General features: G+C 42.4%; 1 protein-coding gene across 1 annotated transcript; it reads right to left on the bottom strand.

Moving 5' to 3' along the window:
• Positions 1-33,094: 33,094 nt before the first annotated feature.
• LOC120022293 (protein FAM135B-like) lies at positions 33,095-69,996 on the bottom strand. The gene is made up of 20 exons (XM_038966195.1): positions 69,920-69,996; positions 65,859-65,943; positions 65,584-65,610; positions 60,522-60,629; positions 57,517-57,587; positions 56,447-56,620; positions 55,969-56,101; positions 49,107-49,260; positions 48,862-48,911; positions 47,784-47,939; positions 43,822-43,895; positions 43,471-43,625; positions 40,736-43,178; positions 40,391-40,557; positions 40,051-40,142; positions 39,746-39,843; positions 35,783-35,934; positions 35,214-35,324; positions 34,626-34,739; positions 33,095-34,359 (listed from the first exon to the last, which is right to left on the bottom strand). The coding sequence occupies exons 1-20, from the start codon at positions 69,994-69,996 to the stop codon at positions 34,154-34,156; spliced, it is 4,647 nt and encodes a 1,548-aa protein (XP_038822123.1). The 3' UTR covers positions 33,095-34,153.
• Between the last annotated feature and the right edge of the window lie 2,093 nt (positions 69,997-72,089).

Below are 72,089 nucleotides of genomic sequence, written 5' to 3'. Positions count from 1 at the left end.
CTGCTAACCGTGTGTGTGTGTGACCAATAACATCTGCTAACCGTGTGTGTGACCAATAACATCTGCTAACCGTGTGTGTGACCAATAACATCTGCTAACCGTGTGTGTGACCAATAACATCTGCTAACCGTGTGTTTGTGTGACCAATAACATCTGCTAACCGTGTGTTTGTGTGACCAATAACATCTGCTAACCGTGTGTGTGACCAATAACATCTGCTAACCGTGTGTGTGACCAATAACATCTGCTAACCGTGTGTGTGACCAATAACATCTGCTAACCGTGTGTGTGTGACCAATAACATCTGCTAACCGTGTGTGTGTGTGACCAATAACATCTGCTAACCGTGTGTATGACCAATAACATCTGCTAACCGTGTGTGTGTGACCAATAACATCTGCTAACCGTGTGTGTGACCAATAACATCTGCTAACCGTGTGTGTGTGTGACCAATAACATCTGCTAACCGTGTGTGTGTGTGACCAATAACATCTGCTAACCGTGTGTGTGTGTGACCAATAACATCTGCTAACCGTGTGTGTGTGTGTGACCAATAACATCTGCTAACCGTGTGTGTGTGACCAATAACATCTGCTAACCGTGTGTTTGTGTGACCAATAACATCTGCTAACCGTGTGTGTGTGTGACCAATAACATCTGCTAACCGTGTGTGTGTGTGTGACCAATAACATCTGCTAACCGTGTGTGTGTGTGTGACCAATAACATCTGCTAACCGTGTGTGTGTGTGACCAATAACATCTGCTAACCGTGTGTGTGTGACCAATAACATCTGCTAACCGTGTGTGTGTGACCAATAACATCTGCTAACCGTGTGTGTGTGACCAATAACATCTGCTAACCGTGTGTGTGTGTGACCAATAACATCTGCTAACCGTGTGTGTGTGTGACCAATAACATCTGCTAACCGTGTGTGTGTGTGACCAATAACATCTGCTAACCGTGTGTGTGTGTGACCAATAACATCTGCTAACCGTGTGTGTGTGACCAATAACATCTGCTAACCGTGTGTGTATGACCAATAACATCTGCTAACCGTGTGTGTGACCAATAACATCTGCTAACCGTGTGTGTGTGACCAATAACATCTGCTAACCGTGTGTGTGTGTGACCAATAACATCTGCTAACCGTGTGTGTGTGTGACCAATAACATCTGCTAACCGTGTGTGTGACCAATAACATCTGCTAACCGTGTGTGTGTGACCAATAACATCTGCTAACCGTGTGTGTGTGACCAATAACATCTGCTAACCGTGTGTGTATGACCAATAACATCTGCTAACCGTGTGTGTGTGACCAATAACATCTGCTAACCGTGTGTGTGTGACCAATAACATCTGCTAACCGTGTGTGTGTATGACCAATAACATCTGCTAACCGTGTGTGTGTGTGACCAATAACATCTGATTTGATTTACTGCTTCTGATCTGGCGGACTCACTAAACACACATGCTTCGTTTGTAAATGATGTCTGAGTGTTGGAATGTGCCCCTGGCAATATGTTAAAATTAAAACAAGAAAAGGGTGCCATCTGGTTTGTTTAATATAAGGAATTTGAAATGATTTATACTTTTACTTTTGATGCTTAAGTATATTTAAAAACAAATCATTTTAGACTTTTACTCAAGTAGTATTTTACTGGGTGAGTGTCACGTTTACTTGAGTAAGTTTCTATTAAGGTATCTTAATAGAATGACATGACAGTTACGTACTTTTTCCACCACTGGTTTTTAGGCTGTTTTCAGTAATTAGTTAATCTACTCTGCTACATTTATAACAAGTTTCTCTCTAAACATATCTAATAATCTCATCTCTCTCTGCTCTCTTTCTCTCTGCTGTTTCTCTCTCTCTCGCTCTCTCTGTCATGGCCGTTTATAGGAGTGGACCAAGGCGCAGCGTGATTAGAATCCATTCCTCTATTTATTTAAACAAAGAACACTTTAACAAACTCACAAAACAACAAACCGAACCATGAAGCCAACGTAGTGCTCACAGGCAACTAAACAAGGACAACTACCCACAAAACCAACTTGGAAAATGGCAACCTAAATATGGTCCCCAATCAGAGACAACGATAAACAGCTGTCTCTGATTGGGAACCCATCCAGGCCACCATCAACCTAATTACCCCTAGACAATACAAAATCCCCATAGATAACAAAAACCCTAGACCAGACAAAAACCCATAGACAATACAAAAACTAAACAAACCACCCTTGTCACACCCTGACCTAACCAAATAATAAAGAAACAAAATATAACTAAAGTCAGGGCGTGACACTCTCTCCATCTCAGATACACACATGGAAATACTCCCAACATTTAGAGCCCACCTACCTTGAAAGCAGGTTCTAGATTAAGTAATACAAATACATGCTGTGTTATAACCAGTGCAAGTCAACATCTAGTGCAAGACTCAATATCTGAGCACACATAACCTCTGCTGCTCTATGAAACATAGACTGTCTCAGATGACAATCTATTCCCCATATAGTGCACTTCTTTATACCAGGGCCTATACGGCTCTGATCAAAAGTAGTGCGCTATGTAGGGAATAGGGTGTCATTTGGAACAGAGACTTGAGAATGACCTTTACCATTCACGCTCACTATAATATCATACAGGAATAGAACCCAGACATCTTTCTGCTTCTGTTTTCCCTCTTGATATTTCCACTCAATTAATCCTAAACACAGGACTCTGACAGGCTGAGAGGCTGAAGCAGGAACCTGTATGTGGTTATGATAAATACCAACCTGTCTCCTTCTTGAGGGGAAACACTTTGACATTTGTCACCCATTTCAGGAAGCTAGGCATGTGTCGCACATCACAACTTTACCGGAGAGGCATTTGTATGATTTTTTTTTTCAAAATGCGTTTTTTGACAGAAATGCATTCTGGAAGATGTGGACTTTCATGTGCCTTAATAACAAATGTGTATGCCATCTGTAAATATGAATATAATTGCTAAATTATTAGCCTAGTTGGTTTAGCCAAGGAATAACCCAGGAACCTTCCCACTAGCCATGATTGGCTAAGATAATGGATGGGCTGGACATGCCTAGAGATGTGTTCGGATTCGTCTGCCATGTAGCATGCTTCTGTCTATAACATGAGCTGCTAAGTATGTGTAGATAATCCTTGCTACCGTGGCTTTTTATAAAGATATAACTTTAGCCACGGAGAACTGCAAAAGTGCTGCTACTGCTCTCAACAACATTGCTGTCCTGAGGTTAGCAGGTGCTATCGACAAAGATCAGTGGGAAAAAGTTGTGATGGACTACTTTCTGCACACGGTCAGTGTGAACCGGAGTGACTTGACACAAAGGGCCAAACATGCGTTCATCCATGTATACAGATAAGAGTCTAGCTACATTTTCAAATAATATACATTTGTAATTTTGTCAGAAACTCGTTTTCATTGCAAGTTAAAGTGTACTGTTTGCTAGCTAGAGGACGTTAGCTTGCTGGCTCTCTAGCTAACGTTACGTGTATGATCTGTGTAGTAATATTATTTGTAACTCAGAAAGCCATTGGCATTACTAGTTACAGCCTAATGTTTTTTAGCTACAGTTGAAGTCAGAAGTTTACATACACTTTAGCCAAATACATTTAAACTCAGTTTTTCCCAATTCCTGACATTTAATCCTAGTAAAAATTCTCTGTCTTAGGTCAGTTAGGATCACCACTTTATTTTAAGTGTGACATGTCAGAATAATAGTAGAGACAATTATTTATTTCAGCTTTTATTTCTTTCATCCCATTCTCAGTGGGTCAGAAGTTTGCATACACTCAATTAGTATTTGGTAGCATTGCCTTTAAATTGTTTAACTTGGGTCAAACATTTCAGGTAGCCTTCCACAAGCTTCCAACAATAAGTTGGGTGAATTTTGGCCCACTCCTCCTGACAGAGCTGGTGTAACTGAGTCAGGTTTGTAGGCCTCCTTGCTCGCACACGCTTTTTCAGTTCTGCCCATACATTGTCTATAAGATTGAGTTCAGGGCTTTGTGATGGCCACTCCAATGCCTTGACTTTGTTGTCCTTAAGCCATTTTGCCACAACTTTGGAAGTATGCTTGGGGTCATTGTCCATTTGGAAGACCCATTTGGAAGACCCATGTCTTGAGATGTTGCTTCAAAATATCCACATAATTTTCCTATGTCATGATGCCATCTATTTTGTGAAGTGCACCAGTCCCTCCTGCAGCAAAGCACCCCCACAACATGATGCTGCCACCCCCGTGCTTCACGGTTGGGATGGTGTTCTTCTGCTTGCAAGCCTTCCCCTTTTTCCTCCAATCATAACGATGGTCATTGTGGCCAAACAGTTCTATTTTTGTTTAATCAGACCAGAGGACATTTCTCCAAAAAGTATGATCTTTGTCCCCATGTGCAGTTGCAAACCGTAGTCTGGCATTTCTTAGGCGGTTTTGGAGCAGTGGCTTCTTCCTATCTGAGCGGCCTTTCAGGTTATGTCGATATAGGACTCGTTTTACTGTGGATATAGATAATTTGTACCTGTTTCTCCAGCATCTTCACAAGGTCCTTTGCTGTTGTTCTGGGATTGATTTGCACTTTTCGCACCAAAGTACATTCATCTCTAGGAGACAGAACGCGTCTCCTTCCTGAGCGATATGACGGTTGCGTGGTCACATGGTGTTTATACTTGTGTACTATTGTTTGTGCAGATGAACGTGGTACCTTCAGGCGTTTGGAAATTGCTCCCAAGGATGCACCAGACTTGTGGAGGTCTACAATGTTTTTTCTGAGGTCTTGGTTGATTTCTATTGATTTTCCCATGATGTCAAGCGAAGAGGCACTGAGTTTGAAGGTAGGCCTTGAAATACATTCACAGGTATACCTCCAATTGAATCAAATGATGTCAATTAGCTGATCAGAAGCTTCTAAAGCCATGACATCATTTTCTGGAATTTTCCAAGCAGTTTAATGGCACAGTCAAGTTAGTGTATGTAAACTTTATACCACTGGAATTGTGATACAGTCTATTATCAGTGAAATAATCTGTCTGTAAACAATTGTTGGAAAAATGACTTGTGTCATGGACAAAGTAGATGTCCTAACTGACTTGCCAAACTATAGTTTGTTAACAAGAAATTTGTGGAGTGGTTGAAAAACAAGTTTTAATGACTACAACCTAAGTGTATGTAAACTTCCGACTTCAACTGTAGGTAACGTTGAACCCGGTTGGTTAGCTTTAGCTGACTTCAGATTCATGCTACAGCATTTCATGCACGGTGGCTAGCTATGGCAATTCGCTTGCACTGTAGCTTTGCTAGCTACATGTCTAACAAAAGGCTCCACTTCGCCAGATGATTACATGACACATCAAGTTAGCCAGGTGTTTCTGGGGGTGATTAAGGTCATCTACTATATTTCATGAACATGTATACATGTCTAGACAATAGTGACCCATTGACTTAGTTAGATGTGGCTGGGGGTGGTTATAACATTTATTTCACATGACCCATCCATTTAAACAAGTGTGAAAGCATCATCTAATAACTATGAAATATTTGTACAATATTTTTATCTGGACACATTCTAGTTTTGATATTGCTACTATGCAAATATGCAAGTAACCATTTCACTGTCCTGTTTACACATTCTGTATCATGTGCATGTGACAAATAAACGTAGATGTTATTTGATATAGTGTGTGTTTACCAGAGACAGTAATGTGAAGAACAACATGACCTGCTCCCAAGTCAGATTAGGATATGGGCCAAGGACTAGATCAAGTGTATTTGTACTACTACTCTTTGCTACTACTTTCACTACTTTAGTCCTGAAATCTTTGGTTGTTTACTACACTACCCTACTCTGTTTACTACATGGCCTCACATGTGAATCCTTAAAGAGATGGGTGGGGCTTAAGAGGGTGTGAACTATGCTGAATGGGTGTAGACAAAGAGGGGCTCTCCAGTAGGTGTACCAAAAAACATTCAAGGTATATTTTCTCAAAAGTGGGGTTACAAGTTTATCAACTTTCAAAGCAGAATGACTTTCCCATTGTTCCTCAACGGCAGTGTATGATATACCATGTTGTAGTTCTGAGTCTGTACTTTTATCCAATGTAAAAAACACAATTTAAATGTTGCTACATAAGACCAAATTTACTGTTGACCATCTCCCATCTATTGAGCTGGATGTTCTCTGACCCACAGAGGGATCGGTCCTGTTGTTCTGGTTGCATCCTATAGCATGACGCTATAGCATAACATAAAGCATTGCGCTAGTTAATAAACTGTCCTTGTTGTTAGAATGAGCTTGTTGTTTCTACTAACATACTCCTTTTCACCTGTGCTGTCACAAGTCTAGCCTGTTCACTGTTGTAGCCTTATGCGTCTTTCTCTTATTTCAATGTGACACAACTGACATTTCATTGCAGCCTATAACAACTAAACAATATTTATGACATGACGGTAAAAATGTCTTCCCAGTTAAGATGTTGCTGTAGTATGTAAAGTGTTGGTTCATCACCCTCATGAATTACTCCTATACCCTGTTTGTAAGTCTTTAATCATGAACTCCTCTCACAGAGTTTCTCTGCCAATCTCATTCTGAATGCGACAAGACCACTGAGCTCTGAGCGTTGAGCGCATTATAATGCCGCTAGTTTAACCTGAACCTCAGCTTTGATTACAGAACAGACCAGGCCTGGAATAAACCAGGTGCTACATGACAACAGCTTCCTGTGAATAAATGCATACTGATCATCAGCAAACATTGGCTTCTTTGGCCCTTATTATGCTAATACAGGATTGGATGTGTGTGTGTGTGTGTGTGTGTGTGTGTGTGTGTGTGTGTGTGTGTGTGTGTGTGTGTGTGTGTGTGTGTGTGTGTGTGTGTGTGTGTGTGTGTGTGTGTGTGTGTGTGTGTGTGTGTGTGTGTGTGTGTGTGTGTGTGTGTGTGTCGAAGGCCAGTGACTGGGCGGGTGGTTTGTTTGCAGGAGGATTTAGCTGCTGCCTGGCAGTCATATGCTGTTGATTAACAAACTAATGGACAACCAGACTGTGAGGTGAAGTCATTTCATACCAATCACTACTCATTACTTAATGAGAGATGATGACGCTGGGTGTCTCTCTTTTTCTTTCTCTCTCTCTCTCTCTTTCTCTCTCAATTCAATTTCAATTTAAGGGGATTTTTAGGCATGGGAAACATGTTTACTTTGCCATAGCAAGTGAAATAGATAATAAACAAAAGTGAAATAAACAATAAAAAATGAACAGTAAACATTACACTCACAAAAGTTACAAAAGAATAACGACATTTCAAATGTCATATTATGTCTATATGCAGTTTTGTAATGATGTGCAAATAGTTAAAGTTAAAAAGGGAAAATAAATCAACATAAATATAGGTTGTATTTAGAATGGTGTTTGTTCTTCACTTGTTGCCCTTTCTTGTGGCAAAAGGTCACAAATATAGCTGCTGTGATTGCACACCATGGTTTTTCACCCAATAGATATGGGAGTTTATCAAAATTGGATTTGTTTTCAAATTCTTTGTGGATCTGTGTAATCTGAGGGAAATAAGTGTCTCTAATATGGTCAAACATTTGGCAGGAGGTTAGGAAATGCAGTTTCCATCTCATTTTGTGGACAGTGTGCACATAGCCTGTCTTCTCTTGAGAGCCTGGTCTGCCTTTGGCGGGCTTTCCCAATAGCAAGGCCATGCTCACTGAGTCTGTACATAGTCAAAGATTTCTTTAATTTTGGGTCAGTCACAGTGGTCAGGTATTCTGCCACTGTGTAGTCTCTGTTTAGGGCCCAATAATGTTCCAGTTTGCTCTGTTTTTTGGTAAATTATTTCCAATGTGTCAAGTAATTATCTTTTTGTTTTCTCATGATTTGGTTGGGTCTAATTGTGTTGCTGTCCTTGGGCTCTGTGGGGCCTGTTTGTGTTTGTGAACAGAGCCCCAGGACCAGCTTGCTTACGGGGCTCTTCTCCAAGTTAATTTCTCTGTAGGTGATGGCTTTGTTATGAAAGGTTTGGGAATCTCTTCCTTTTATGAGGTTGTAGAATTTAACGGCTCTTTTCTGGATTTTGATAATCTACCTAATTCTGCTCTGCATTCAATATTTGGTGTTTTCCGTTGTACACAGAGGAAAGTTTTGCGGAATTCTGCATGCAGATTCTTAATTTGGTGTTTGTCCCATTTTGTGAATTCACAACCATAAAGAGCAAAGGATTCCTTAACTGATTCACGTATTTCCTAATTGATATGTCAAATTGTATGTTCCTTTTGGTGGCATAGAATGCCATACGTGCCTTGTCTATCAGATCGTTCACAGCTTTGTTGAAGTTACCTGTGGCGCTGATGTTTAGGCCGAGGTAAGCATTGTTTTTGTGTGCTCTACGGCAACGGTGTCTAGATGGAATTTGCATTCGTGGTCCTGGCAACTGGACCTTTTTTGGAACATCGTTATCTTTGTCTTACTGAGATTTACTGTCAGGGCCCAGGTCTGACAGAATATGTGCAGAAGATCTAGGTGCTGCTGTAGGCCCTCCTTGGTTGGGGACAGAAGCACCAGATCATCAGCAAACAATGGACATTTTAATTCAGATTCTAGTAGGGTGAGGCCGGGTGCTGCAGACTGTTCTAGTGCCCTCGCCAATTTGTTGATAAACAGTACCAGTCAAAAGTCTGGACACACCCACTCATTCAAGGGTCCGTCCCCACTTCCACTACTTTCCACACTGTAGAATAACAATGAAGACATCTCTCTCTCCCTCTCTTTATTTCTTTCTCGCTCTCTGTTTCGCTCTCTGGTCTCTCTCTCTCTTGCTTTCTCTCCATCTCTCTCGCAGTGATTTTTTTGTTATTTATCTCTTTAGAGAAAACAGGGTCCAGGAATATAATTCAGACAAACAGGGGCAATTATTTTCTAAAGCCTAATTAGTCTTGTTTACAAAGCAGATACGCTAATACTCCCAGTTAATTTAATGAAATAAAGTGATGGAAATATGCAATTTATTTTGAAAAGTATAAGGGTTAACAGACTAGGCCACAGACTAGGCCAAGAGTTCCAATACTTTGGGTCTCCCCTAACACACTTAAAATGTAATTTTGATCATGTTGAAAGGCAGGCTGTGCACAACCTTCAGTGTGTCTGTCTTTCTATAATAATGCAGGATACATATGTAATAATTTCCACGTTCAATTTGCAACTAAGTTACTCCGTTAATAAATGCCTTAATAAATGGTTTATTACTGGATGTTACTGTAAAGCATTTCCCCTGCAGCCGTTAGCTCTCGTTCTCTGCTGGAATCCATCTTCACAGATCAGAATCACAGCGAGTGGTTCGGGAAAGAACAGCACATGACACAAAGTTCCTGATGGACAGCTCCACCTCGTGAGCTTTGTCCTTTATTCCGGTCTGTGGGAGGCCAACATAGCATGCTGGGAAATTAGAATTCCCATGCAAATGTGATGCTGAGCTGACATGGAGATTGACGTGAGGTCTCACTGGCTCAGAGCCTGTAGTTAGGGGGAATGGGCTTGACAGTGGGAGCAGCACACAGGTCATTAAAGTAGGAACAAGTGGCACTGAGAGATGTTGAGGAGGAGGATGAAGCAGAGCGAGAAGGAGGAGAGGGAGGAAGAGGAGGAGGATGAAGAGGAGGATACGCAAAACATGTGCTAGTGGGATGATGGGAATGTGTTTTGCATAAGAGCTTCTACCTGCCGATAATGAATGTAAAAAGTTACCACCAGAACAGAACTGAAGTGGGGGAAAAAAATCTGATCCATATGGTTAATGTTATTTTGTATGTAAATATTCAATTAAACATTCTATCCTATCTTCTCTCCCTCCAGTCCTCTCTGGATGTTTGATCTATTATCACTGAACAGGTGCTGTTTGGGATGTATCTCACTGTGTATCTTGTATCTTACAGTTTATCTATGTGTGTCCGTGGAGGCTGGTGGGAGGAGCTATTGGTGGACAGGCTCATTGTAATGGCTAGAATGGAATTAATGGAGCGAAGTCAAACATGTGGTTTCCATATGTTTGATACCATTCAATTTATTCCATTCCAGCCATCACAATGAGCCTGTCCTCCTATAGCTCCCCTCCACCAGTCTCCACGGACACACAGATAAACATTCCAGCTGAGTGGTGCAGTGGTCTAAGGCACTGTATCTCAGTGCTTGAGGTGTCATGACAGACACCCTGGTTTGAATCCAGGCTGTATCACAACTGTCTGTGATTAGAAGTCCCATAAGGTAGTGAAACAATTGGCCCAGTGTCGTCCGGGTTTGGACTGTTTAAGCTGTGCTTGTAAATAAGAATTTGTTCTTAAAATTTCTCAGGGATAGCCTCCTTTTTTAAAGGTTTTGCCTAAAATGACATACCCAAATCTAACTGCCTGTAGCTCAGGCCCTGAAGCAAGGATATGCATATTCCTGGTACCATTTGAAAGGAAACACTTTGAAGTTTGTGGAAATGTGAATTGAATGTAGGAGAATATAATACAATAGATCTGGTAGAAGAAAATACAAAGAAAAATATAACTTTTTTTCTTTCTACCACCATCTTTGAAATGCAACAGAAAGGTCCCACATCTAGCCATCACTCTGGTTTTAATGTAGATGGTGTCCACAAGATGGCAGCAGTGTATGTGCAAAGTTACAGACGGATAACTTGAAATATGAGCAAACAACATGACATTTAGTGTGAAGTCACCCAGGTACATTTGGGCAAATCGTGAAAGAGACATTTACAATCACATTGCATTTTTTTGCAAGAATATCGTCAAATCTGTATACTTGGACTTTAATTTAGCTTATCCATATTATAAAGTTCAACATTTGCAAAACAACCAGTTTTCATAACTTCATAACTCTCCATATTCTTATAAATGTTGTCCAAAAGGAAAAGGCTTGCTGTCGCACAAGGTTAGCACCTACATTTTGCGACAGATACGGGGTTTCCGGATACTCCCGTAAAGCGCAGCTCATTGGCTATCTAGCTAGCTTAGTTTGACCCCGATTGGTACTTGTTTGACAAAGTTACAGTCGATCAAGTGAAGACCGCCCACGTCATCGGCGTGCCATGAAGGCGTCGCTCTCTGACCAAATTTGGTGTCCTATAGGATATACGACACCCCTAATGATATCGTGAAGTCTGGTTATGTTATAGGATCTCTGAGGAATCAATACAAATGTGATTTGACTGGTTGAAGCAACGTTTAGGGTTAGATTTTCACAGATTCCTTTCTTTGCAAATTGAACGAGCGGAAATACAAAATCGATCGTGCATGATATATGGACCTTTTTAGGATATGAAAAAGGATTTTATCTAACAAAACGACACTTGCATGAAGGATGTGCATATTCTTGATACTATTTGAAAGTAAACACTTTGAAGTTTGTGGAGATGTGAAATTAATGTAGGAGAATATAACACATTAGATCTGGTAAAAGATAATATAAAGAAAAAAATCATGCGTTTTCTATTTATATTCAAAAGTTCAAAAGAAAGCCATACAGTACATGGACTTAGGAAGCTGGGTGTAATGTAGATGTTGTCCACAAGTGGTCAGCAGTGTGTATGCAAACTGACACATTCAAGAATGAGAGATCTACATAATGTTTTGTATCAAGTCTCCCAGGTGTTCTTCACGAGTTTTCCCAAATGTACCCAAGTGGCCGAATTGGTCAATTCAAATCAAATCAAATTGTATTTGTCACATACACATGGTTAGCAGATGTTAAAGCGAGTATAGCGAAATGCTTGTGCTTCTAGTTCCGACAATGCAGTAATATCCAACGAGTAATCTAACCTAACAATTTCACAACAACTACCTTATACACAGTGTAAAGGAATGACTAAGAATATGTACATAAAAAAATATATGAATGAGTGATGGTATAGAACGGCATAGGCAAGATGCAGTGGATGGTATAGAGTACAGTATATACATATGAGATGAGTAATGTAGGGTATGTAAACATTATATGAAGTGGCATTGTTTAAAGTGTCTAGTGATACATTTATTACATTAATTTTTCCATTATTAAAGTGGATGGAGTTGAGTCAGTATGTTGGCAGCAATCACTCAATGTTAGTGATGGCTGTTTAACAGTCTGATGGCCTTGAGATAGAAGCTGTTTATCAGTTTCTCGGTCCCTGCTTTGATGCACCTGTACTGACCTCGCCTCTGGATGATAGCGGGGTGAACAGGCAGTGGCTCGGGTGGTTGTTGTCCTTGATGATCTTTTTGGCCTTCCTGTGACATCGGGTGGTGTAGGTGTCCTGGAGGGCAGATAGTTTTCCCCCGGTGATGTGTTCTGCAGACCTCACTACCCTCTGGAGAGCCATACGGTTATGGGCGGAGCAGTTGCAGTACCAAGCGGTGATACAGCCCGACAGGATGCTCTCGATTGTGCATCTGTAAAAGATTGTGAGTGTTTTTGGTGACAAGCCACATTTCTTCAGCCTCCTGAGGTTGAAGAGGCTCTGCTGCGCCTTCTTCACCACGCTGTCTGTGTGGGTGGACCATTTCAGTTTGTCCGTGATGTGTACGCCGAGGAACTTAAAACGTTCCACTATCTCTACTACTGTCCCGTCGATGTGGATAGGGGGGTGCTCCCTCTGCTGTTTCCTGAAGTCCACGATCATCTCCTTTGTTTTGTTGAAGTTGAGTGTGAGGTTATTTTCCTGACACCACACTCCGAGGGCCCTCACCTCCTCCCTGTAGGCCGTCTCGTCGTTGTTGGTAAACAAGCCTACCACTGTAGTGTCGTCTGCAAACTTGATGATTGAGTTGGAGGCGTGCATGGCCACGCAGTCGTGGGTGAACAGGGAGTACAGGAGAGGGCTGAGAATGCACCCTTGTGGGGCCCCAGTGTTGAGGATCAGCGGGGTGGAGATGTTGTTACCTACCCTCACCACCTGGGGGCGTCCCGTCAGGAAGTCCAGGACCCAGTTGCACAGGGCGGGGTCGAGACCCAGGGTCTCGAGCTTAATGACGAGTTTGGAGGGTACTATGGTGTTAAATGCTGAGCTGTATGAACAGCATTCTCACGTAGGTATTCCTCTTGTCCAGATGGGTTAGGGCAGTGTGCAGTGTGATTGTGTCGTCTGTGGACCTGTTGGGGCGGTAAGCAAATTGGAGTGGGTCTAGGGTATCAGGTAGGGTGGAGGTGATATGGTTCTTGACTAGTCTCTCAAATCACTTCATGATGACGGAAGTGAGTGCTACGGGGCGGTAGTCATTTAGCTCAGTTACCTTAGCTTTCTTGGGAACAGGAACAATGGTGGCCCTCTTGAAGCATGTGGGGACAGCAGACTGGGATAAGGATTGATTGAATATGTCCGTAAACACAAAAGCCAGCTGGTCTGCGCATGCTCTGAGGACGCGGCTAGGGATGCCGTCTGTGCCTGCAGCCTTGCGAGGGTTGACACGTTTAAATGTTTTGCTCACGTCGGCTGCAGTGAAAGAGAGTCCGCAGGTTATGGTAGCGGACCGTGTCAGTGGAGTGTAGTGTCCTCAAAGTGAGCAAAGAAGTTGTTTAGTCTGTCTCGGAGCAAGACATCCTGGTCCACGACGGGGCTGGTTTTCCTTTTATAGTCCGTGATTGACTGTAGACCCTGCCACATACCTCTCTTGTCTGAGCCGTTGAATTGTGACTCTACTTTGTCTCTATACTGACGCTTAGCTTGTTTGATTGCCTTGCGGAGGGTATAGCTACACTGTTTGTATTCGGTCATGTTTCCGGTCACCTTGCCCTGATAAAAAGCAGTGGTTCGCGCTTTCAGTTTTGCGCGAATGCAGCCATCAATCCACGGTTTCTCATTTGGAAATGTTTTAATAGACGCTGTGGGTACGACATCGCCGATGCACTTGCTAATAAACCCGCTCACCGAATCAGCGTATACATCAATGTTGTTGTTCGCCGCAATGCGGAACATATCCCAGTCCCAGTGATCGAAGCAATCTTGAAGCGTGGTATCCGATTGCTTGGACCAGCGTTGAACAGACCTGAGCGCGGGAGCTTCCTGTTTTAGTTTCTGTCTATAAGCTGGGAGCAACAAAATGGAGTCGTGGTCAGCTTTTCCGAAAGCAGGGCGGGGGAGGGCCTTATATGCGTCGCGGAAGTTAGAATAACAATGATCTAGGGTTTTGCCAGCCCTGGTTGCACAATTGATATGCTGATAGAATTTAGGGAGCCTTGTTTTCAGATTAGCCTTGTTAAAATCCCCAGCTACAATAAATGCAGCCTCAAGATATGTGGTTTCCAGATTACATAGAGTCAAATGAAGTTCGTTCAGGGACATCGATGTGACTGCTTGGGGGGGGATGTATGCAGCTGTGATTATAATCGAAGAGAATTCTCTAGGTAGATAATGCGGTCGGCATTTGATTGTGAGGAATTCTAAGTCAGGTGAACAGAAGGGCTTGAGTACCTGTATGTTGTTATGATCACACCACGTCTCGTTAATCATAAGGCATACACCCCCGCCCCCCAAGATGCTTGTTTCTGTTGGGGCGATGCGTGAAGAAACCAGCTGGCTGTACCGACTCCGATAGTGTGTCTCGAGTGAGCCATGTTTCCGTGAAACAAAGGACGTTACAGTCTCTGATGTCTCTCTGGAAGGCTACCCTTGCACGGATTTCGTCTACCTTGTTGTCAAGAGACTGGACATTGGCGAGTAGTATGCTCGGGAGCGGTGGGCTATGTGCCCGTCTACGGAGCCTGACCAGAAGACCGCTCTGTCTGCCCCTTCTACGGCGTCGTTGTTTTGGGTTGCCGGCTGGATTCCGATCCATTGTCCTGGGTGGTGGGCAAAACAGAGCATCCGCTTCGGGAAAGTCGTATTCCTGGTCGTAATGTTGGTGAGTTGACGTTGCTCTCATATCCAATAGTTCCTCCCGACTGTATGTAATAAAACCTAAGATTACCTGGGGTAACAATATAAGAAATAACACAAAAAACGAAATACTGCACAGTTTCCTAGGAACGCGAAGCGAGGCGGCCATCTCTGCCGGCGCCGGAAGTACATAACTATACAGAACATACATAAATGCTATGGTAATATTTTTTTTGTTTGTACACTCCCAGGAATGTCATATGATGGATCATTAGCGCCCCCACATAAAAGGTACTAACCTTCACACCTCTAGATGGCCAGGCGGGGGTGGGTGTGGAGCCAGAGACAGCATAGGGGTCAGACTGGAGGAACCAGTTCCTACATTTAAATGACATGGGGATGGAGGACTTGAATGTGGTGTCTTTGAAGTTGGCTCCCACAGGTCATCCTATTCTCGACCACTATTGAGGATTTTTTTTAAAATCAGTTAGAAGTTTCCTATTACTTATTTTATTTAATATTTACTTTAGCAGGAGGTGAGCATTGCATCAATACGTCAAATACACAACACATATCTATAAACATATTTATAAACTGGATGGTTCGAGCCCTGAATGCTGATTGGCTGACAGCCGTGGTATATCAGACACACGTGGTCCCGTGTGGCTCAGTTGGTAGAGCATGGCGCTTGCAATGCCAGGGTTGTGGGTTCATTCCCCACGGGGGGACCAGGATGAATATGTATGAACTTTCCAATTTGTAAGTCGCTCTGGATAAGAGCGTCTGCTAAATGACTTAAATGTAAATGTATACCACGGGTATGACAGCACATTTATTTTTACTGCTTAAAGCTAGGGGGCAGTATTTTTATGTTTGGAAAAATAATGTTCCCAAGGTAAACGGACCATTTCTCATGCCCAGATGCTAGAATATGCATATAATTGACAGATTAGGATAGAAAACACTCTAAAGTTTCCAAAACTGTCAAAATATTGTCGGTGAGTATAACAGAACTGATTTTGCAGGCAAAAACCTGAGGAAATCCAACCCGGAAGTGCCTTTTATTTGGAAAAATCCCTGTTCCATTGCCTGCCCCTCCATTTAAAGGGGTATCAATCAGATTCCTTTTCCAATGGCTTCCTCAGGCTGTAACCAGGCTTTAGACATAGTTTCAAGCTTTTATTTTGAAAAATTAGCGAGATTTATCAAAACGCGTCAGGTGTCCTTTGATTAGTTCATGCGCCCGAGAGTTGTAGCTCAACATTTTCTTTCTCTGTAGTATTGAATAGTTTACCGTCCGGTTGAAATATTATCGATTATGTATGTTAAAAACAACCTGAGGATTGATTATAAAAAACGTTTGACATGTTTCTACGAACATTACGGATACTTTTTGGAATTTTCGTCTGCCCTTCAGGACCGGAACGAGCCTGTAGTTTTCTGAACATAACGCGCAAACCAAATGGCGGTTTTTGGTTATAAAACAAATCTTTATCAAACATTTATTGTGTAACTGGGAGTCTCGTGAATGCAAACATCTGAAGATCATCAAAGGTAAGCGATTAATTTGATTGCTTTTCTGACTTTCGTGACCAAGCTAATTTGCAGCTAGCTGTTCTTATTGTTTTGTCTAGTGATTGATAAACTCACAAACGCTTGGATTGCTTTCGCTGTAAAGCATATTTTCAAAATCTGACACGATAGGTGGATTAACAACAAGCTAAGCTGTGTTTTGGTATATTTCACTTGTGATTTCATGATTCTAAATATTTTTTTATTTTATTTTTATTTGGCGCTCTGCAATTCAGCGGTTGTTTACGAAAATGATCCCGCTAAAGGGATCCGTGCGTCAAGAAGTTAAATTACGTCGGTAACCAGTTTATAATAGCAATAAGGCACCTCAGGAGTTTGTGATATATGGCCAATATACCACGGCTAAGGGCTGTGTCCAGGCACTCCTCATTGCGTCGTGCATAAAGGACAGTCCTTAGCCGTGGTACATTGGCCATATACCACATCTCCTCGGGCCTTATTGTTTAAATATATGATATAGAGTATGGGGAACACAATCACTATTATGAAATGTGGGTCAATAGGCAATAGTACACATAGACTATACTAATATATTGTATGCCTCAGGTCTATGTATTATATATACATATATAGAAATCAAAGACAAATATCTTAAATTTATATGCAACAATTTAAACAACTGGATTAGCACAAGAAGCACAAACTCATTTTACTTACTGATCTAAAAGTAATGTTACCTTTTCCTTCCAATCTTTCTTGCGTGCAGGGCTCCTCGTGTCACTCTCCTGGTCAATTTCTGCAATAATCTCATCCGAATGTGTCTACTTGAAGTTCGATTTAGCGTTTACACTCTTAGTAGCCATGTTGTACTTTTTCAGTGTTGACAAAACCTTTAAGATGAACGTGAGACCTGCTTAACGTAAACTGACCTGCGTCCTGTGGATTTTCAAAGGAGAATGAATCGTTTTGTGTTCAGCCATAGGACAATGGCAGTTAGTCCTACAAAGGGCCATAACATACTCATTGAAAGCCCAGATCATTGGCTATCTAGCTAGCTGTGTTTCAAAACGATAAGTGGTCATTGCACCAAGTGCCTGTCAATCACATGAACACCGCCTGTCTCATTGGTGCGTAATGATGGTTGTCCTCCATGGACTAATTTACATGTTGTATAGCCAATACGTAATGTTGAATGATGAGACAACATTTGGTTGCCTTCTTGAGTGCACAGGATTGCACAGAAACCGAATTTGACCAGATGAAACAAATTAAATTTCATAGATTGTTTTGTTGCAAGTTGAAAGAGTCGGAATTCATGCAAAATGCTGTAAATAACATGGATCGTGTTAGGATATAAAAATAGATTTTATCAAACACAACTACGCTACATTTTATCTCTGGAACGCTCAGGATGACAAATCAGAGCAAGATTACTGAAAGTAAGTACATTATATAGCGTCGGAGGTTGATGTATCAAACCAGTTGCCTTGATAAAAGTGTTTTGTTGTTGTGAACTATCCTCAAACAATAGCATGGTATTTTTTTGCTGTAATTGGACACTGCAGTTAGATTAACAATCATTTAACCTTTCTGACCATATAAGACATGTCCATGTCCTGGAAAGTTGGCTTTCGTTTACAACACCATTCTAGTAAAGTAACTATGAGCAAAGTTAGTGCTAGTAGGGAGGGGAGAATTGGTTCAGAAATTGTATATTTTATTTTATTCTTTTTTTTGTATCTCAGTGTATTTGTATTTTTTTATGTTTTTGTTTGTTTTCTCTGTCTTGGTGTATCTTATATCATATTCACAGGCCCTCCTTCCTCTGTATTGAGGAATCCGTCATGTTTCCCTGTATCTCTGCCAGCTCCTGAGCGGCGCAGTGCTAAAGGTGTCACTACAGACACCCTAGTTCGACTCCAGGCTGTATCACAACCGGCTGTGATTGGGAGTCCCATAGGGCGTCGCACAATTGGCACAGCATCGTCCTGGTTTGTCCGGTGTCGGCCGTCATTGTAAATAAGAATTTGTTCTTAAGTAACTTCCCTCGTTAAATAAAGGTAAAAATAAAATCAGCTTCACCATTGGCCAGTATTTCACTATGGGTGTTGTCAGGCAGTGCTCTCTCACTGGATTGATTTTGTTCAGTAGATCGCGTTGCAGCTCAGTAAATCTGAATGATGCTGACAAGGTATTAGAGGGGGGAAGACTCCATCCATATGGCCCACCGTCGTGTCAATTGAAGCATCCTTTATGTCTGAGTGATGATGACCACTAAGCTGGTAGTTTAATGATAAGCTTAACAATGACCATTAAGGTAGCACCTTAATTGGGGATAACGGGCTCATAGTAATGGCTTGCATGGAATGGTATCAAACACCTGGTTTCAGTGTGTTTGATACCATTTCATTCACTCCAATCCAGCCATTATTACGAGCTGTCCTCCCCTCACCAGCCTCCTGTTATCCCCATTGATTTAGCCAGCATGGCTGATGTTATATGATGTAGAACCAGCTGAACATCTGATCCTCTTTGATTCTCTCGGTTCTATCCAGGTTAACGTTTATTTATTGATGGTACAGTGTCTAGGTGTACTGACTGCAATTGGAGCCCGCCGTAAATGGTTCCACCCATCCAGAGAGTCATCAATTAAAGCTGACTCCTACCTTCTCTCTGTTGGACTCCAGCTAATCTGGGTTTATCTCTCACCTCTTCGTTGCCAAGGCCCTCCTCTCTCTCCTCTCTCTCCTCTCTTCCTCCTCTCATTCTCTCTTCATTAATTCACCTTGCAGGCGTTCCCGTTTCCTCCTTGCGATGTATTCTCCAATCCGGGAGCCTGCTAAGCTTGAAATGATAATGAAGATGAGCGAGAGCACTACAGGCGGCTGGCCGTCGGTCCCAGACCTCTTCTCACTGGTAGGCAGGCATAGAAGATGTGATGTGGTCTGCCTGAGGAGAACTCGGGGGCTCCTCTCTGTTCTAACATTCTAAGTGGTAGCCGTGTTCTGTGAGCTCTGTGAGGGGCCATGGCTCAGGAAGATTCTGATGATGATTCTAAAGAGCCAGTTTGTGTTCATTCCTCACCACCATTCCGCTGATATTTTTATTCCTTTCATCCTTTATGAAGTTCTGTTTCCTCTCTCTCCTCCCCCATCGAGGAGAATGGCTGCCTCTCTCTTTATTGAAGCAGAACAGGGAAATACACTTTGTAAGAAGAAGCATCATCAGCATTTGGCTACAAACTCAATTCAACGTGTCTCACTGTGAGTTTGAAAGGAATATTGCGTAAACCATTTCACAAGGCTGCAGACAGGACTTATACCTAGATGAGATACTAAAACAACATCTAGTACTGTATTTGTTGCAGGTTATCAATGTGTGAATGTCTTACAAGTCCACTGAAATGGAATTTGAGTAGTCAGGTGAAGGCAATCCCCTGTAAATCCTTTGTCCTCCATATCTCTACAACCGTAACACATCTTGTGCTGAGTAAATGGCTCAGTCATTTTAAAAGTTGGCCATAAATCATATCATTTTTTATTAATGGACTTTTCCCTCACAGACTACCAGTCAGCGGAGAGGACTATATCTCTGAGAGATGAATACCCTACTTTTACACACACATTAAATCCTGAAATTTAATCAAATTGCCAATTAACTGTATTGGCAGGGGTGACTGCACGCTGAGAATTAATAGTTTTTCTTTGCTTTAATGAAAACATCAGACGAGATAAGCCCTATGGGGAATGACCTTTATCTATTTATCCATTAATTAACTTTGATTGAATTTCACATTGATGCTTTGCTATGTACCTGGACAGCCACCTGTGTGAACTACAATGTTTACAAAATGCAAACAGTCATTTTCTAGGAAAACATTATAATGAAGGGTGCTATAAGGCTAGCGACCCGAGTTATGCGCGCGTAAACGGAACATCATCCTCATGAACCTTTCTCTCTACTCATATTCCAACCTATAATTTAGGCATGAGAGTAGTATGCGAAAGTTTGTCCACAGATACGCCGTATTCTGACCTTGAATTAATTCAAGGTCAGATGAAACGATGAAACGATGAACCAGGTTGAGCAACCTGTCCGTTCCAAGTGGAACCACGTCGACTTTCTTTTTTCCTCTAAAGAAACAGCACCATTCTCCATGCACTGTCATTTACAAACTGATAAGAGCTATTGATGAGAGCTAGGTAAATTAGTAAGCCATTTGAATAAGGGGATTGTAAATATGAATTACAATTGTTTTATATCTATTTTACCTTCTGATCGCTTGAGACAAATGTGAAACCAGTCACATGGCACCGAACTGAAGCATATCAACATATTACCTTTTCCACAGTGAAGTTTTTGAAATGTTGGCCTTACAACTGAAATGTGGAGACCCAAGATTCTGTAGCCATGTGCAAATGACAGTATAGCGCCAAATCTACAAATCTACCCAGTTGATTTATGATTTCTAGAATGTTTTAATTATACGGCCAGGCATTTCACTGTATTTTTATTACAATTTGTATCGTGTTAAATATTAACCACTATCTGTAGCCACTGTCAGTTATGCCGGCATACATTTATAAGTGTCACTTTAGGGTTAGTTTCCTTACATTTTGCATCATTCCATCACATCGTGATTTTACATTTGTGTGGGTGTTCCTGAGGATCGCTGGCAATAGTGGATCATAATAGGCTGACGTATTACACATTGTGCAATCATTTGGAACATGTAGCTTTTTTGAATCATTATGGAACCCAGACCACACATTTGGTGGAGTTTAAACCTGGAACCTGCGCACGGTTCACCATGACTGGACCGTAGCCATCACAGTTCCATGATTAGTGAGGATTATTAGGGTACATTTATAGGACTACTGTTCAACACCTATTGTACACTTCCTCACCTTCCAATATTTCATGGATTGAACAACTGAATATGAAAACGTTTAGGATGAATCAAACCACTGTATTAGCTAAGGCTCTTCAAATCTGTTTTTTTATTATTCATAAATACTTCTAACCCTAAATAATATACAAGATCAGAGTATTTTTAAATCTACCAATTGGTGCTGAAAAGGAGACTAATATGCGTGTATTTAGACGGTTTTCTGTCATTGATCCCTATTCTGAACCGTTCTCTTGATATATATTCCAGTGAGTCTGTTGAGAAAATTCTACTTACAGGTACACCGTCTTTAAAGGGATGGCTATAGATAAATGTACTGAAAACCGTATAAAAATGAAAAATCACAAGAAAATATGTTGGCCAGAGAGTGGGAGTGTTTTCAGCAGTTTAATTCAATTTAGCTCGCACAAGGGAGCCACACCTGAAAAGCCTGTTAAGCCTGAACACCAAATACTGAGAAGAACTTAAATCAAAACGCATAAAGAAGGAATAAGTCAGATTCGGGCCATTATTGCAGAACACAGAAGAAGCCTATTTTTAAATGTATATTCTGTGGCCCATAGCAGAGTTCTGTAGCTCTCTCTCTCTCTCTCTCTCTCTCTCTCTCTCTCGCATATATATATATATGTCTAGCTCCAGCACAGTTTACACCCACCCCAGCCTTCTCCACTGCTAGGAGAAAAAGTGAGAGACAGAAAAATAAAAGATAAAGCGAGTAAACACAGTGTGCAGACTCGAGGTTATAGGTCTCCCCTTCCCCTCGTTGCCACTGCTCCTTTCCTCCCTCCCCTTCCTCCTGCCTCTACCGTTCCTCTCCAGTCTCCGCTTCCTCTGCTCCAGACACCAACTAGACATGACCTAGACACCTCTTTGTGGGAGAAACACAAGAAGAAACAGAGAGAAATCAATGCTTCTTTCAGTGTTCCTCTGTGTAAGGCTAAACTAAAACATGAATGACAGTATGTTCACCGAAGGATTGGGGATGCGTTTCAAAAGCACACCATATGCATTTATCACAGAGTGGATAATCCCCAGATATCCTCCTATATGGATCAAGGTTAATCTGTTGTTAAAAAGGAAATGGATTTAGAACACATCAAACTGTCACATCAAACTATGTCTCTTCAGTAAATGGTACACTCGTAGGAAAAAAGCCTCAAAGGGTTCCTGTCCCCATAGGAGAACCCTTTTTGGTTCCAGGTAGAACTATTTTGGGTTCCTTGTAGAACACTCTGTGGAAAGGGTTCTACATGGAACCAAAATGATTCTACCTTGAACCAAAAAAGGTTCTTCAAAGGGTTCTATGGGGACTGCGGAGGAACCATTTTAGGTTCTAGATAGCACCTTTTTTTCTAAGAGAGTAGCTATACAGTATTTCCCTCAACTGTTACAACATATCTGGTCCACAGAAAGAGCCACTGAATGGCTTGCCACTCTCTTCAAAGTTCACACGGACACACTCGACGCACCCACGCGCACAGTGTGTTCCCTCTACCGTCTGTATTTCTCCTGACAGAGTGGACCTTTGTGATGCACAGCCATCATTATGTGGGATTAGCATTTCTTTGCATGCTGTGATCTCTCAGAACTAAAGCAGATTACTTCATGTTTAAAACCACTGGGTTGACAGATTTATAGTTTCATCTTTTTACATCCACCAACTATGGTTAGGAAATTAAATCCTGCTGCTGTTCAGTGTTCCTATGGGACCTACGATACACTCTTGTTTGAATGTCTGAAATGTTCCAAAAGCATAGCTGTAAACCTTGGAGGTCCCACATTCAAGTTGCTGTCCTTGGAGAGGGTCTCGGATTGGTTTTCTTGATAGTCGTTGTCCATTCTTCCTCTCTCCGAAGCCGCAAGCCACAGTATATAGCCAATCCCAATGTGACTGATAGTGGAGTAAATTGGTCTTATTGTTGTGGATGCTTGAGTGAACAGAAAGAGGACGAGCTGGAGAGACATTTGTTGACAAAGTAAACCTGAGTCACATTCAAAACAATACCTGAACTCTCAGTGCACTATTCTGTGACATATTTACTTTATGTTCACTTCATAGTGGCCTACTTTTGACCAGGGCCAATAGGGCTCTTGTCAAATGTGATGCAATATACAGGGAATAGAGGGCCATTTGGGACACAGACATATTGTGACTATGGCTGAGTTCATACTGGATAGTAGGCAGGACATCATTAACAATGCAGAGAGCAGTAAAAACTGACTGTGGCATCATTGTGGTGACTGTCACTGTGGTGACTGGTCATGTTGTTCTACTGTCCCTGTCATTACAGTATTGGCATTTACAGCAATGATAATGTCATGTGGTTACTGTGATGCGTAGGCATATGACTTTTACTGAGCCATTCACAGTAATAGACAATGCTTTACTTGACTCACACAGCAATGAATGACTGACTACTTATCAGTAAGAAAAGTGGAAGAGCCAGATGCAGGTATGTGGAGTAGGGACGTCTTCGGCCAGGCTGTCAGTTTTAGGGTGGAACTTTTTTGGTGTGCGATATTAAGGTCACTTTTGGAGGTCTTATTCCAGTCTCCTTTTGCCCCCACACCACTCCCCACCCATCTGTCTCCTACTATCTTTGTCTACAGGTGTAGGATCTTCATTTTATCCCTATTTTGTTCATGAGAATTTTCAGATTATCTTTGTAATTGACATAAATTCAGTGATAACCCACACTAACACACGGTTATATTAACAGTATTGACCTTTTCATGCAGCCTACTTTTGACCAGCAAAGAGCCTAACCATCGCTCAAGCAACATTATGGACTAAACGTTCAAATCCTGTTGCTGCAGGATTATTTTGCTGTGGCAATATAGGTTAAATTAAAATCCTACATATGTACAATACATCTCTCTCTCTGTCTCTCTCTCTGTGTGTCTATCTGTGTGTCTTTCTGTCTCTCCATCGTGTTCTCTCGCTATCTCTCTTGCTCTCTCTCAAAGTATACATCTCTCTATAGATGTTAGTGAGAACATGTTGACCTCTGCAGCAACAGTAACAGGCAGAATGATCTAGATGTGTCCAAGTGCGTTCTCCACCAATTGGTGGGTGTTGCCAGAATTGTGCACGAAGCCAGGATAATAGTTATCTACATTACAGGGTCTTGGAGAAGCTGATAACCTTTCAAATGAAGGAGGACGGGAGCTGCTATTGTTGTGGTCAAAACAAGCGTTCACTATTTGTCTTTAACATGCTTTGCGTGGCTCATAACTTATGGATCTCTTTTGAGGATCACGTTTGTTCTCCGTTGTTTCGACAGGAAGGATGGACGCACCCTGACAATGAACCACCAGTGAGGGTTCTACATGAAATGTCAAATACTTCTGGATCAATACTTTGGCCTGTACCTCTGTCTGTGAGTCTCCTCGCCTCTCGTTAAGTATGTCTCTGACCTATAGATCCCTTCACAGCCTACAGACAAACATGCCCAGACTCCAAGAGATATCCGTTTGAATTCCACCAGAATCCATGTGCACGGTGACTAAAGATGACAAAGAAAAATAGTCTGTTTTATCAGCAAAAGATTATCATCCGTCTATGAATAAGGTGAGTGACTTGATATTCAATTCAATCACAACATGAAGTGCCACAATAAACTGAACCCTAAGTCATTTCATGCTGCCTTTCATGCTGCCTCACAACCTTCTAAACAACAAGAATAGAGGAGGGTAATGCCATCTTCTGGAGAGTCTGATTATAACAGATATTTCCGTGACGGAAAATTTGATTGGTAAATGGAATGAGGTGGCTGTGTGTAGCCCACAGGAGGCTGCTGAGGGGAGGACAGCTAATAAAAATGGCTTGAATGGAGAGAATGGAATGGTATCAACCACATGGAAACCATGTCGTTGATTAATTTGTTACCGTTGCATTTATTCTGTTCCAGCCATTACTATGAGCCCTTCCTCCCCAATTAAGGTGCCACCAGCTTCCTGTGGTGTAGGGCTACAGCAGTAGGCCTAAGTCGTTGTGTCAGTAAGTGTATGTGTTTGTGTTTAACCCATATTGCTAACAGAGTTAAGGATGTTGGTGGGACTGAGAGAGCAGATTCTGGAAATGAAAGCTGTAGAGAACAGAGACAGCATAAACTGTTCAAACATCTATGAAGACGCTCGTTAACTGGCATCTGAGTCCTGCGACAGCTTTATTTGGTGAAATGATCATGGCTTTGATTTGAGGGGGTCTGACCAAGCCATGCTTAACTCTACAACAGTGTTGGCGAGTAGTTCCATTACATGTAAGTCAACTAGTAATAGAACTACATTTTTGAAGTAGCGTCGTAGTGTTTTCAGTACATAATTCGTTTTTTGCCATGTACTGGTGTAGCTAACTACTGGAACTGCCCATAAAGTTTTTGCACACAAAAAAAGTACTAAATTATTAGCACAATCACTACAACCTTGTTTTTTTCTCTCCCTGACGGCTGGGCTAACCCGACACACTCTGGATGTCATGCCTACAGTGTTCCTGTAGGCATGTTTCTTAACTTGACATTTCAGATTCTGACGAGGTAGTTTAGATCAGTGTACTACTTTTTCAAAGTAACTTTAGTTAAACAAGCGGTAGCTTTACTGTGGTTTAACATCTTCCAGTGTGAGTAATTGGTAGCTTGGTAAACTATATTTTCAGATTAGCTTCCCCAACAACAGATACAGTATATCTGTTAATTTTGTGGTGGTGCGTAGGCCACACAAGGTCAGGTCACGCCTGATCCATCTAGCCACAGTTTATTCTCATATGGTGGTGAACTGAACTCCACATGCTCATAGTGAACCCTCGACTACCCCTGCAGGACATAACTTCAGCAGAGACCATACTATAGGTTCACAGTAGAGACCCGCACCATGTCACAACACGCCACCTCTGTAACCGGGTAGAAACCAGTAGATCCACCAGCTCTGTAACCGGGTCAAAACCAGTAGATCCACCAGCTCTGTAACCGGGTAGAAACCATTAGGTCCACCAGCTCTGTAACTGGGTAGAAACAAGTAGATCCACCAGCTCTGTAACCGGGTAGAAACCATTAGGTCCACCAGCTCTGTAACTGGGTAGAAACAAGTAGATCCACCAGCTCTATAACCGGGTAGAAACCATTACGTCCACCAGCTCTGTAACTGGGTAGAAACAAGTAGACCCACCAGCTATGTAACTGGGTAGAAACAAGTAGACCCACCAGCTCTGTAACCGGGTAGAAACCAGTAGACCCACCAGCTCTGTAAACGGGTAGAAACAAGTAGACCCACCAGCTCTGTAACCGAGTAGAAACCAGTAGACCCACCAGCTCTGTAAACGGGTAGAAACAAGTAGACCCACCAGCTCTGTAACCAGTAGACCCACCAGCTCTGTAAATGGGTAGAAACCAGTAGACCCACCAGCTCTGTAAACAGGTAGAAACCAGTAGACCCACCAGCTCTGTAACCAGTAGACCCACCAGCTCTGTAACTGGGTTGAAACCAGTAGACCCACCAGCTCTGTAACCAGTAGACCCACCAGCTCTGTAACTGGGTAGAAACTAGTAGACCCACCAGCTCTTTAACCGGGTAGAAACCAGTAGACCCAACAGCTCTGTAACTGGGCAGAAACTAGTAGACCCACCAGCTCTGTAACCGGGTAGAAACTAGTAGACCCACCAGTTCTGTAATCGGGTAGATACCAGTAGACCCACCAGCTCTGTAACTGGGTAGAAACCAGTAGACCCACCATCTCTGTAACCAGTAGACCCACCAGCTCTGTAACTGGGTTGAAACTAGTAGACCCACCAGCTCTGTAACTGGGTAGAAACCAGTAGACCCACCAGCTCTGTAAATGGGTAGAAACCAGTAGACCCACCATCTCTGTAACCAGTAGACCCACCAGCTCTGTAACTGGGTAGACACTTGTAGACCCACCAGCTCTGTAACCGGGTAGAAACTAGTAGACCCACCAGTTCTGTAATCGGGTAGAAACCAGTAGAACCACCAGCTCTGTAATCGGGTAGATACCAGTAGACCCACCAGCTCTGTAACCGGGTAGAAACCAGTAGAACCACCAGCTCTGTAACAAGTAGATGCAGAGATTATTATGCATCCACAGAAATATATTGTACTGTAGCCTAGAAAATACCTAGCCTGGTCCCAGATCTGTTTGTGCTTTTGACCATTGTCAATGTCATTGTCAAGCTAAACATTTGGCAAGACAATTCCATAAGGAGAGCAGAAACAGACTGGCACCCAGGCTAGAAAATACCACCTAGGTTCTCCATAACAATGTCAATGGTTTGATAGATTTATATAATATTTAGAAAATAAACATTATATTCATACATAAACATTGAAAGTAGTGGTGTGCTGGCTGGCACTACAACCCATCATTTTTTAATTCAATAAATCTCATAAAAAAGTATGTAATACGACAGATTACCTTCTGCTTGTTTCTAGTGGATTTGACACATCTATCTATAGTACAGCCAATGTTTCTTGATATGATATTTTTCATTATTCATATTCTGACACATACCACCTATAACCTCTGAACAGAGAGACCAATCTTTAATACAATGGGATGAAACTGAGAAATTGATTCCATTGTGTGTGGTCAGTAATTAAGAAAGGGATAGAGAGAGGGGGAGAGAGATAGAAAGAGAGAGAGATTTTCTCTGTGCAGTGGTGTAGAACATTGTCCCCCTGTACGGTGGTGACCTGTAGAGGCCTGCCCAGGTGGACGTTACAGGACCAATCAGCAGCAGCCTCACTGAGCAAGTGGAATGACTTTCATGCCCTTTGAGTCAAATCTATTAGACATGTTCAGCTCTCTGTAAGGCTACCTGCACTTACCGACTTAGCAAACAGATGTTTTCCCACGAAGGAAGCATGGTGGAATGTGTTACACACTATCCCTAGCTTTCTGCAGTTGAAGTCGGAAGTTTACATACATCTTAACCAAATACATTTAAACTCAGTTTTTCACAATTCCTGACATTCAATCCTAGTAAAAAAAAACTATTTTAGGTCAGTTAGGATTACCACTTTATTTTATGAAGGTGAAATGTCAGAATAAAATAAAATTATTTATTTCAGCTTTTATTTATTTCATCACATTCCCAGTAGGTCAGAAGTTTACATACACTCTATTAGTATTTGGTAGCATTGTCTTTAAATTGTTTAACTTTGGTCAAACATTTCGGGTAGGCTTCCACAAGCTTCCCACAATAAGTTGGGTGAATTTTGGCCCATTCCTCCTGACAGAGCTGGTGTAACTGAGTCAGGTTCGTAGGCCTCCTTGCTCACACACGCTTTTTCAGTTCTGCCCACAAATTTTCTATAGGATTGAGGTCAAGGCTTTGTGATGGCCACTCCAATACCTTGACTTTGTTGTCCTTAAGCCATTTTGCCACAACTTTGGAAGTATGCTTGGGGTCATTGTTCATTTGGAAGACTAATTTGCGAGCAAGCTTTATCTTCCCGATTGATGTCTTGAGATGTTGCTTCTATATCCATCTAATTTTCCGTCCTCATGATGCCATCTATTTTGTGAAGTGCACCAGTCCCTCCTGCAGTAAAGCACCCCCACAACATGATGCTGACACCCCCGTGCTTCACGGTTGGGATGGTGTTCTTCTGCTTGCAAGCCTCCCCCTTTTTCCTCCAAACATAACAATGGTCATTATGGCCAAACAGTTCAATTTTTGTTTCATCAGACCAGAGGACATTTCTCCAAAAAGTACGATCTTTGTCCCCATTTGCAGTTGCAAACCGTAGTCTGGCTTTTTTTATGGCGGTTTTGGAGCAGTGGCTTCTTCCTTGCTGAGCGGCCTTTCAGGTTATGTCGATATTGGACTCGTTTTACTGTGGATACAGATACTTTGTACCTGTTTCCTCCAGCATCTTCACAAGATCCTTTGCTGTTGTTCTGGGATTGATTTGCACTTTTCTCACCAAAGTACGTTCATCTCTAGGAGACAGAGGCACTGAGTTTGAAGGTAGGCATTGAAATACATCCACAGGTGCACCTCCAATTGACTCAAATTATGTAAATTAGCCTATCAGAAGCTTCTAAAGGCATGACATCATTTTCTGGAGTTTTCCAAGCTGTTAGTGTATGTAAACTTCTGACCCACTGGAATTGTGATACAGTGAATTATAAGTGAAATAATCTGTCTGTAAACAATTTGTTGCACAAAGTAGATGTCCTTACCGACTTGCCAAAACTATAGTCTGTTAACAAGAAATTTGTGGTGTGGTTGAAAAAAGTGTTTTAATGACTCCAACCTAAGTGTATGTAAACTTCCAACTTCAACTGTATGTTAGAGTATTGTAACTTGTGTTATAGTGTACTGTTTTTCCTAGCACAACATAATTTTAGAAAGATGAGTGAGATCATATTTTTTTTATGTATTGGTAAGGGTAGTAAATATCATACAGAAAATGTATAGTTTTCAGAGGGTTTAGTTAAGGAGTATTTTGTGGGATACAGTCCTATTAAACTGCACAACCATATGGTATTAGCCTTTTTTTAGGGGTTAGATCAGCTATAATTTTGCAGATAGCTTGTGGCTTCCATCAATGTAATTGTCTGCATCATTTCCAATCCCCCATGTTTTTTTGTAAATATATATATATCAAATATATAGATTTTCCTTTATTATTTTCCCCTAACCTTCCAACCCTCCCCTAATTGGAGTAAACTAATGGACAACAACACTTAGGCTTCTACTTCCAACTTATACAGTACCATATATGTTTTACAGACACAGTATATTTTACATTAGTTATCTTTTGTTTGTTTTTAGTCCCATCCTTCATCCTTTATGCTATAAGCCTTTGTTCTCTGATGGTTATAGTCACCTGTACTAAGCTTAGTACAGAAATATTGCATTACAATGAGTTTCTTTAGCTGAGAACAAAGAAGGCAAGCTCCACAATTGCGTAAAGAAACATTCTTTTTTATTATAATATAATGTTGATATTGTTTATCATAATGTTCTGAAATATATGTATGTATATTTTTACATGGGCACAAGCTACTAATGAACACATACAGTAAGCAAACTTAGAAAAATATTAGATTAGTATTATTGGCACAGATTAAGTTCTATTATATTGTTAGCAAAAAGAAAATACTTGATTAAATAAATACAATGTCACTCACAAGTCAAACTCTTTTTTTATGGAACATTCACACCAAACAGCTGGAAATGGGTCATATTCCAGCACAATCCTCAGCAGACAGACGATGATAATAAATAAAACCACTACACAAACATGTCACAAAGCTGCCTTGGAGCATTTTATACAAAAGCACACATAGAGGACACACGCGCGCGTACACACACACACACACACACACACACACACACACACACACACACACACACACACTACAGGAGGCTGCTTAGAGGAAGACGGCGAATAATTTTTGCTGGATTGGAGTGAACGGAATGGTGTTCGATACCATTCCATTTATTCCTTTCCAGCCATTACTAGGAGCCCGTCCTCCCCAATTAAAGTGACACCACACACACACACACACACACACACACACACACACACACACACACACACACACACACAGTGTAACAAAGGCGATTCACTCTCCCAATGATAAATAATAATAAAATAAAATAGAAAAAGTTCAGTCAACATATCAGGGGTTGCTTTGCTGACAGAGGTAAGTCATGTCTTCTATAGGAGAGAACAAGAAGAAAGAAAAATAATAATGTTTTAAATAATTTGAAATGGGAAGCGTTTCTCTTCATAACAGCACCAGAACAGCAGCCCTCTCTGACTGTGTGAAGCAGGCAAGTTTTTTCCCCATCAGAATGTTTTGCTTAACCAAAGAAACATAAAGAATCAAATCGATGTAGGCCTACAGCTACTGTATTATGTACCTCACAAAAAACTATTATGACATGTCTATGAATTAAACCACACAACCTGTAAAGCATGAATATTAAAATCCCAATCCACACCTACCCTTAGAGAGCATAAACTCAAATCTTTACTTCACGAAATATGTGACCCTTTGGACAAACAGATCATGGCTCTTTGGGGGTAAAAGCAAACCGGCAAGAGGGATGTCAGAAGGAAATTATGCATGAAGCCTGCTAGCTCGACCAGACTGCTGACACAGCTTCCGTAGAGGTTTCACAACCAGCCATTCCCTCATTGTCCTAACGGGACCAACCTAGCCCCCTTTCTATTGCTATGTGTGCGTACGTCCTAGCGGAAGCCATTTAATTAAAGTCAATCCCAGTGACACTCTGCTTACCAGTCAGCGCTGCAGCAAACAGAGCAGCCGCAGGAGACGACTTGGAGATGTCACCTTTTGTACTGCAAGGACACTAGGACAGGGCTTAATGACAGTGACAGCAGAACACTAGAAGATGGGGCATTACAATAGGAGACGAGTAAGGTCAAGCTTTGTCGCTTGCCGCTAGCTGCATGGACACATCTTTGAAAGCTAACCCGTGAGCGGAGAATGGAGTATGTACAATATCAATTTAAACATCCATATATGAAGGATAATGTTGGAGTGCAAGGACTTCGTCAAGCAAGTGTATCTATAGGTCTACTTGCTGTAAACATCCACCATAAAGTGTACTTGTAATAACTACAGGTCTGTGTCAATACATGACCTCCATAGACGCACCTTCAGTCACCTCCATGTGATACCATGACAACATCTCTGTAAATCTAAAAAGGTAAACATTCATTTAATCTCGATGGACAGAAGCATAGTACCTACTAGTAAGGGCCCATAGTTGAGACACTGTTCTCAGATGCAGGAAGGTGACACCCTCCTTATTATACTGTTCCTGGCACAGACAAGGTAGCGACATTAAAGGTTCAATGCATACAAAATCTAACTCTAAAAGCAGCGCACATACAGTATGAGAAATCAGAAAAAAATCTATAGGTCATTTCCAAGGGATATGAGCCATAGCGATTCATACTTCATGATTCTATATTTCAAATCTATTTCAAATATTAATCAACCAAGATAAATTACACAATGGACTCAGTAGCAGTAATACTCATCTCAGTATAGTAATACTCATATCTCGGTATAGTAATACTCATATCTCGGTATAGTAATACGCATATCTTGGTATAGTAATACTCATATCTCGGTATAGTAATACTCATATCTCGGTATAGTAGTACTCATATCTCGGGATAGTAATACTCATATCTCGGTATAGTAATACTCATATCTCGGTATAGGAATACTCATATCTCGGTATAGTAATACTCATATCTCGGTATAGTAATACTCATATCTCGGTATAGTAATACTCATATCTCGGTATAGTAATACTCATATCCCAGTATTACCCATATCTCAGTATAGTAATACTCATATCTCAGTATAGTGGTATTCATATCTCAGTATAGTGATATTCATATCTCAGTATAGTGATACTCATATCTTAGTAGTAGTAGAAATACTCATATCTCAATAGGATCACTACAGTCGGTAGAAGGTACACAATACCTTATGGAGGAGGTTGGGATATACATTATTTTAAAGAACACAAAGGCATTACATGGTTGATAAGCATTCAACTCAACTCAGCAGTTTGATGGACACACATAAATGCTTTCAACAAACATACACTTTTTAGATATGTAATATACTGTATATAAACGTATACAAGAAATATATAGAACACCTTTTTCTTGCATTGTATATATTACAGTGTATACTGCAGAGAAGGTTCACCTCTTGATTTGGCCTTCATGTTATGTGTTGAAAGTGTATGATATAAAATCCACAACACAATGGTCATAGTCTGACAAACGTATGGATATGGTATAATTTAAAATACATAATTTAAAATTATATATAAATCATTTTCGTAAAAAGAAACATTTGTACAATATAATATCACCACAGTTCTATGTGGAGTTTGACACGTGTATTATAACATTTACAATTACAGAGTTAAATTCCAAACAACTATCTCCTTCGTTTTTTAAACAAATGCATACATGTACTCCTTCAAGTAGATCCTTCATCCAGTGATTCATTCAGACTAGCCACTTCAGGTCAGGATACATACCAAAATGAAATGGTAGCGCTTTGAGGTGAACATTAGATGTACATTATGTTGACTATACTTTGGGGTGAAGGCGTGTTCATAAGGCCTATACTACACCAATATGAGCCACACGATGCGCCACGTCAGTTGTTTCACTTGACATACTGTATACAGCTGTTAATATGGATGGGATGTATAGAGCTTATGACCACCTCTTTGACAACAGGGGTAACATAGGTATACATACTTTAAATATACACTGTACATAGTCATGGTGCAACCAAATCCTCCTATCCAGTCAACCACAACAAGGAGATCTTCATATAGACCTAGAGCCGCTCTGAGCCAGTTTCTCTACAGCTACAGCTCAATTTGAAGTAGTGGTTCTACTTTTTTTTTTAAATATTTGAGCCTCTATTTAAAGGGATACTTCAGGATTCTGTCAATTAAGCATTGTATTTACTTCCCCAGAGTCAGATGAACTAGTGGATACCATTTTTATGTCAATGCATCCAGTATGAAGGAAGTTAGAGGTAGTTTCGCGAGCCAATGCTAACTAGTGTCAGCCCAATGACTGGAAGTCTGCGGTTTCTACAAGCAGGCTAGCAGTTTCCATATACTTCCTGTCATTGCCCTAACGCTAGTTTGCAATTGTGCTCCTGCTAGTTAGCAACTTCCTTCAAACTGCACACAGAGACATAAAAATGGAATCCACAAGTTCATCTGACTCTGGGGAAATAGCTAAAAGGCTTCATTGTCAAAATCCTGACGTATCCCTTTAAAGTAGTTTGAAGTAGTTTTAAGTTCTATTTGAAGTAGTTGAGCCCTGCGACCAGGAAGAACTTCTCCAAGAAGAGTTCAGAGTCGAGCACAGCGATGTGAGCGGCTCGGCCAATCAGAGTGTTGGCGGTGTTGGGCAGGGCGTGGAACACATTCTGGCGAATCAGACGACAGTCCTTAGCCCCCACCAACGGCTGGAGTAGGTTGTTGATCATCTCTGTGTACACTGGACCTTGGATATGGAGACAGAAGCACATGTTAGTTAGTGTACACAGAGAACTACAGCATGAAAACAGACAGACACATGTTAGGGTTCAGTCTCTGTTGGAACGTTAAAATCTTTCTGTATTTACGCAATCACATTGGCACGTCAACAGAGAGAAAGGTACAGTACGTGATGACAATTGTTTATTATGCAAACCATGATTCTTAGATGTATTTGGTGGAGAATGCAGGCATCTGGTCTTTTTAATAGGAACTGCAGTGAGTGGTGCTAACCTGTGGTCCTGTCTTTGAGTGCAGTCCTGCACATCTCTATCCTTGCAGAGTGGAAGGGAACATATCGGTCCTGAGGCGATGCCACCAACACCACATTCTTGAAGAACTGGAGCCCTGAGAAAAGAGAGAAACAGAGGGCGTAGACAGAGAGACAGAAATAGAGAGACAGAAAGTGTTTGTGGGTTATATTTATATATTACTTGGTGCCATCATCATTGTTTGACAGCCCTCGACTGATAAAGCAGTGTCTCCTGTCACTGTGCTCTTAAAAGAGTGCACTGCTGGGTTTCAAATGACAGGGTTTGGATCATTTTGTCAGCCCGGCACAGCTCGAAGAAAAAAAGTGTTTTTCTGGCTTATGTACTTGGAGTCTTTGACAAACGGATGCTTTGTTCATCTCACACAGTGGGGGTGCTTCCCAGAACAGAGCTAGCTAGCTAGTGGAGTCTGTGTGTTAGCCAAATGACATATGGAGAGGAAAAGAGAAAAAAACAAAGAAAAAAAGACAAGATGAACAACATTTTAATGAATATTTGAGCTCATTGTGCTCTTACAGTATAGTTCCTCCTACATTATAGCAGTACCTACCTGGTTTCTGACTGAGAAGATAGAGGAAGGTTTTCCGAGGATCGGTGTGATCTCTGCATGTGAGCTGCAGCAACGATCCAGATTTCTTCAGCTTCTGCATCAGCCACAGACCTAAAACAACCACAGACGTCAGCCACAGACCTGTAACAACCACAGACATCGGCCACATACCTTCATCAACCACAGACATCAGCCACAGACCTGTAACAACCACAGACATCACCTACAGATCTAAAACAACCACAGACATCACCTACAGATCTAAAACAACCACAGACAGCCAGAGACCTGATACAACCATCTGAATAAAAGACACACACATCCCCTTTTGAAGACAACACTGGGATGATCTCAGGGCAGAGCTAAATACAGTACAATTAATACAGACTGGTAGGAAGTTGCTGAGGAGACAAAACCAGAATCAGAAACACTCTTTGGGGTAATACAGTATATACAGTCTCTGCACTGTTTCTATTCTCCATGCTAAGTCAACGATGCCCTATGTTTTGCAAGGATTACAAAGGCCTAGGTAAGTAGGTAAGTATGCTGACCCTCCCTCCCCACCTCACCTGTGCTGACCAGCGTGCTGTTGTTGTACAGCGTTCCCAGGTGTGGTCCAGACAGAGACAGGAAGGTGTGCAGTTTGACCAGGTAGCAGCGGAACCGAGGCCTTGTCAGCACCGACCGGATAATCACGTTCCCCAAAGAGTGACCGATGAAACTGAGGGTCGGAAAAAGGAGACAAACAGAACCGACAAACAGAACAGCAACAACACAGACAAACAAAGACAATGCTAAGTGATTGAAAGTGCATGGGAATATCCTCCATTACTGGGTTATTAAAACTTTCTCTAACTCAGAGGAGGCTGGTGCGAGGAGCTATAGGAGGATGGGTCTTTGTAATGGCTGGAATGGAATAAATGGAACGATATGAAATACATTAAACATATGGAAACCACGTTTGACTCCGTTCCATTTCTTCCATTGCAACCATTACAATGAGCCCGTACTCCTATTGCTCCTCCCACCAGCCTCCTCTGCTCTAACTGGCCATCAGTTTGATAGGGTTGAGGATTGAACTGAGATAGGGGGGTTTTCTCATTTGGGCAAAAGTCCGTCCTCTGTCCTCTCTCCTCCGTGACCCGGAAACCGAAAAGTGGTCGAGGAGTGTGTCGATTCATTAGTAGGCAAACGAAAGTGTCCTCCACTCCTCGATAGCCACCTTTCATCAAGGATACTCATGTGTATCCTAAGGCCGAAGAGCTTTTAAATCTGCCACATCCCCTTTGAATCAGCTTTTGTGTCAGAGGACAAAAAAACATGCACACGTTTAAAAACGACACATTTTTCATCTATAACATGTCTTGCACAACTAGCTTCATTTGTTTGATCACTTTACACATTTATTTGGGGATCCAGCCCTGTAAACGTCATTTGCCTAATGACGACCGTCTCATTTCATCCACGTTCACTTTCCTCGCAGACTCTCCTTTGACCTTTTTCAAAAGGAGGCGAGAGAAGACGGAGAAGAGAGGACACATACTCCTAGTGTCCTTTCTCCTCGTCTCCTTCTCAAAACTCATTGGAGGAGTAGGAACCTCGGTCTTTCTCATACAATGGGTTTTAAGAAGGTGACGAGGATAGAGGACATGAGGAGGATGCAATTGAGATCTTCCCAGTGAATATCATAATGTATTCATATCCTGCCATCTAGTGGCTATTTGGCTGTTTTGTTTCTCCATTGCCTCCTATTACTGTACCTGTGTCTTTATGTTATGTGGTAGTTAGAACTGACCTTAATGTTGTGTTGTGGTTAGGACACTGACATTAATGTTGTGTGGTAGTTAGAAATTACCTTAATGTTGTGTGAGGGTTAGGACACAGACCTTAATGTTTTGTGGTAGTTGGAACTGCATTTATTGTTGTGTGGTAGTTAAGGCAATGGGCCCAGTTGCATAAAACACCTTAAGTTAATTTCCCCCTCATATTTTTCCTTAGTTTCCTCAGTTGCACAAAACATTTTAATGTGAATTCCCCCTTTAAATTAAGTGAAAAAGTTAAGGGTGCCCGGGAGGTCCCTTAAAACTTCTTGTCAATAGGGGGAGCTGTTAGCACAATTTTTTTTCTTGGTGTTCCCAAATTAAACTGCCTCGTACTCAATTCTTACTCGTACAATATGCATATTATTATTACTATTGGATAGAAAACACTCTCTAGTTTCTAAAACCGTTTGAATTATGTCTGTAAGTGAAACAGAACTGGACTTAGAGCAATTTCCCTATGTGGAGTTGAGAATGCAGATTTTTCCAAACCTGTTCTCAGACCTGTGTATAACTTTGCCTGTCTTCTATTGGTTGAGATGCACTGCATACGCCTTCCCCTGGGTGTCAGCGAATAGAGGGCCTTGAAATGGAGTCTCTACGCAGTTCAGAAAGTCTATAAATTGATTGGAATCGAGGTGTCCCTTCTTTTGCTTCTTCGCGCTGACGCACTAAGGACATTGGCATGTCGTTTTAGAAGCTCCCGTTTAAGCTTCTAGTTATATCCGGCTCTGTTTTTATTCGATATAGGCTTTAAAGACATCACAATCTTGTTATTTTAAACCGATTTATATCAGTTTATGTCAGTATATTGCGATTTTCGGGCATTTCATTTTCTGCCGTTGTATTGAGTTGGGTATCTCTCTCTCGCATGCCATTGTGTACTGCTAATTGCAACGTGGAAGAAAACATTCTCCAACCCAGCAACGATTCTTTTGGCCAAAGGACACCTTTCCCAAGATTCTGATGGGAGTTCAGCTAATAGTAAGAACTATTTATGCTGATAATTCGTTGTTCTGTTGAAAAAGTAAAATGCATAAGACGCCATTATTTGCCGTGTAGCCTTGCGTTATCGCACCCTGTATTGCACCCTGTATTGCACAGTAACGTTAATTTTAAAAATGTAATTCAGCGATTGCATTAAGAACTAATTTGTCTTTCAATTGCTGTCCAACCTGTATTTTTTTAGTCAAGTTTATGAATAGTTTTCGATAAGAATAGGTGTCTTTCCAAGATGGCGCCGGACAGATTGCTTGAGTATTTGGACACTATTTTCATTGTATAAGCACGATTTGTGCCGCTAAATATGCACATTTTCTAACAAACTCTATATGCATTGTGTAATATGATGTTACAGGACTGTCATCTGAAGAATTCTGAGAAGGTTAGTGAAAATTAATATATTTTGGTGGTGAATACGTTATCGGTATGTTTGGCTGGAATCAATGCTGTTGTTTGGTTTGCTACTGTGCTAAGCTAATATAACGCTATATTGTGTTTTCGCTGTAAAACACTTAGAAAATCTGAAATATTGTCTGGATTCACAAGATCTGTGTCTTTCAATTGCTGTACGCTGTGTATTTTTAAGAAATGTTTTATGATGAGTAATTAGGTAATACACGTTGCTCTCTGTAGTTATTCTAGTCGAGTTGTGATGGTGGCTGCAATGGTAAACTATGATTTATACCTGAAATATGCACATTTTTCTAACAAAACATATGCTATACAATAAATATGTTATCAGACTGTCATCTGATGAATTTGTTTCTTGGTTAGTGGCTATTTATATCTTTATTTGGTCGAATTTGTGATAGCTACTGATGGAGTAAAAAACTGGTGGAGTAAAAAAAATGGTGTCTTTTGCTAACATGGTTAGCTAATAGATTTACATATTGTGTCTTCCCTGTAAAACATTTTAAAAATCAGAAATGATGGCTTGATTACCAAGATGTGTATCTTTCATCTGGTGTCTTGGACTTGTGATTTAATGATATTTAGATGCTACTATTTACTTGTGACGATATGCTAGCCTATGCTAGTCAGCTTTTTTACTGGTGGGGGTGCTCCCGGACCCGGGTTTCTGAGGAAGTAGAGGTTAACTGCTTCATTCAGTATGGTTATCAATGTAAACAGGATTTGTGGAGGTGGATGTTGCTTTCATCTGCCCTTGTTACAAAAGGAAAACATCAATCAGCTAGTGACTTAGCTAAACAACAGAAGATGCACAATCCATGGCTACAAGGGGAGACCTAGTCAGTTGAACAACTGAATGCATTCATTTGAAGTGTGTCTTCTGCATTTAACCCAACCCCTCTGAATCAGAGAGATGCAGTGGGCTGCCATAACAGACATCCACGGCACCCAGGGAACAGGGGGTTAACTGCCTTGCTCAGGGGTAGAACGACAGATTTCTACCTATTCAGCTCAGGGATTCGATCCAGCAACCTTTCGGTTACTGGCCCAACACTCTAACCACTAGGCTACCTGTCACTGGCAGTTAGCTGACAGTTAGCTGGCTACTCGGTTATCTAGCTTGAAGTGCTAGAAAGCAATAAAAAAAACAAGTTGAGAAAAAAGTTACGTGGTTTATTATCTTCTGAAGCAATATGGTGATCCTGTCTTGATTGTAGAAGTTCTATTTTACTATCTCACAAAATAAATGTGTGGTAGTTAGAACTGTCCTTAAGGTTGTGTGGTGGTTAGGATACTGACCTTATCCGTCCGACGGTGAGGTTGTACAGCTGAATGTGCTGGATGATCTCGTCTATTAGCCTGTCCGTCATGGTGTCAAAATCTGCAAACGTGTCAGTCTGCAGCCAAGTGAGAGGAAAACAACCAACATACATTTATTTAACCTGGAAATCCTATAGAGATTCAAATACCTCTTTAACAAGGGTGCTCTGGTATAAGTAGCTCAAATTTAAAGCATATACACAGGATTCGCTCACACATATTATCGATTTACAAAAATCTATGTTTATTGTATTAATGTGCAGACAGAATATTCTGTATTTTACCTGGTTCCTCTCAGACATGAGGAAGTCCAGTCTGGACCCTGGTAATCCCAGCTCTATGAAGGTCTTCACCAGGCGAAGGTCTGCACTGTTCCCTAGGAGGACACAATAAAACAATACACCTTTAAACTCCTGGCCCCTGATCTGTATGTAAGCATAGAGGAGGGACCCAAATGATATTCTGGACTGTTCAGTTCTTTTGAGTAAAGTTGTATTGTCCTAGCATTGGACAACATTGTATGCTTTTTTACCATCCAGGCCATGGACATATACAATCAGGTGGATCAGGTGATTGGTTGATTTGTACGATTTAATTGATTGTTTGATTGATTGATTGTCTCACCATCAAGGCCGTGGACACAGACGACCAGGTGTATGCCATCCTCAAACTCCTCCTCCTCCTCCTCAGGGGGGAAATAGGGCAGGTCGGAGGCCAGGTGAGGGAGGCCACTGTACAGGGTTGCCTGGAACACCAGGTCTTTCACCAGATCCTCTTTGGACCTGTAGAAACTGGAACACAGTGTGGGCAGAGGGGACAGGTGATGGTCAGAGGTGGAATCATTGTTGGAAATAACAACAGCAACATGATGGGAAATCACACACGCACAAGAACTCATCATCAAAGAGGTCAAAGAGCAAAAGTCTGACTTCCGTCTCATTCAAAAACTAGAAAGAAAAAAAAACTCACTGCAGCATCCTCTCGTTTGTGTCGTCGTCTGGCCCCAGGGAGTTGGACGAGGACGAGGAGATGATGCCGAAGGACCCCAGGGGCTGATGGGTAATGGGGGATGCGGCTTGTCGAGTGGAGATGCCGCTAATGGACGGTGAGTCCCGGAGTACGGAGGAGAAGGGAAGACAGGTCGGAGCGCAGGACACAGACATATTCACCACCTCCACCACCTTCCTGTTCATAAAGGACAGGCCTGACCCTGAGTTTGACCCCGAGCCTGACCCTGACTCCGAGCTACTGGGGATCTTAGCCGGCTTGGTCTGACCGTTGAGATCCAGCTGCTCTCGCTCATTGGCCGGGAGCCCTATGAGGTCATCAGCCCTGGCCGTATCATTGCCAGTAAGGCCAATGAGGTGGATGGGTCTCTCTGTGTGGTTGGGAATAGAGGGGATAGGCCTGGGGTCATGGAGGCTCTTCCTCTGTGAGACCACCACCAGGTCACGCAGCCCGACCCGATGGAGGCTCTGGCAGGGAGTATGATGATGATCCAGTAGGTCCTGGTCAACAAGGTCATTCAACCCAATCTGATGGAGACTCTGACAGTCATCCCTGACTGGATTATCCTCCACATCATCCACCAGCACACTGCTGTCATGTTCACAGGGTTTTGTCTCACAGCTACAGGGGGCGATGTCTACTTCACAGGGACCTGGGTCCACTGAGTTTGAGACACCACGGCTATCTTCTCTGTGATGGTTCTTACCCTCCATCTGACTGACTACAGCTGGATCCTTCACGTCATCGTGGCCTTCAACATACTGTTGGAACAGCAAGACTTCCGGTACTCGACTAATGCCACTTAATACTGCTTTCATGTCCTGAGTGTCTGACAGGGCCACTGGCAAAGCAGATTCATTAGATCTAAGAGTTTCTTTAAGAACATGACAACTCTCCATATGAGCTCTGGTCACATGCTGGGGTGGTGAGGGCGCTGCTACCCAGTCAAACAGACCAACCTCAGGCAGCTCTCCCTCTTGGATGTCCTCTAGAGAGGAGTAGTTTCCCCCGGATAAGGACTCCTGGTGTCTAATCAAGTCCCCAGTCATTCCATTGGTGGGAGCAGTGGAGATGGAGGAGCATCCCTCCTCCTGGTCCTGGTACCCGCTGGTCCCCTCGCTCTCCGTGTCTACCTCCTCCGCTCCTCCCTGGTCCTCTTCTGTGTCCTCAGGGCTGGAGATCTGAGGAGCTGAGACAGACTTGGTCAGTTTACTGAGCTGTTGCTGGTACCTCTGTTCCTCGTCGTCCTCGTAGGGCAGGGATGAGATAGAGGTGAGGGAGGCCTGGATACCCATGCTGCCACCCCCTCCGCTGGGCAGGCTGCCCCCGCTGGCTCCACTCTCTGTCTGCAGGCCCTCCAGGGAACTGCGGTGGGCCGGGTGTCTCCTCTCCAGGCGCTGCAGTACCATTATCTCCTCCAGAGGGCGCCCTCCTCCAGTCCGGTGAGCATCCAGGAGCCAGGCCATCGAGCTGGGCTCACTCTCAATGCCCGAGTCGGAGATGACGGAGGGGGAGCGGTTCATTATCTTGGAGCCCCCCACCCCCACCACCCCTCGGTGGGCCAGCTCTCTCCTCAGGTCCGTAGGTAGAGGGTGCGTGAGGGGATGATCTTTGAGTGGAGCCTGGGGGTAAGTGGTTAGACGGCTCAGAGGAACATCCTTGCTGTCGTCGTCCATAGCAATGTCATTCTCTTCTACATCCAAGTCAATTCCTGTACTGATAATGTTCTGGTATCTCTGTGTGATGATGTCCTGGTGGTTCTCCAAGTCTTTCCAAGTCGTGTCTTCACGGTTAGAGGTATGTTGTGGGTCCGTACACTGTTTGTGGTTGGAGGAGATCATTAGCGCTGCCTCTCCTCTGAATGGATCCACATCAGTGGGCCTGACTCTGATTATCCTCAGGCCTAAACCAGGGCTCTCCTCTGAGATCTCCTCTGCCTTGGCCTGCTCCTCTGGATCCCCTGGCTGGACTGGGTCTCCCTGGTCTGGGTCTCCCTGGTCTGGTTCTGCCTGGACTGGGTCTGCCTGGACTGGGTCTGCCTGGACTGGGTCTGCCTTGTCTGGGTCTCCCTGGACTGGGTCTGCCTGGACTGGGTCTCCCTGGTCTGGGTCTGCCTGGACTGGGTCTGCCTGGACTGGGTCGGCCTGGACTGGGTCTGCCTGGTCTGGGTCTGATGTCTCTCCTATTTTGTCAGTAATAATGCTGGTGCTCTGCTCTCCTATGAGAGACCCGTATGTAGACAGGTCCATGCAGTCCTCACGGTCTTTAAGTTCCTGGGCTGGTATTGCTGGTGAGCTGGTGAGCTGGTCCAGGGGAGGGGGGCTATTGTTGGCATCAGTGACAGGAGGCTCGGGGATGGCCTGCTCACTGGTGGACAGAGGTGTTGGCATGTATGATCCCCAATCTAGAAAGAAAGATGGATAAAAATGTTAGGTCTCACGCTAATACTAGATGTTTGAATTATGCTTATCGACACTACTTGAAAAGTAGAAATCTGAAACAGATAAAACAGTAATGTTAGCACAAATAAAAGCAGACTCAGGCCAGGATTCAAACTAAACAGATTTACAACCTATGCACTACTTAAAGTTTAATTCTTGTTGAGCCATCAGCGATTATGATCTCTACGAATGTAGAGGAAATTGCCTTTAAATGTACATCGCTGTTGAATGAAATCCCGGACTTAGTCAACTCACCTGTCCGTGGAGACTCTACATATCTGTCTTCGAAGATGATAGGCAGGCTGTTCCAGTCTCCGTCAATGTCCAGGCACTCTACAGGTAACGGTGGCATCCTGGTCAGGTAGTTGGAGCTACGCACCTCCACAGCTATCTGACCGTGTCTGTTGATCCTTTAACCAGGAGAAAGAGGAAGAAGACGATGTTAGAGGAGAAAGAAGAAGATGATTACTTTTTGCTATCTATCATAACTACTCGAACACATTGGACTCACATTTTCTCCATTCATAGAATGAAATCTTAGGTAAAGCATTAACATAACATTTTGTGTAAAACAGAGTGACAGAACTACATCATGCCAATACTCACAGGTCCTCTTGAAATGTCAGGGATGTCTCTTTGGGGTGTTCTGTGAAGAAGTATGCCTCTGAAAACCGCCTGACCTGACATCAGCACAAAATACAAACGAGAACCACCTTAATTTCCTCACTGAGAAACCTACAGAGTTGGTACTGTATGCATGAAAGGCAATGATTTGATCTTCAAAATGGTGTAAAAGTTAATAGTGTAAAATTGTTAAAATATAGGTACCTGCCAAAATAAAGGAAACACTTGAGTAAATGAGAGATACAATGTATTTCGAAAGCAGGTGCTTCTACGCAGGTGGGGTTCCTGAGTTAGTTAAGAATTAACGTTCCATCATACTAAGGGTCACGTAGAAAATGCCCAGTTGCCCATTATTTTGGCTAGAAGAGATCTCAGTGACTATAAGAGGGGTCTCAAAGGAGCATAGGAGGTTTAACGGGTGTGTGTGTGTGTGTGTGTGTGTGTGTGTGTGTGTGTGTGTGTGTGTGTGTGTGTGTGTGTGTGTGTGTGTGTGTGTGTGTGTGTGTGTGTGTGTGTGTGTGTGTGTGTGTGTGTGAATCTGTATCTCAGTCACAAGGGGACTCATTTATAAACCGTGCGTACTTACAAAATATATCCCAAAGTGTGCGTGTGCCGGTTTTCCAGCAAAATGTCCTTTCCTCCACGCAAACTTCAGACCATGCGTACGCACATCTTATAGTGGTTGAAGTATTTTATTGCAAGCAGGTAAGCAGGCCTAAGTATTTTGTGGGGGATTAGATGACAGGCTTATTGATAAAATAATCATAATAACACGATGTAGCCAATTTCCTTTCGTTGAAATGTAAAATAATTAAACATAGGAATCCATTTCCTATTTCTGTAATTTTTTTAACCATTGCAGAATAAATTCCTCACCTTTCAAAGCTGTGATGGGTTCACATTACTGATGGTGCCATACGACAAATGACCATTTGCATCTCTAATTTAACTGGGTCTATTTAAATAGATAGGCTATGCATTTCAAGTTTGGCTGTATGTGATCCCATGCGCAGTGCGGTTTATAGCCTACAGATCAATTTAATTAGGTGAACATCAAAACAGTTGCTCTTTTACTATGAAGTATGTACAGAGCATTCGAGAAGTATTCAGACCCTGTCCCTATTTCCACATTTTGTTACGTTACAGCCTTATTTCTAAAATGGATTAAATACATTTTTTTCCTCAGCAATCTACACACAATACCTCATAATGACAAAGCAAAAACAGGTTTTGAGAAATATTTGCAAATGTGTAAAAAAACAAAAACAGAAATACCTCATTTACATAAGTATTCTGACCCTTGGCTATGAGACTTGAAATTGAGCTCAGGAGCATCCTGTTCCTATTGTTCATCCTTCAGATGTTTCTACAAATTGATTAGAGTCCACCTGTGGTAAATTAAGTTGATTGGACATAACTTGGAAAGGCACACACCTGTCTAGATTAGGTCCCACAGTTGCCAGTGCATGTCAGAGCAAAAACCAAGCCATGTGTCACGAATCCCGCTTCCTGAGTCTGTTTTTGCCTGTGTTCTGTCCTGGAGTGTTTTTTCCGGTGTCCTGGAACGCACCCTGTCTGGTTGCCGGGCGACGTAGCTAGTTGGAGGATCTCTGAGTACCCGCACCTGTATCCCATCAGCTATCTGCACACCTGGTCCTGATCATCACCCCTCCACTTCATAAGCGCTGACCTGACATCCATTCCCTGCCGGATCGTTAGCCATGAACAGTATGTTGTGCCAGCGTATCAGCCTCCAGTTTGATAGAGTTTGTTTTGTTGTTTTGTACGTCTTGCTTGCCTTGAACTCACCTCTGTTTTTTCTGTCTACAGTCATTCACCCGGAACACTCATCCCATCCCTACCTGGTCGTCGGTGACTTCAGTTACTTCCTTGGATCTGCCTATTTAATCCCATCAACTCACCTCCGCTGCCCGCTCCGCCACTTGGATTTTTCTATCACTACATTTAAACTTGTAAATAAATACTCACCTTCGTCTTACTCTCCTTGTCCTGGTCTGCTTCTGGGTTTTACTTTAGAAAACCGTGACACCATGAGGTCGAAGGAATTGTGCGTAGAGCTTCGAGACAGGATTATGTCGAGGCACAGATCTGGCAAAGGGTACCAAAAAAATTCTGTAGCATTGAAGGTCCCCAAGAACACAGTGGCCTCCATTATTCTTAAATGGAAAAAGTTTGGAAGCACCAAGACACTTCCTAGAGCTGGCGGCCCGCAATTGGGGGAGAAGACCCTTAGTCAGGGAGGTGACCAAGAACCCGATGGTCACTCTGACAGAGCTCTAGAGTTCCTATGTGGGGATGGGAGAACCTTCCAGAAGGACAGTTGTCCCCAAGAAGAATCGAGGCTGTAATCACTGCCAAAGGTGTTTCAGCAAAGTATTGAGTAAAGGGTCTGAATACTTAATGTAAATGTGATATTTCAGTTGTTTTTTTTTACACATTTGCAAACATTTCTAAAAACGTGTTTTGATTCGTCATTATGGGGTGTTGTGTGTAGATTATTGAGGGGGAAAAGTTAATGCAAAAGATTGTTGAATTCAAATGTTCTCTCTTTCAGAAACTGTCACAGCCAAACACAGTATAAATTACTGCAAAAAAAAATTACATTCTTCCAACACATAAATAGACCAGTAATGAATGTATTTGACAGTATGCATAGGCTACAGTATTGCTGTGCGATAGGAGCGTGACATCATAAGCCTATTTCATCTCAGAGCCAATACCAAGGCAGGACATAGAAACACAATACTCTATCGATAAACAAAATATTGAACAACAATTCATCCTTTGCATAGAAGTGTGGGCTGTTACCTACTTTTACATTGTTTCCAATATAATATCAACCTTGCAGAATGCAGGCACAGTTTTGCGTCAGGTCTGATTTATAATGGGAAGCATGCTATGTATGGCATATGTCAAGTTTATAAATCAAAATATTTTTAGACGTACAAATCATTTTTTGAAATGGCGCACACAGATATTTAGTGTGAAATTTACTGAACGGTTATAAATGAGGCCCCAGATCTCAACCCAGTTGAAAGGTTGAATGGTGTGGCATCCCTCCAATAGAGTTCCAGACACTTGTAGAATCTAAGCCAAGGCGCATTGAAGCTGTTCTGTGAGTTTATGGTGGCTCAACACCCTATTAAGACACTTTATGTTGGTGTGTTCTTTACTTTGGCAGTTACCTGTATATGTATGAAAGATAAATATGTTAAATCATTCGTGTTAAATAAAGTGTTCAATTATGTTTGACTTCTGGCATTTTGCGAATGTAATTTATTTGAACAGTTTCAATAACATTTTGACTTTGATACCATGCATTATCAGAAAATAAAATATCCCCACTGAACTGTCACTAAACCTGTCTTCTGTTATAAAGTCACAGAGCGTGACAGAGACAGAGAGTCAGAAACATTAGGATAATTACAGAATAAATGTTTATTGAAATCACACCCATCCTGTGGGTGGAAGCATGAAACTAACCACTGAGGGTAAACTAACATGGAGACATACTGTGTTCATTATGATTCACAGACAGACAGACAGATAGACAGACAGGCAGGCAGGCAGGAGATATGAAACTAACACTGTGAGAGAAAAGAGCCTGGAGACCTGCTAGCAACACTGAGGAGAGGAGTGGGAATATTTTACATTAATATGAATCATTCCAATGATTAGATGGAAATTACATTTGGGATTCTCAGATATAATGTCTATTCAAGGCATAGAGGTCTATAGGGACTACGCTGGTGTATTTTACCTGGGAGTAATACTCTTACGCAATCTGACACACAAAACCTAATCAGAATAGTGGGCTTTGGAGAGTTCAAGACCTCTGCTTTAAAATAGATTAGATAGAATGTATGGGGGTGTGTGATGTTCCTGAGGAGGTCAGGGGTTGGAGGTCAGGGTTTAGGGCTCACCCTGAGTGTGTGGTGTTCCTGGGCCAGGTGGGACAGGATATGTGTGTTGGGAACGGCAGCCTCCAGGAAGCGTGTCCACAGGGCCGACAGTTGGGAGCAGAGTTGGGTCAGGTCTCTACAGATCTGTTCTGCTACTTTCTCATGTCCCTCCTGCAGCTAGAGAAGGAGAGGATAGAGACAGATGAGGGTTAGGGTCAGCGTGTGGTGCTGGTTAGAGGGGTTAGAGGCTGGTTAGAGGTCAAAGGGCAGGTTAGGTAGAGTAGAGCTGTAGGTCTCTACTGATATGTTCTGCTGCCTTCTAATGGACCCCCTGAAGCTAGAGGAGGAGAGGAGAGAGTGGATACAGATAGTATCTCTTTATATGCCCAATTAATTTATGGTATCTTAGATACTGTATATAGTAAAAGTGCAGGTAACTGCCAAAATAATGGAAACACTTGAATAAATAGATCCGTATATTCAAAGCAGGTGCTTCCATAACATTGTGGTTCCTGAGTTCATTAAACAATTAATATCCCATCATGTTTAAGGTCATGCTGGGCAGGCCATTATATTGGCTACCGTGGCTATGCCCTCATAGGATGACAATGCCCCCATTCACAGGGCACGAGTGGTCACTGAATGGTTTGATGAGAATGAAAGCGATGCAAACCATATGCCATGGCCGTCTCAGTCACCAGATCTCAACTCAATTGAACACTTGTTGGAGATTCTAGAGTGGGGCCTGAGACAGTGTTTTCCACCACCATAAACAAAACACCATATTTTGGAATTTCTCATGGAAGAATGGTGTGGCATCCTTCCAATAGAGTTCCAGACACTTGTAGAATCTATACCAAGGCGCATTGAAGCTGTTCTGGCATGTGGAGGCCCAAAGCCCTATTAAGACGCTCTATTGTGTTGGTGTTTCCTTTATTTTGGCAGTTACCTGTATGTTGATCAAGTAAAACACTTTAATAATGGAATTATTTTATGGAAATACTAGTAGAACATTGGAGAGGAAAGAGAACATAGCTAATATAAATGTTGATATTGATCTGGGTTTTTATCAGTACTGTATGTCTCGTACACCACCTACCTGTAATTCCATTTTGAGCTGATTTAGTGTTTCTTCCACAGGAATCTCGTCTGTGGAATGAAAGACAAGAGAAAGAGATTATTACAACAAAGCGCAGCTCTACTCAGTCTTACACGGTATGAAGTAAACGCACTGTAAAAAAATATATAAATATAATTGAACAATAAATGATTGACTTGATTGATTGCCACAATAGACATAGCTAAATATTGAGGAAATGCTATTGTAACATGTTGTTGCCTCACCTATGTTCACCTGGTCCAGCTGTGGTATCTCCTTCATCACAGTGGTGTAGTAGGAACGTAGGCCTCTGTGTACCACCAGTAGGAGGCGACAGAGTCTACCATGCCATGTGTGAGCTCTCTGTAAACAGTTCTCACTGGGGACGTAGAAACTACCCTGGGGAGAGACAGGAGGGAGGAGAGGGGAGAGGAAGGGAGAAGAGGGGAGAGGGAAGAAGGTGAGGAAAGGAAAAGAGAGGATAAACACATGGGAGAGGGGAGACAGGAGAGACAGAGAAGAGACAGAGAGGGTAGAGACAGGATGAGAGACCAGGAAGAAAAGAGACATGGAAAAGAAGAAAACGTTGGTTACTCCATCTAGGTCAAACGATAACGAGCTGCTTTAATGACAGCCAAGTCCACATACTGAGACTTTACGGCCTCCGCAGTAGGAACCAATGGGCTGCCTCTGTGTAGCCTTGCCATTGATCTTGGTCTGGAACAGGACTTTATTTAGGACCTTGTCTAGTGAGTTAACACCAATGTGTAAAGTCTCAGTCACCACAGGAGGTTTTGGACACAAGCAGCTCCTAAACATATCTTGGTACCCGGTAGTAAAACAACATTGATGTGGACGTGATACTGGAAGATATAGAAGACGTGATCCTACAGTAGTTGTATGACCTTTAACATGTCCTGTGGACAGGAACTAACTAACCCTACACTACCCAGTAACCACACATACACCACTATTACATGTCTTTAAAACTAACACACATACACCACTATTACATGCCTTTAAAACTAACACACATACACCACTATTACATGCCTTTAAAACTCACACACATACACCACTATTACATGTCTTTAAAACTCACACACATACACCACTATTACATGTCTTTAAAACTAACACACATACACCACTATTACATGTCTTTAAAACTAACACACATACACCACTATTACATGTCTTTAAAACTAACACACATACACCACTATTACATGTCTTTAAAACTAACACACATACACCACTATTACATGCCTTTAAAACTAGTTTTAAGTTTAAAGTTTAAAGACATGTAATAGTGGTGTATGTGTGTGAGTTTTAAAGACATGTAATAGTGGTGTATGTGTGTTAGTTTTAAAGGCATGTAATAGTGGTGTATGTGTGTTAGTTTTAAAGGCATGTAATAGTGGTGTATGTGTGTTAGTTTTAAAGACATGTAATAGTGGTGTATGTGTGTTAGTTTTAAAGGCATGTAATAGTGGTGTATGTGTGTTAGTTTTAAAGGCATGTAATAGTGGTGTATGTGTGTTAGTTTTAAAGACATGTAATAGTGGTGTATGTGTGTGAGTTTTAAAGGCATGTAATAGTGGTGTATGTGTGTTAGTTTTAAAGGCATGTAATAGTGGTGTATGTGTGTTAGTTTTAAAGGCATGTAATAGTGGTGTATGTGTGTTAGTTTTAAAGACATGTAATAGTGGTGTATGTGTGTTAGTTTTAAAGACATGTAATAGTGGTGTATGTGTGTTAGTTTTAAAGACATGTAATAGTGGTGTATGTGTGTGAGTTTTAAAGGCATGTAATAGTGGTGTATGTGTGTTAGTTTTAAAGACATGTAATAGTGGTGTATGTGTGTGAGTTTTAAAGACATGTAATAGTGGTGTATGTGTGTTAGTTTTAAAGGCATGTAATAGTGGTGTATGTGTGTTAGTTTTAAAGACATGTAATAGTGGTGTATGTGTGTGAGTTTTAAAGACATGTAATAGTGGTGTATGTGTGTGAGTTTTAAAGGCATGTAATAGTGGTGTATGTGTGTTAGTTTTAAAGACATGTAATAGTGGTGTATGTGTGTTAGTTTTAAAGACATGTAATAGTGGTGTATGTGTGTTAGTTTTAAAGACATGTAATAGTGGTGTATGTGTGTTAGTTTTAAAGACATGTAATAGTGGTGTATGTGTGTTAGTTTTAAAGACATGTAATAGTGGTGTATGTGTGTGAGTTTTAAAGACATGTAATAGTGGTGTATGTGTGTTAGTTTTAAAGACATGTAATAGTGGTGTATGTGTGTTAGTTTTAAAGACATGTAATAGTGGTGTATGTGTGTGAGTTTTAAAGGCATGTAATAGTGGTGTATGTGTGTTAGTTTTAAAGGCATGTAATAGTGGTGTATGTGTGTTAGTTTTAAAGGCATGTAATAGTGGTGTATGTGTGTTAGTTTTAAAGGCATGTAATAGTGGTGTATGTGTGTGAGTTTTAAAGGCATGTAATAGTGGTGTATGTGTGTTAGTTTTAAAGGCATGTAATAGTGGTGTATGTGTGTTAGTTTTAAAGGCATGTAATAGTGGTGTATGTGTGTGAGTTTTAAAGGCATGTAATAGTGGTGTATGTGTGTTAGTTTTAAAGGCATGTAATAGTGGTGTATGTGTGTTAGTTTTAAAGGCATGTAATAGTGGTGTATGTGTGTTAGTTTTAAAGGCATGTAATAGTGGTGTATGTGTGTTAGTTTTAAAGACATGTAATAGTGGTGTATGTGTGTTAGTTTTAAAGACATGTAATAGTGGTGTATGTGTGTTAGTTTTAAAGGCATGTAATAGTGGTGTATGTGTGTTAGTTTTAAAGACATGTAATAGTGGTGTATGTGTGTTAGTTTTAAAGGCATGTAATAGTGGTGTATGTGTGTTAGTTTTAAAGACATGTAATAGTGGTGTATGTGTGTTAGTTTTAAAGGCATGTAATAGTGGTGTATGTGTGTTAGTTTTAAAGACATGTAATAGTGGTGTATGTGTGTTAGTTTTAAAGACATGTAATAGTGGTGTATGTGTGTTAGTTTTAAAGACATGTAATAGTGGTGTATGTGTGTTAGTTTTAAAGGCATGTAATAGTGGTGTATGTGTGTTAGTTTTAAAGACATGTAATAGTGGTGTATGTGTGTTAGTTTTAAAGACATGTAATAGTGGTGTATGTGTGTTAGTTTTAAAGGCATGTAATAGTGGTGTATGTGTGTTAGTTTTAAAGACATGTAATAGTGGTGTATGTGTGTTAGTTTTAAAGACATGTAATAGTGGTGTATGTGTGTTAGTTTTAAAGGCATGTAATAGTGGTGTATGTGTGTTAGTTTTAAAGGCATGTAATAGTGGTGTATGTGTGTGAGTTTTAAAGACATGTAATAGTGGTGTATGTGTGTTAGTTTTAAAGACATGTAATAGTGGTGTATGTGTGTTAGTTTTAAAGGCATGTAATAGTGGTGTATGTGTGTTAGTTTTAAAGACATGTAATAGTGGTGTATGTGTGTGAGTTTTAAAGGCATGTAATAGTGGTGTATGTGTGTTAGTTTTAAAGGCATGTAATAGTGGTGTATGTGTGTGAGTTTTAAAGACATGTAATAGTGGTGTATGTGTGTTAGTTTTAAAGACATGTAATAGTGGTGTATGTGTGTGAGTTTTAAAGGCATGTAATAGTGGTGTATGTGTGTTAGTTTTAAAGGCATGTAATAGTGGTGTATGTGTGTTAGTTTTAAAGACATGTAATAGTGGTGTATGTGTGTTAGTTTTAAAGACATGTAATAGTGGTGTATGTGTGTTAGTTTTAAAGACATGTAATAGTGGTGTATGTGTGTGAGTTTTAAAGGCATGTAATGCTGGTGTGTGTGAGTGTGTACTATAATTTACCTTGGGGCTGTAAAGCGCAGTGCCCTATCATCATAGCTCTACTCTGCTCTCTAATAACAGATAATACTTCTGGATCCTCCACAACCAGGAAGGAACATCTGTATGTTCACTTTCATAATTCCTTTTACCTTCATAGTGGCATACTGGGATATGGGGGTTGTGACACGAAACACCTCCAGGGGTAAAAATGAAAAATAGCTATTTCTGTCACTATGAACGTAGTCATTATCCCCCTCCCCACAAAGCAAAACTCTTTTTTTTCTTCACTGACAATGGATGAGTTGTGTTTTGTTCAAGCCCTACCCAACTTGAAGTCTACGAGTCTCTACACACTTCACTCCATCAATCGACATCTGAGCATGTGCATGGGCAGAGTCAGATTGTTGGGAGCAAGCTTTTGTCCACGTCGTCATTGCGTTCCACCCAGAGAGGAAGTCTGCCTTGTGTAGTGTATATCTACCAGGGGGCTTGGGGTGCCAGAGTAGCTTACCAAGCAAGAGGGGCCGAGGCAATCTTTGTGTCAATACAGTATATTTCTTCTTATGCTAAATAACCTTCTTTGGATACTGTATTAGTCTTCTTAAGTCCTAATTGTCAGCAGCAGCCATGTGTGAAGCTGTCTGTTACAGGAACACAAGGCTGAGTACACAGGTTACATGCTGGATCTGATGGCTGCTGCAGTGCACCGTGGGATACGTAGTTACAGGGGGTCCATCTGCTCCGATAGAAATAGAGCTAAGAATTACAAAACATTGACATGAATGGGAATTCCTGATCTAGTAGTTATATTTCTGTGTCTCTCTCAGAATAGGAGCTCTCAGAAAATCTTTTTCGCCTCTGATATTTCTGAGATACACATTTTTATACCAATGAGGAAATGTGAAAGGTGTAAATGTAAAAAGAAAGTCAACATCCATGTTCTGCCCACCACAAGAGGCAGCATCACTATAATTCAGCTGACATCAACAGAATTTTCCAACGACACGTGTCCAGATTGTGCAATAACAACCCTCTTAATAATGAATAAAGAGTGTGGGAAAGCTGCAGCAGTATAAATAGGGTAGTGCTGAAAATGTGCTTATACCCTCCAGGTAGAAAGCCTTACATAAATAAGTGGTTTGAAGAGAGGAGAAAGGGAGAGAAGGATGGCACTCACACACACGCATGCACACACACACACACTGTGCTCTGTACACATTTCTCCTGCAGGTAAGCTACGTGGCGGTTGGAGGAGAACTCATTACGGGGATCAAACACCGCCCCCCGCCCGGCTAAATGCAGTGCTTATTAAAGCTCCCTGTTGGAGGCGCTGTATAAAACCCAGGAACAGGGGGGCCGAGCCCGGTGTGTGTGTGTGTGTGTGTGTGTGTGTGTGTGTGTGTGTGTGTGTGTGTGTGTGTGTGTGTGTGTGTGTGTGTGTGTGTGTGTGTGTGTGTGTGTGTGTGTGTGTGTGTAACCCATGAACAAGGGGGCCAAACCGAGAGGAGGGGCTATGAGGGGGACAACCCAGCTCTCATTAAGATTTAGTGCTCAGTCTGTGACATCTGTCCACAGGGCCAAAGGGCTGGATCAGGGTGTGTGTATGAGGCACATGTTTGTGTGAGCAACAGCTTTTGAAATCACAGTAGCGACCTACGCTGGATAAGACTAATGAAAAATAGCTGCTCTGCTGGAGGTGGACAACCATATCGTTATCACTCAAACACACACCCTCACACACACACTTTACACAGACCTCATACAAACACATACACACCTCAAACACACACCCTCACACACACACACACACACACACCTCTAGAAGAGAGAGACGTGAGTGGTGTCTATGGTTGATGCATCCAGCGAAGCACTTTCTCTGACTTCCCACAGATCTCAGACCACTAAATGAGCCCTTGTAGAAACCATCCCTAATGGCTACTATTATTCTTAGCCTTGTAGTCCACAGACAGATGAGAACCCTTACTACACCATAATTACTACTGAGAGCAGAGGAGGCTGCTGAGGGGAGGACGGCTCATAGTAATGGCTGGAGCGGAGCAAATGGAATGGCATCAAACAGCACGAAAACCATGTGTTTGATCTGTTTGATACCATTCCACTGATTCCACTCCGGCCATTACCACGAGCTCATCCTCCCCAATTAAGGTGCCACCAACCTCCTGTGACAGAGCTGCAGTAGTTTCTCCTCCAGACGCCAGGCCACAGTAGCTCAGCCTGTCTCAGTGCCCTGCTAGCCTCGGGCCGCGTCCGAAATGGCACCCCCAAAATGCACTGCTTTTGAACAGCGTCTTGGGTTCCGGTTCAAAGTAGAGCACTATGTAAGGAATAAGGTGTTCTTTAAATGCAGCCTCAGTGTCCTGCGAGCCTGGTCTGGCCACGTGGGTTAATGAGACATTAATAGGGACGCAGCCTCAGTGTCCTGAGAGCCTGGTCTGGCCACGTGGGTTAATGAGACATTAATAGGGACGCAGCCTCAGTGTCCTGAGAGCCTGGTCTGGCCACGTGGGTTAATGAGACATTAATAGGGACGCAGCCTCAGTGTCCTGAGAGCCTGGTCTGGCCACGTGGGTTAATGAGACATTAATAGGGACGCAGCCTCAGTGTCCTGCGAGCCTGGTCTGGCCACGTGGGTTAATGAGACATTAATAGGGACGCAGCCTCAGTGTCCTGCGAGCCTGGTCTGGCCACGTGGGTTAATGAGACATTAATAGGGACGCAGCCTCAGTGTCCTGAGAGCCTGGTCTGGCCACGTGGGTTAATGAGACATTAATAGGGACGCAGCCTCAGTGTCCTGAGAGCCTGGTCTGGCCACGTGGGTTAATGAGACATTAATAGGGACGCAGCCTCAGTGTCCTGCGAGCCTGGTCTGGCCACGTGGGTTAATGAGACATTAATAGGGATGCAGCCTCAGTGTCCAGCCTCACTGTCTCTAATACTTCTAGAGGGACCTGACTGATGACCCGTCCTTACAATAGTGGAGGGAGGGACAGAGAAAGATAGCTTTGATTCAGTTTTTCTGTCTCTTGGCTCTCTCATCTTCAGTGTGAACTCTGTGGGCCACTTTCCCAGATTCAGATTGCCATTTGAGTATTATTTAAAGTCAAGGACTAGGCTTGTTTGTGTTGATCAGTTACTGTCCTCTGTAAGGTTTATTGAGAGACCTTCTACTCATGCACTTACAATGCAGTTTGACTTGATTTGACTGTACCTCTGTGATGACAGGTTTGCAGTATCCAGCCCCGAACATCAGGTTCTCCATGGACACCCCCATGGCTGACGGGTCAGTACCGTTCTCTGGGGAGCCCTTTCCCAGCCAGGAACCCTTCCCTGTATGGGCAAAACTATGGAGAGAGAGAGAGAGAGAGAAGAGCAGTTAGTCATTATGTCATCGATAGAGTTCTGGTATAATCAGAGAAAAGAATGGCTGAACATTCAGGTTAAGATATTGGCAAGTGGATTCATCAAGTGTTTGAAAAACAACTTATTCAAGTAGCAGGCTAGTGGATGCACTCTCAGAGCAGGTTGCCAAACTAAACCCATTTTAACTGGAGAGGAAATATGTGGTGTGACGGCTAAGAAGTGATCATCAGTGTGACATGTACACACACACACATGTGCGCACACACACACAAGCATGCATGTTTGCATAGACATGCACACACACGAAGACACACACGCAGTATTACCTGATGAGTGGTTGATGTAAGGCCACCAAGGATGCGTGTATGGAGACAGAGATGACGGACAGGTGGAAGTAGTCAAACATGACAGGTACATGGTGGTGGAGACCTCTCCTGGGGTGGAAGTGGAGACCCAGGGTTCTACTGCTGATGACTGGGACTGTCACGATGTCCCCTAACCTAAAGACAACACAGTCAGCATCTAACCCCGCCTGAGAACAGCAGAGAGAGGTCATGCCAGAACAGTATACAGTTACAACATCATGCCAAAGACAGTGAATGCCAGTTTAAAATACCTTGTGCAAACTATTACCCATTTAAAGGACATCATGTAATGGGTTATCATCCAGCTAGGACAATAGACATTTCAAGAAAGCACACCGGTGAGGTGAATAAACGAATCTCCCTCTGGGGCAATAACATTGAAACTTGAACATGGTAATACTCTTCACACACTAACACCGGGTGACTCCGAATGGTAGAAGTTCTGAGCAGCAAAGTCTGAGAAGTTGTAAGCGCTCCAAATGGGATGTTTAATGAGCCCTCCAGGACACATTACAAGTCATCTATCACCTGTCGGTGGCCTACAGTAACTGTTGAGCTACTGAGCAGCCGCAGCACAAACACGCAAACGTTGGACGTTGGAGTGACAGGATCCAACAGTAACACACACACACACACACACACACACACACACACACACACACACACACACACACACACACACACACACACACACACACACACACACACACACACACACACACACACACACACACACACACACACACACAGACAAACTCATACAAATGTGCACACGCATACACAACACATGCAAGTCTGCACAGAGACGTGGGTAAAGTAGTGTTTTTTCCTGACAGTGCAGTCTGTCAGTCTGTTAGAGCCAGAGGCTTTTCACTGGCAGGACATCATTAAGACCTGGGCCTCAGCACTACTAACTGAGGGCCTCAGAACTGACAGGACAGATAGGGGAGGGGGAAAGGAGGAGAGATGGGGAGAAAGTGAAAAGAAAAGTGCCAGAGAAAAGGGAGTATGTAAGCGAGTGTTGAACGTACTGTTGCTCGTTGTCTGTGAAGTGAAGATCCAGCTTTAACTGAAAGTCCACTTCACTCAGAGCCTCTTCCACCTGTGAGAACAGAAACACAGGCACAGTCACAATATCAACAAGACTGTATCAACCAGAATTAGACAAATCAGCAATGAAATTCAATGGGTATAAAAAACAAATGTTGTAAATCCATACCAGTGTAACAATACTATGGTGAGACATTAAACCATGAGCAGCTGTTAATGTGTGTATAGTATTGGCATTAGTATCTCTACTGTGTCTTCTGTCTGGTTACACTGTAGACTGAACAGTATTGTTCGTATCATGATGAAGGTAAAAGGCAGGTAGTTGGATTTGGGATAGGGGAATCAATTTAACCCTATTTGAATAAAGCAGTGGAATACAAAAAAGCCATACACTACTAAAGAGTACGCCGTTGAGAGAAATTAAGAGTAATTTGGAAGAAATCTCTCCCTACTGTATCTCTCCCTACTGTATCTCTCATTTATTTTCACACACCCTACTACTCTCTCTCTCGCTCTCTCTCCTCTCTCTTGCTCTCTCTCGCTCCTCTCTCTCTACCCCTCTCTCTCCTCTCACTCTCCTCCCTCTCAGTCTCTCCTCTCTCTCTCTCTCCCTCTCTCTCCTCTCTCTCGCCTCTCTCTCCCCCTCTCTCACCTCTCTCTGACTCTCTCTCTCCCCCTCTCTCTCTTCTCTCACTCTCTCTCTCCCCATCTCTCTCCTCTCTCTATCTCCTCTCTCTCCCCCTCTCTCTCCCTCTCTCTCCTATGCCTCTCCTCTCTCACACTCTCTCTCCCCCTCTCTCTCCTCTCACTCTCTCCTCTCCCTCTCCCACTCTCTCTCCTCTAGCTTACTCTATCTCTCCTCTCTCTCTCACTCTCTCCTCTCTCTCCTTCTTTTTCTCCTCTCTCTTGCTCTCTCTCTCCTCTATCTCTCCCCGTCTCTCTCCTCTCTCTCGTGCTCTCTCTCTTCTCTCTCTTTTCTCTCTCTCACTCCCCCTCTCTGTCCTCTCTCTCGCTCTCTCTCTCTCTCTCCCCTCTCTCTACCCCTCTCTCTTCTCTCTCTCGCTCTCTCGCTCTCTCTCCCGCTCTCTCCTCTCTGCCTCTCTTCTCTCTCTCTCGTCTCACTCTCTTTGTTGTTATCTCTCTACAGCAAGCACACACACACACAAACATACACACACACACTTACATACACACACAAACACACATACACAACATGCTCTGTGTAGCAGAACAAACAGCATTGTCAAATCCTATTGATATTCTGATTGGATAAACACACACACTGGGGAAATCGAGTTCTATTTTGTCCTTCTTATCAGAGTCTGAGGGAAGAAGAGGGAAGGAGAGAGAGAGACTGAGAGATAAAGAATGAGTGAGAGAGAGAGATGGGTGGAGGAGAGGAGAGGGGGAGAGGGAGAGAAGGGGGGAAAGAGAGAGAGAGAGAGGGGAAAGAGAGGAATGAGAGGGAGGGAGAGAGAGAGCGGGGGTAGAAGGGGAGAGGGAAAGGGAGTAAGAGATAGACAGAGAGAGAAAAGGAGTTAACCTCTGGAAGGATAATGAGAAGAGGGGATGTCTGAAATCTGATCGACGTTCCAGCCCACAGCCTCTCTCTCACCACCTTTGCATAAATAATGTGTCATACATTTAATGAAAAAATCTAAATTTAGGAGACCTCAAAGGTAGGTAGCCGACATTAAGTAAATCAATTAGGAGAGTTGACCTGCCTTGTAGCCAATAAGCTGATGATTCTGACAGTCACATTCTGACTGAACCAGGGTTCCTGTTTAACTCTGTAGGTTAGATTGTAGGAAGATACCTGTACAGTGCATTCGGAAAGTATTCAGACCCCTTGACTTTTTCCAGATTTTGTTAAGTTACAGACTTATATTAAAACAGATACCCCATAATGACAAAGAAAAAACAGGTTTTTAGAATCTTTTGCTAATTTATTACATATAAAAAACAAAAATACCTTATTTACATAAGTATTCAGACCCTTTGCTATGAGACTCGAAATTGCGCTCAGGTGCATCCTTTTTCCATGAATCATCCTTGAGTTGTGGTGAATTAAATTAATTGGACATTATTTGGAAAGGCACATACCTGGTCTATATAAGTTTACAGTGCACGTCAGAGCAAAAACCAAGCCATGAGGTCGAAGGAACTGTCCGTAGACCAACGAAAGAGGATTGTGTCGAGGCACAGATCTGGCACAGATCTGATCTACAAAAAACTTCTCAAGCATAGAAGTTCCCCAAGAACACAGTGGCCTCCATCATTCTTAAATGGAAAATGTTTGGAACCACCAAGACTCTTCCTAGAGCTGACCGCTCGGTCAAACTGAGCAATTGGGGGAGAAGGCCCTTGGTCACGAAGGTGACCAAGAACCCGATGGTCAATCTGACAGTGCTCTAGAGTTCCTCTGTGGAGATGGGAGAACCTTCCAGATGGACAGTTGTCCCCAAGAAGACTCAAGGATGTAATCGCTGCCAAAGGTGTTTCAACACAGTACTGAATAAAGTGTCTGAATACTTGTGTAAACGTGATATTTCAGTTAAAAACATTTTTTATTAGCAAACATTTCCAAAAACATGTTTTTGCTTTGTCATTACGGTGTGTAGACTGATGAGGAATTTTGTTTTTTAATACATTTTTGAATAAGGCTGTAACGTAACAAAATGTGGAAAAAGTCAAGGGGTCTGAATACTTTCCGAAGGCGCTGTAGCACAGTCCAATATGCAAACATTCCATTCCAGCTAAACAATGGTTGTATAGCGTTTTGCAAAAAAAATTGCTGAATTAAAAACCTGCGAACGGCAATATTTTACACACACATATGAAGGTACCCATAAGGTATCCTTTCTGAGGAAATGCCCTCAAAAATTGGTGGATAAAGCATTTTGGAAATAAACTGGATAAAGTGGTTAAATTGAGCTGGTGTGTGTGATTGTGATTGTGTGTGTGTGTGTTTGTGTGTGTGTCTCACCCTCTCCCCATCCAGCAACAGGTGGACCTTGAAGAGCATGCGGTCATCAACGTTGACCTCTTCGTTCCGGTAGAGGATCTGGAAGATCCGACTGAACACCATAGTGTCCTCATGGACCCCATCATGGACCCCCGCAGAGCTGAAACTACAGTCACCTGGGGGGGAGGGAGGGCAGAGAGCATCAGCAGTACCCTCGTCGTCATCGTCTGCCTATACGCAGACGAGGCGCTACGTTTTTTGAGAGTCAGCTGGGGATCTCAATTTACTGTTGGGAGTTAGAATAGTAGAATACAATTGCAATTTTGACATTTGGTTGTGTATCAGCACTTTTTATCTTATGTCAGTCACTGACAGTCACTCACTTAGTCCATGTCAGCTAACATTTTATAGATTGTTAGGTAAGTTAGTCTAGCCAGCTATCTAAACCTTGAAGTAATCAGGGCTGAAGGAGCTCTGAGCCCTGAGCTCCTGGGAGCCCACATTGATTGTGTTAGTCACTCTCACTCAGATACCACATGAACCTGGTTTAATTCATGGCAAAATTGCAGGGAACTGGCTTTTAAAACTGCAAAATGCTCTCTCTGCCCTTGGCAAAATTAGTAGAATTGCATGAAATTTGTTTTAATTAAAACTGTAAAATGCTCTCTCTGCCCCATGGCAAAATTGCAGAAAAATAATTTAAAAGGTTTTGCCCGCAAGGTGGTGGGCTCCCCCAACCAGATCTCGCTTCGGGCCCCCAAAGCCTAGATCATCATCATACATGACAAACACATCAACTTTCCCATCACTGTCATTTCATGTCCTCCACATAACTGAGACTCAGAAGCAGTGACTATGCATAGCTGAATGGATAAATATACAATCTGACATTTCTCTGGGTATCAAAATAAATGGTTTTCCGTTAAATCTCTATATAGTCAGTGGTGTTTTCTGCTTGTATCTGAAATGTAGATGTGAGGAAGCAGCTGTCTGCATCCGGCTGCTGGATGTGCAGCTGTGATAGGCCTTTGAAGGAAGCATCCCACTGAGGTGCTCTCCTTTTATCTACCTCGACATGCACTCTACACCCCCTCCTCTCTTTCTCTCTCTCTCTCCCTCGGTTTCTCTGTTTCTTCTCTCTGTTCTCCCCTTCTCTCCCTCTCGGCAGCCCTCTCCAGAAAGAACAGTCGCTTCAACCAGCACGAGTGGCAGACTATTTTGTACAAAATTTAGATTTAGTGAAAGAATGTTGTGTTTTGGCAGCATGATGTGATACTGCAAGTGCAAATAGTCGTATTTAATTCCAAACCAATCATAGCCTGGCTATTACAGATGAACAGTCAGTGTGTCAACAGAGTTGTAATGAGGGTGAATGCTCAGTGCTCCAGGCCAATCTGAAAAGATGGCATCTCTAGTTCTGCTCTACAGGGATAGAGGGGGAGAGGGAAGGAGGGAAGGAGGGAGCGGAACTAGCAAGGCATTAAAGAGGCTTCACTGAGACTCCTTGTGATACTGGGGTACTAATCAAGTTATCAATCAAAATACTGTGCATCATTTACACGGTCTGACACTACATGTGATTTAAAGGAATGCAATTACTCATGTCTGCAATCAAAGTGTTCATGTTCTAAAGCAATATACAGGAGTTACAGGTGTTAGGGAGTTTTCACAATGTTAGACCCTCCAACTTTAAGCCTTCAACCACTGTGCCTCTGCACCAGAAGTAACCTGCTAACTGCTGCACATACACTCACTAGCGCTTTCTTTTCTCTCGCTCTCAATTCAATTCAAATCAAGGGGTTTATTGGCATGGGAAACATACGTTTACATTGCCAAAGCAAGTGAAATGGATAAACAAAAGTGAAATAAACACTCGCACAAGTTCCAAAAGAATAAAATAATTTCAAATGTCATAATTATGTCTATATATAGTGTTGTAGCGATGTGCAAATAGTTAAAGTACAAAAGGGAAAATACATAAATATGGGTTGTATTTACAATGGTGTTTGTTCTTCACTGGTTCTCTCTCTCTCTCTCTCTCTCTCTCTCTCTCTCTCTCTCTCTCTCTCTCTCTCTCTTTCTCTCTCAATCATTCTCTCTTCCTCATCACTCCCTTTCTCTCTCGCTCTCTCTCTTTCTCTCTTTCTCAATCTCTCTCTCCCTCCTCACTCTCTTTCGCTCTCTCTCTTTCACCCCTCCTACCCTCTTTTCTCTCTCTCTCTCTAGTCCCTATCCTCTCTCTTTCTCAGATATTCTCCTACTGTTTGTGTGACATAATACCTTTATTGTTAAGCTACTATAAGGATGCAGCAGAATGGTAAATGCTAAACTAATTCATATAACACCATCCTGACTTAACACACCACAATGTTTGTCTGTATGAATCATAGTCACTAAATGGCTGGGCTTCAGAAGCGAGACAATCCGTCACACCTTTCATTTGTCTGCTTGAAATGTCAAGTATACAACACTTTCATTTCCCACAGTGCTCTGGGTGGATCAATTCCCAAGTCTCTGTGGTTGATAAATGTCTTTGTCCTGGCTGGCTGGAACGGAGCGTGTCATTGGCTGGGGAATTTATGTCTGGGAGCCCTGTTTGTCCTGTCTGTCTGCGAGGCTTTTGGCCGTAATACGTGACCTTGTAGAGGAGGAGCTGCAGGAGAGGGGAGGGAGATGGGGAAGGGGACTGCGGCTAAGCCCTCCAATTAGAATATGGATACATACTGTAATGTTACTGTACGTTCCATTGCTGCAATGTAGCTAGCGACACTCAATGTGTACAGATACTATGGCACTGCTGCACTGTGTGTGTGCAGGGAATCCTGATACTAGGCTAGGCTATATGAATATTCTGCACTACAGCAAATGATTTGCTGATTTAATCATCTGGCAGTGCAGAGATAATCACTACACCCTATTATTGCTGAAAGTTAACATATTATGGACAATAAACTAAACATTATCGACAACAGACTAGACATGTTATGGGCGCTAAATGCTGCAAAGTCGTTCAAGTTGATGCCCTCCACTCTACCCAGTTCTCCTATCCAATCATATAATGGATCTAATGCATACTGTAGTTAAATATGCAGCTAACCTCTCATTATATACTGCTCTGTACTTCACAAATTGATAGAGTAAAATACTATGCTGTTTTATACTGCATAGCACCATGTGAAGCTCCACCATACAACAGGTCACATTGGTCGGATCAATGCCTCCCTGACTTCCCCACAGAGGTCAGAGTGACATCCAGATTATTAGAGTCAGTACGAGGCTAGGAGCAGGTGGCTGGAGGGTCTGAAGAAATGCCTGAGTGTCACATCTCAATGTCAGGGTCAGACCAACACAACAAAGGGTTTTTACAGTCCGAACCATGCACACACTTACCCACACACACACTGTTCCCTGCGTCCTGTTCCAATCATAATGAACTAATAATAGATGTTTTATTACAGCAAATCAGAGACGCCTGGGATATGGCTTCCTGCTTATCCAGGGGACCAGATATGTCTGCTAATGCTGACGGGACTACAGTACAGTACAATGACAGTGTGTGTCAGCCCGGTCTACTGGAACAGTCTTGCGCATCGAGAAAATATATTCTCAACACTAACATTTAGTAACGGCCACTGAAGTCAACAAAAGTGTAGTTGTAATGCACCACAAAGGGAGAAACCGCATCACGCACTGAAGCCAGATTCATCAGCCTGATTTTCACATTTCCTCACAGAGAGAGAAGAAAACATCCTCCACCAATAACAACAAGGCTTATTACTACTAAACAGAGAACACGAGATTAAGCGGTCAGCTAGAAGTAACACACTGTTACTTCTCTTTTGGTGTGTCCAATGCCAGCTTTCCTCTGTTTTAACTCTTGTCATTTAACTCTGTCATGTTACAACAAAATCCCTTGATCTTCTTGTGAATACGTTCACACCCCTAAACCGATTGTTTGGGACAATGTAAAACAGGCAGGAGACTGTCACGACTTCCGCCGAAGTTGGTGCCACTCCTTGTTCGGGCGGCGTTCGGCGGTCGACGTCACCGGCTTTCTAGCCGCCACTGATCTACGTTTCATTGTCCATTTGTTTTGTCTTGATTATACACACCTGGTTTCCATTACGTTATTATTTATTCCCTATTTAACCCTCTGGTTCGCACATGGTTTTGTGCGTGTTTGTTCTTTGTTAAGTGGTCGCATTGTTTGTGTGAGCTGGAGTATTTTCCCTGCGTGGAATTATCTTGTGATATTTCGAGTAAAGTACGTTTTTACTCAGTTCTGTGTCCTGCACCTGACTCCGTCCTACCCGCTGCACACTGACACCTTGACAGAGACACTCGGTGGCAATGGGAACTTTGTCCCTTCTCTTTCTGTGGGGCTGTATCTTCTCGAGAAGAGAGGGACTACTTTCTCTGGTACAGAACATGCAAAGTCTATATCAAAACTCAATGCAGTACAAATTAATTTGCATGTATTAAAGCCAGCTGAGACACTTGCACTGTTTAAATCATTAGTCAAAACAATGATGTTCAACAAACCTTTTAGTTTCACACCTCTAAGACAAAGATAGGCCGTTTTCATGGATGTCTCAGATTCCTGCACATTATGCAACCCTGAAGCACCCATAGTTAGGTGCTAATGGTGGCCTGTTGTATGAGGCCTAACCAGATGGTATAACACATCAGAAACATGAATAATATGGGCCATGCACACAGCTAGCATGTGGTACAGACTTAATTCCTCCAAAACGTTGAGCCCCCTGATAAAAAGTCAAGACCAAGGCTCCAACACAGCACCAACACACTACTGTTCCCCTACACTGTCGTTTCAGTGGCCAAATGCAATAAAAAGCAGGTGTTGTTTTCAGAAACATCAAAGGAAACTGTACTTCAGCATGTGTGTCATTGGGGCTAAGAATGTGGATCACAGAAGATGATCGTAATCAGGTAGCAGGGTAACCAGAACATTCTCTCTGTCAGACAAGTCATCTCACACTCAACCCACAACAGTCCCTGGCCTAACAGACTGCATTGACACAGTGTCCCAACCACTGGCATGTTATGCATGAACTCAAACTACCTGTATAGAAGTCTCGTATGCTACAAGCTGGTGTGGTTGCCCACCTGCCCATTGCTGGAATCAGTGAGATACATTTGTGTGGGAATTAGCATCTGTAAAACTAAGAAACTGTTCTATGGCATCTATGGTATCTTTCAGCATGACCTGACCAGAACCTGCTCAGGGAAAAACTCCTGGCCCAATCTACGGCAAATGGAAAACATACTGCTGCTTCAAAGTTCAAACTGTCCATTAAAAACAGCCAACGTTATTCAGATTTAACTCAATGTGAGAACATTACCTGTATTCCCTGGGGTTGTTGCTATCAACCTGTGTGGTACGCGAGGAGAGACCTTCAGCCCTGCTCGGACCTGGTAGAATCTGGAGGGAGAAAACGATACAATACATTCAGTTACTACACAGATGTAGGATAATCATTTGAGCCAGTTCACTACTGCAGAACAATATACCTGCAGCAACAGGAACTGTGAATTATTATGTGGATTATAATTCATGGAAATCTTGTGTAGGGGTCGATCCATTTTTTATTAGGGCAAATCAAGTCGGACATTTTAAAGTGGAGATTACAAACCTTAGAAGCCTTTTTAAACCGCAAATACATTACAAGTTTGCATTTCCTGATGTGCAGGAAAATTCCTTTAACAACGGCATGATCAAATTAAAATACGGCGTCTGCAAATAGCTAATACACACATACCGGTGCTACGCATCACTACACATACCACACACATACTATAGCATATGAAATCAATGTTCATAATGGAGTGGAAAGAACTGCTGCTCTCCATGACATCAGACCCAGGGCTAGCACTGTCATGTTAAACACAGCTGCTAAGGAATTGTACAAATTTACCTTAATTATTAACGAGGACAGGATAAAATGGCAAATAAATAAGAAATGACTCATCGTAATGCACATCCATTCAGTGGAGTCTGCTGCTGTCTGTACTGAAGGTCAACGGTAGTAGAGCTCTGAACAATAGCTGATAAAACTGATGCTACATCCCCAATACTATCATTTAGAATGACCTCATGCATACTATTATCATCCTGCAAATGCTGACATACAGCATTCCTTTGTAAAAAAGATATGGGTATGAAAAGTGCAGTGAAACAAGCATCTTTCAAAGATCACTTTCAGTTTTGGAGTGTGAATGGATGTGGTTCTGTGTAAAAACACATTGTGTCCCCTGAAATTGCACTCCACACTGCCCTTTCCCACCTGGACAAAAGGAACACCTATGTGAGAATGCTATTCATTGACTACAGCTCAGCGTTCAACACCATAGTGCCCTCAAAGCTCATCAATAAGCTAAGGACCCTGGGACTTAACACCTCCCTCTGCAACTGGATCCTGGACTTCCTGACGGGGCGCCCCCAGGTGGTAAGGGTAGGTAACAACACATCCACCACGCTGATCCTCAACACTGGGCCCCTCAGGGGTGCGTGCTCAGTCCCCTCCTGTACTCCCTGTTCACTTATGACTGCACGGTCAGGCACGACTCCAACACCATCATTAAGTTTGCCAATGACACAACACTGGTAGGCCTGATCACAAACAATGATGAGACAGCCTATAGGGAGGAGGTCAGAGACCTGCCCATGTGGTGCCAGGACAACAACCTCTCCCTCAACGTGATCAAGACAAAGGAGATGATTGTGGACTATAGGAAAAAGAGGGCTGAGCACGCCCCCATTCTCACCGACAGGACTGAAGTAGAGCAGGTTTCAGAGCTTCAAGTTCCTTGGTGTCCCCATCACCAACAAACTAACATGGTCCAAAGACACTAAGACAGTTGTGAAGAGGGAAAGACAAAGACTATTCCCCCTCAGGAGACTGAAAAGATTTGGCATGGGTCCTCAGATCCTCAAAAGGTTCTACAGCTGCATCATCGAGAGCATCCTGACTGGTTGCATCACTGCCTGGTACGGCAACTGCTCGGCCTCCGACCGCAAGGCACTACAGAGGGTAGTGCGGACGACCCAGTACATCACTTGGGCCAAGCTTCCCGCCATCCAGGACCTCTATACCAGGCGGTGTCAGAGGAAGGCCCTAAAAATTGTCAGACTCCAGCCACCCTAGTCATAGACTGTTCTCTCTGCTACCACATGGCAAGCGGTATCGGAGCGCCAAGTCTAGGTCCAAAAGGCTTCCTAACAGCTTCTACCGCCAAGCCATAAGACTCCTGAACAGCTAATCAAAGGGCTACCCAGAGTCCTCTTTTACGCTGCTACTCTCAGTTTATTATCTTTGCATGGTCACTTTAACTCTACCTACATGTACATATTACCTCAATTACCTCGACTAACCGGTGCCCCCGCACATTGACTCTGTACTGGTACCCCCTGTATATAGCCTGGTTATTGCTATTTTTATTTTACCGCTGCTCTTTAATTATTTGTTACTTTTATTTTATTAGAATTGTTTTACTTATCTATTTTGTACTTAACACATTTTTCTTCTTAACTTTTTAAAGCATTGTTGGTTAAGGGCTTGTAAGTAAGCATTTCACTGTAAGGCCTACGCCTGTTGTATTCGGCGCATGTGACAAATACAATTTGATTTGATTTGAGACCCATCGGAAGGCGATGGAAGAGACCAGAGCCTAGCTTTGAACAGACATGGTATCATCAGGGTTTTAGCGAGCGACCGCCTCTGGGAAATGGAGGCGTGACAGTGAAAAGCAGGGAAAAGGTTTTGGAGATTGATAAACAAGGGTATAGACTTAGTTCCGAAAAAGGTTAAAGGCAGATCACAGCGCGACTGTGTGAAACCCATTGTAGAACATGTTATGGTTCGAGTCAGAGTGTATTGTGGGAAAAAGATAACAGAGAGAGAAGCAAGAGATGGATGATATACAGTATATCTGTAGTTAGTCTTGATATCATGCACTGCATCATTGACATATGAACACGTTTCCAATAAAAACAAAAGTGGAAACATTCATTAATTGTACTAGTTAGAACGTCAGAAACAGATTCTTCATGGTTGAAGGAGTGCATTCTGGGTATCACACACTGGAGATGTATTGGCAATCAGTTCTTCAAATGGACTTCAAATGGACATGCTCCTAGAAACTACAGCCAGGATTATCAATCAAACCTGATTATAGCATCAAGAGCAACGTTAGACGTGACTAATTCACCATCCGTTCAGCTCAACTAAAAGGCCTGCGCTGCTCTTATCACCCTCTCCTGGTTTAAAACATCAAACACAGACTTCCGTTTAATGCAATCACTCCTCTATAGGGTTTGTATAAAACGTACGTGGGAATAGCTTTTTCAGGGCTGTATATAAGATTTGCATAGATGTTTAACCTAATGGTCTTTCTTTGTACATTTCTCCTTATCTCACAATAGCCAATGACTGTGTTTTCTTTACACAAGCAGTCACTTGGACAGGAGTCTCTGACCTTCTCTCCCTCTGTTCTGTCCTCCGATCAGACCTACTTCCTCCTTGTTGCTGTTCGGGGCGGAAACATGCATAAGAAGAAATATATTAGTGCACTCAGGCTCAGCTAAGCAGGATTATATTTTTCCAAAGCTTTAGCCCTCCCTGTCCTGTTTGGAGCCAGGAAAATCTAATCTGGGTAAAGCTGGCCATTCAGTCAGCCAGAGTCACATCCCACAGGCTAGCCAGATGCCCGGTTATAATCTCTCAGCAGATACATTGTATCTGTACGGCATAAAGATGACCCTATTCTACCTCGTGTCTGTGTCCCAGAAGCACCCCATTCCCAATGTAGCGTACTACCAGGCCCATATCTGTCCTCAAACACCTCCTACTGTACGGCATGAAGATGACACTTTTCTAAATAATAACTGTCCGTTTTATCATTAATATGAACTATGAAGCAGCCAGAGATACAGGTGGAGACTGTCAGTGGGTATTAATATGAACTATGAAGCAGCCAGAGATACAGGTGGAGACTGTCAGTGGGTATTAATATGAACTATGAAGCAGCCAGAAATACAGGTGGAGACTGTCAGTGGGTATTACTATTAACTATGAAGCAGCCAGAGATACAGGTGGAGACTGTCAGTGGGTATTAAGTGAAGCAGCCAGAGCTACAGGTGGAGACTGTCAGTGGGTATTAATATGAACTATGAAGCAGCCAGAGATACAGGTGGAGACTGTCAGTGGGTATTAATATTAACTATGAAGCAGCCAGAGATACAGGTGGAGACTGTTTCAACCCAAGTTTCCTACATGCCACAGGAGTCGGTTAGCCCTCTGAGCTAAAGCCTAATGATTAGCTTGGGCAGTCTTCAGGTCTCAAGGCAAGTTTACTCATCACAGGAGTGGGGTTCACCAATCCACCTCCATTACACTCACCCTCTCTGGAAGAGATCCACATTGTGAAACTTGTTCAGCTCTACAGAAAACTCCAACGTCCCCTGTACTTCAGACATGATACGTTCCAGGTCATCCCCTGCAGAGAGGAAAGAGAATATATCAATCAATATAAGATGGGTAGAAATGGGGTCACAATAGACACATCTGGATGCATACTGTATTGTAGTGTGAGGAACACACTGGGAAATGCTCTATTGCACTACCCCCATTGTTTTATGATTGAAGTGACAAAGCCATTAGCACCTTCATGATTCATCAGTGAATTCATGGCCAACGAAGTATCCTTTCATACAAAACAACTAAAAAAAGCATTCACAAGGAATCAAAATTGAATCAAACCATGACATTTATCATCTAATCATTGAACACTGTCATTTTTCTTCTTCACTTATCATCTGCTTCTGTGACTCTGTTGACCTTCGGAGGCCTCATAGTGAGAAGCACACTGGCATTTAGGGAGGAAACCCCAGACTGGATATAGAAGCTCCTCTACACACACACACACACACACACAAACACACACACACACACACACACACACACACACACACACACACACACACACACACACACACACACACACACACACACACACACACACACACACACACACACACACACACACACACACACACAGAGAGACACACACACACACACACACACTCGTCCACCATGGTTTCTAATTAGACAAACAATGAGTCATTCAGGAAGCGTTTGCCTTGGTCCTTCCATCTCCCAGGAAGCTATTCACAGAGTCAACACTCAACAGACTGCACACAACCTCAGCATGAAACATTGAGATGAATGGCGAGAGAGACACCCGCCATGAAGTTTTAGAAAACGGTTCTAAATTGATGGGACGGAAAGTGTTGACCCACAATCTAACCGTCTGCTCCATTCACTTCTTAATGTGTTTTCTAATCATAACGATATCATGTTGAAGTCTGTGTTCTTTAAGACATTTACGTGTACATGTTGGTCATTTAGCAGACGCTCTCATCCAGAGCGATTTACAGTCGGTGCGTTCAACTTACGTAGTTAAAACAACCACATATTTCACAGTCACGAATAAAGAATTCTAGCCTTCTTGTCATGAGTGCCTTTTATCATGATAGTAGTAGAGGTAGTTAGCAATAGCATGGGTAAGATTGTTACCGCACCGCATTCCTATAGTAACATAGTAGCCGTTGTGTTTATTGTCTGTTTTGATTCCGATTTAAAGCCCATAGGCTGACATGCAAAACCTCTACTAACGAGTCACAGGTACTCAAAAGTTGATCATTCAGCTTGTTTGATCCCCATTTAATAACTCTACCAAATTAAATAATATATGCCATTTAACAGACGATACATTTTAAATATAGACAGCCACGGGACTGGAACCCACAACCCTGACAGTGCGAGCTCCATGCTCTACCAACTGAGCCAATGAAACAACAGCATAGCCATGCCTGTAGGACAGTAAACTAAGCATCACATTTGCTATGTGACATGATCTGCATTAACATCTACTTCCAAAAACCATGCAAAAAGCTGTTTGTCCCCATTTAGACTCTTCTAGCTTCACAGACACATCGAAACAAAGGGATAACAGATCATAACAATAATTTGACGCCGTAAAGCAACTACGCAGAAGTAAGCAAGAGAAACACAATAACAAAGCCTCGTTCTCCACTACTGTGTGGTCCATTATCCCATTGCTGTTGAAAACCAGCTAAAGGGAAGGAAGATATATGTCACACAGCATTGCTGCCTTCTGCTGACATGACTTCTTGTGTTACATGAACATGTGAGGGGGCAGACACACACACACACACACATGCACGCACACACCCCCCTGCCCAAACTGGCTACTTTAATAAAGGCTATGATAGGGAACTGAGGTTTGTGCTGTGTCAGTCCCGTGGGTCATATTAACAGTGACATGTCCTGACACAGAGCCTTGACCCAGCAGCCTCGAACAGTTGGTGGAGAGAGAATATGTGGAGGATATTGTGCTGCTGTGTAAAGTATGCTGTATTCTACATCAATGTTGTATTCTACATCAATGTTGTATTCTATGTCAGTGTTGTATTCTACATCAATGTTGTATTCTATGTCAGTGTTGTATTCTACATCAGTGTTGTATTCTACGTCAATGTTGTATTCT

Source organism: Salvelinus namaycush, chromosome 27 (assembly GCF_016432855.1).
Source record: "Salvelinus namaycush isolate Seneca chromosome 27, SaNama_1.0, whole genome shotgun sequence".
In the NCBI taxonomy this organism is placed as follows: domain Eukaryota; kingdom Metazoa; phylum Chordata; class Actinopteri; order Salmoniformes; family Salmonidae; genus Salvelinus; species Salvelinus namaycush.
Note: the sequence above shows the minus strand (reverse complement) of the source record. Positions and strands in the feature narration are given on the sequence as shown.

What these genes read in the sequence shown, in the direction of transcription:
- LOC120022293 (XM_038966195.1), bottom strand. Translation starts at nt 69,996, where the DNA reads ATGTCTGAAGTACAGGGGACGTTGGAGTTTTCTGTAGAGCTGAACAAG. An exon ending in AGGAACACCACACACTCAGG is followed by an intron (nt 43,896 to 47,783) that starts GTGAGCCCTAAA and finishes TGCTGATGTCAG; the next exon opens with GTCAGGCGGTTTTCAGAGGC. An exon ending in TCATGTCTGAGAGGAACCAG is followed by an intron (nt 39,844 to 40,050) that starts GTAAAATACAGA and finishes ACTTGGCTGCAG; the next exon opens with ACTGACACGTTTGCAGATTT.